This window comes from Hakea prostrata, chromosome 4 (assembly GCF_041222555.1).
Source record: "Hakea prostrata isolate BN-2017 chromosome 4, UWA_Hpros_2, whole genome shotgun sequence".
NCBI lineage: Eukaryota > Viridiplantae > Streptophyta > Magnoliopsida > Proteales > Proteaceae > Hakea > Hakea prostrata.
Genome location: NC_142603.1, coordinates 42,735,065 through 42,807,153, shown reverse-complemented (window position 1 = coordinate 42,807,153; position 72,089 = coordinate 42,735,065). Strand labels below are relative to the sequence as shown.

The window sequence follows — 72,089 nt, the reverse complement described above, 5'->3', positions numbered from 1 at the left end:
GGAGTGCTCTCTATCTTGGTTTGAAGGCATTTCTACCTATTAGGTAAGTCACTTGACTTGTGTGCAAAACCCCTTTAGGATTGGATTTGATCTGGACCTTCAATTCCCTGTTTTGGTCTTGTTTGTCGGATTGGTCGACCGATTGGTCGATCGGGCCGACGACCAATCCACTCGACCAATGAGTGCTGTCTTTGGCAATTAGGTTGTTCTTGCTCTATTTAAGTCCAATCTCGAGTCCACTTCGTATTTGCTGCCTCCAAACCCTCTGGAACGAACCAAAGACCTCTGCAAGTCATCTCTCTTGCATCCTTGGTGTTTTCTTGACGGATCTTCGTCGAAACTCTTCTTTTTGCATCAAAAGGTATGTCTACTCTCTCTTCTTCTCCTCCATCTTTGTTTTTCTTTCCTTTTTGAGTTGAGACAGTAGAAGAGATGCTGCATTCCCTGTTGCAAACATCTCTGAACATGTTCTCATGATCATCCTAAGGAGTTGAGGCTAGAACAATGATCTTAACCATGATCATTGCAAGCTTTTGAAGGAATCATGATCAAACCATGATCTAATCTTTGATTAAACTTCTAATCTAAATTCTGATCTCTTTGGATCTTCTATGTTGATCATGTTAGTAGTTAATTACTGTGTTTTCTTTCCATGATCCATAATCTATAGATTTCTAGTTGTTCTCTTCTACCATACTATGTGTTCTTCATGATGCATGGTAGTTACATATATGGTAGGTTTTATTTCCTTATTTAGATTTATGCTTCTAAGCCTTATTCCATGAAGATCTATGTATGTTTTCATGATACCATTACCGAAAGCAATGATCCATCCTCCTATTGTTCTTGTCTTTGTTTTCTATTTCAAATTCATCAAGATCCATGGTTGATTTAATTATGGTAACTTTTTGTTTCCTAATTTGGATCTTGATACCTTGATTTGATTAGTGTTTTGAGGTCCCCTATATGTTAGAATACTACTGATGTAGTCTACCCCCTGATTAGTACCCTTTTGAACCACCAAATTCGGATTTCATATCTTAAAACTCTGATTTTATAGGCTTATCGTCGCATTGGTCGACTGATTGGTCGATGGACCACTCGACCAATCCACTCGACCAATGAGTACAAAGCAACTCCAGGTTGGTCTGCTTTCGGATGTTTTGATATATTTTCTGTTAGGGATCTTTCCTAATATGTTGTATATACTTGTTTAGGACCTTCTTCTCAAGTTTGCCAAGATCTTACTTGATTTCTTAGGATTCTTTGCGAGTTATAAAAGGTAAGGATGGTTATTTCCTTAATTACATAGATAGCATGAATCTAGTTTCTATAATTGAATATCATTAATATGTTTCCTAAATTAGATTTTTACAATGATATACTACTGTTGCATAACTTTGATTACAGTAGCATTACTTATTCATATTGAGTTGATTCATGTATGATTTACTTACCAATGTTATACAAGTGATTGTAATTACTGATTTCTTTCCATATATGGAGTTACCATATATGTGATGATATGAATTGATGCATGTGTATGCTTACGTATGGTTTGGAAAGGAGAGGTGTCCTTTCGACACTTCGTCCTTGGACTACTACGGGAATATTATGGGATGTTTCCGGAGATGCCCTCTGGACACCTTCCTAAACTGTTGGATGACATATCTAGGATTGTCTAGTAGTGTTTGGCTAGGATGTCTGTTATGTCGACCCTAATCGGAGGGGTATTGAGACCGAACGACCCGTGGTAGCAATGGGGATTCATGGGCGCTCAAGACCGGTAACCAACCCGTGAGAGGACAGGAATCACATTGTGGGGGCCATTTATTGGTAGGGTTGCATATGGTTAGACTTGGGCTCACGGGCGCTTAAGACCGGTAACCAACCCGTGAGAGGACGTGAGAGCTTCCCGTTTACCATATGTGGATGATCAATAGGGTTGATGAGTCCGTAGTCCGAGTTGGTCGGTGCCATAGGATACGCTGACTCTAGTGTGAAGGATACCGGAAAGGATCGTCAGGGACGAGGAATGGAAGTATCTGGATCCGACTTGATGTAACCAAGTAGAAGACTTGCATTTGGCTAGGTTTTACCCCGACATGCGCCGGTACTTATACCAAATGGTTGTGAGAGAATGTGTTGACTTAACCCCCGCCAAGGTTTGTCCCGAGGGATGAAGGACCCATTACCAATCGGCTGCTCAAGACCGGTGAAATGATCCGTGAGAGAATCCAAGATATCTTAAATGGTTGAGGATGTGAGTGGACTTTCCTAAGGAAGTACGGTGCTATGACTTAAAGCATGTCTGCGCTAATAGAGACCAAAGCATCCATAGAGTTAGATTCATTCATTCATTGTTTGTCTCATATCATGTTGCATTTATGTTGTTCGGAATTCTGCCATTTATGTTATTATGGATTTTAAGCGCCTTCTACGAGTTTCTTTGAAACTCATTCCTTTATTGTACAATGTTGTTAGACTATCCTGCAGTCTTGAGTACTATGACGGTCCCTATGAGGAAGCGCAAGGCGAAGAGACATATCTCCGGGAAGGTGATTGCGGTTACCACAATTACTCGAAGATTCCGCAGTGGTTATGCTCCGTACGATGCTTAGTCCGACCATTGAGTGGAAGCGTCCTTGTGCTATTTATGAGATCTATACCTACAAGGATGTCGTCTATAAAGTGGAGAATAATTTAGTTACCCAATGTACTTGCTACTGGGATTAGATTTTGTCTAGTTATTCTTTAGAGCTACTTTTCCGCTGGATGTAAAGTGGGATTTTTGCTTCACTTTACTTATCTGTTTGATACTCTGATTATATCTATTATTCGATTCGTTTATGATTCATTCATTCATTATTGGATCTATGATTTATCTTCCGCACTCTTGTTATGATTGTTCATGATTATGTTATTGTTTATGTGGGAGGTTGATCACTCGATACCTGATCTTCGGGCTGTGGATCACACTCTCGGGTATGCCAGATAGGGTACCGGCTGGGAGGGCGTGACAAGCTCGACCGTGGAGGTCGAGTTTTCACCTCCGACGATCTAGTTAGAAATCTGACTAAGGAAGGCAAGAAAGTAATGAACAATAATAATACGAATAGTGATAATTCTATTCAGCGTACCTTTCTCTTGTGCCTCCTTACCTTTTTATAGATTTTCTATGTATGAGTTTGAGCGAGACTCAAACCCTAGTTAGGTTGTGATCTGACTCTTAGTCATTGAGTCCTACTCAAACACGAGTAGTTGAGTCGTGACTGAATACTGCTTCTTTGGCTAGAATCTTATTCAGATTTACCTTGTTATTCAGCCTTTGAATTTGTTTGGCTGACCTTGACTTGGTCGGTCCGTTGGCAATCCGAGCTGGTCGGACTAGGCCCAAACCGAACTGGTTTGATTCCGATCTGGTCGCTTCAACCGAACTGGTCAGGTCGAACTAGGCTTAGATCAGGTTGAACTGGGCTCGAACCAAGTTCGTTCAAGCCTGTTTATTCTTTCCTCATCACCATGATTTTTTTTTTCCTGTGAATTGAAAACTTAAAACAACAAAAAAGTTGCCCATCGTTTAAATTTTTTTTATTAATTTCAAATTAATTTAAAAAAAGAATAGTTAACATTGCTTGATCTATTACTTTGGAAAAGATAATTGTGATCGTCTTTGAATTTTGATTATTTTTCTGATAAAACATTAGATTAAATTATTATTAAGATCTTCTTTAGTTAATTATGTTTATCTCTAAGATTGTAATGGATATCATTCTAATGGATATGGTCAAATTGCAGACATTTAATGGATTTGAGTTTACTGCCTATAAAAGAAAGACATAATTTGGATTAAAGTATCTGAGTGTGTTATGTACGGTACAAACCTCCTTTGAAGATACGGGTGAGAATATTGATAAAACACAGTGCACAAGAGATGAGGAATCTGTAGAGATTATTTGTTGAATATTCTATCAGATAAACTTGCAGAAACCTATAGCAACTGTAAGACTGCTTAGGAAATATTAGACAACCCAATGCTCAATATAGAAAAGATGAAGAATTGCCCAAAACTCATCTAGTAGACAACCTAATGCTCAATATAGAAAAGATGAAGAATTGTCCAAAACTTATCTAGTAGATACATTTAAATGGATTTCAAAGTTATTAAAGATAAAGAGATACTCTCTCAAGTTACTACCCTAGAAAATCTTAAATCCAAACTAAATACGAAAAATATAGATTTTTGTAATCAGTTTCTTGTAAAGGCAATTATATATAAGTTATCATCAACCAGACTTTCATTTAGAATTAAAATGAATAAGAAAAATGTACAAGTGGAGCTGGATGATTTCAAAAAATTCATGCAAATCAAATATAATAATATACTTAAAAACAACTTGGAGATGGTGAATAAACAAAAAATTGGTTCCAAATATGGTCTCTCATCACAACTAGAATTCTAAGAAAATCAAACCACACAAAAGTGAACCCAACAAGTTTAAGGCCAAAAGGACTATCTTAAAGAAAAAGAAAAGCAAGCGTCATAACTCTGGAAAATGGGGACATTTTACAATTGGTTGTAGACTACCAAAAAAGAGTGACAGACACACTAAAAAGGAAAAAGTTAATATGCTGAGTTGTTTCATTAGCAATCCTAGTAAAGAGCAATGGGCTGCCCTCAAAATGCTAATGAAATACCTTAACAATAATTATAAACAATGCATTTTGCTATATTGGACGTCCTCTAATTTTGGAAGGATATTCATATTGATGTTCAAAAATGAAAAACTGCAAATTCATTAGTGGTTATATTTTTATACTAAGTGGATAAGCTATTGTGTGGAAATCTAAGAGACAAACTTACATTGCTTTGAACTTTATGGAATCAAAATTATATTCTCTAGCCTCAGGAAGAGATAAGGCAAGGAGTGGATAAAAAAATTTTGATCATCGATTCTTCTGATTAACTTAAAGATTTGTTCTATGATAATCAAGCAACAACAATAATAAATAATTACTCACTCTTTAATAGTAAGAGGAGACAAATTAGGCAAAAATTGATGGGGCTAAACAATATGCTAGTGTAAATTACAGAAAAAAACACAGCTGTAATAGATCAAGCATTCAACACACAAGCCACAATAAACACACAAGAATTTTTAACGTGGAAAAACCCGCAAGGGAAAAAACCCTATTGCTTCACTTAAAGCTGGGCCCCACATGGCTTTAATGGGCCATGGGCCGGACCCAAGAAATCTCCCCCTCCGTGCCCATGAGGGAGGAAACCACAACTTGACTCCTTACTAGGAATCCATGTGCGCAAGCTCCTTGCACACCTCAAACTTCTCTCGAGTAACAATCTTTGTTAACATATCAGAGGCATTCTTATCAGTGTGAATTTTCACAATCTTCAACAACTCATCTTCCACCACATCATGCAACCAATGATATCTCACATCAATGTATTTTGTGCGAGAGTGATATGTAGAGTTCTTGCTCAAGTCAATAGTACTCTGACTATCACAATATAGCACATATTTGTCTTGCTTCAAACCCAATTCTTGGAGAAATCTTTTCAACCACAACATTTCTTTCCCTGCTTCTGCAGTGGCGATGTATTCAGCCTCAGTTGTAGACAAAGCCACACATTTCTGTAGTTTGGACTGCCAAGAGACAGCCCCCCCTGCAAAAGTAAACAAATACCCTGAAGTTGATTTTCTACAATCAAGGTCACCCGCCATGTCAGAATCAGTATACCCTTCCAAGACTGGATCTAAACCTCCAAAACATAAACACAATTTGGAACTTCCTCTCAAATATCTGAAGATCCATTTCACAGCTTCCCAATGATCTCTCCCTAGATTATCAAGAAACCTGCTCAAAACACTAACTGCCTATGCAATGTCTGGTCTAGTGCAGACCATGGCATACATAAGACTACCAACTGTAGAAGAGTGAGGAATACCTGGATTGCTTCTCTTTCTTGACTGGTAGATGAACATAACTACTTACTCAGTTTAAAGTGACTGGCAAGAGGAGTGCTTACAGGCTTAGCACCCTGCATGTTGAACCTTTTAAGCACCCGTTCAACATATTTTTCTTGAGACAACCATAGCTTCCTAGCCTTCCTGTCACGAACAATCTGCATGCCCAATATTTGTCTAGCTGGCCCTAGTCCTTCATGTCAAAGGACTTGAACAACTGTTCTTTCAACTTCTTAATCATATTTGCATCTTGCCCAATGATCAACATATCATCAACATAAAAGAGAAGAAAAGTGAACTTACCATTTGGAAATTTTCTAAAGTATACACAATGATCTACTTGAGTCCTCTTATACCCAATAGCCACCATAAGTGAGTCAAACTTCTTGTACCACTGCCTTGGTGCCTGCTTTAGTCCATAAAGACTCTTCTTTAACTTGCATACCAAGTGCTCCTTCCCTTTTGACTTCAAACTCTTCTGGTTGCAACATATAAATTTCTTCATTTAAATCACCATGAAGAAATGCAATTTTCACATCTAACTGCTCAAGCTCAAGATCCATGCTAGCTACTAAACCCAAAATGACTCGAATGGATGTCAATTTTACTACTGGAGAGAAGATCTCATCAAAGTCAATTTCCTTCTTCTATCCGAACCCTTTCACCACCAAACGATTCTTATGTTTCACTAGCTTTTCAGATGCATCTCTCTTTATATTGTATACACATTTGTTCCTCAATGCTTTTCGGCCTTTAGGTAGTGTTACCAACTCATAAGTATGGTTCTTATGCAAAGAACTCATCTCTTCTTGCATAGCTTTCATCCAACTAATTTTATCACTGTGGATCACTGCTTCCTGGAAGCTTTCGGGCTCCCCCTCATCAATAAGAAGAATATACTCAGAACTTGGATACTTTTGTGTTGGTCTATGCTCTCTTGTGTACCGCCTCACTTGAGATTCTACAATCTCTTCTTATGGGGGTTGCTCCCCCTGCTCAATATCCTCATGATCCATAGAATCATCTGTCACAATCTCTGGATCATTTAGGTCAACCTGTTCTTCATGAGTAGGTTCTCCTCCTAGAACGGAGGTGGGATCAAACATAACATTCTCAACATAAGTAGGCTTCTCAGACTTCTCAAAGTGTGTAATATTTTCAGCTTCACGAAATATTACATCTCTACTTCCGAAAGTCTTCTTCTTTTCTGAATCCCATAATCTGTACCCAAATTCTTCATTTCCATATCCCAAGAATATGCAAGGAACTGCCTTGTCATCAAGCTTTGATCTTTGCTCCTTTGGTATATGTGCCAATGCCTTGCAACCAAACACCTTTAGATGAGAGTATGAGGCATTTTTCCCTCTCCATACCCTTTCGAAATATCCAGACTTTAAAGGAGCTGATGGAGACATGTTCATCAGATAACAAGCAGTGTTGGCTGCTTCTCCCCAAGATGGCTTTGGCAACATAGCCATCTTCAACATGCATCTCACTTTTTCAACAATGGTCCGATTGTATCTCTCTGCTACCCCATTGTGTTGAGGGGTTCCAGAAACTGTTTTCTCATGTCTGATGCCATACTTAGAACAATAGCTCTTGAACTCTTTTGATGTGTACTCTCCTCCATTATCACTGCGGAAACACTTCAAAGATTTTTCTATTTCTCTTTCGGCCATGACATGGAACTGCTGAAAATAATGAAGTGTCTGGTCTTTGGATTTCAACAAAAACAACCACACCTTTCGTGATGCATCATCAATGAAAGTAATAAAATATCTATTACCTCCTAACGATGGAACCTCAAATGAACCACAAATATCAGAATGTACCAATTCTAATAAATTTGACTTCCTACTATAATGCTTTTGAAATGAAACTCTATGTTGTTTACCAAATAAACAATAATCACAAGGATTTAAAAACATACATTTGGCAAGAGGAATCAATGACTTCTTTGCCAGAACCTGCAGCCCCTTGTCACTTATGTGACCCACTCTCCTATGCCATAGATCAGGTAAGGAATCATCATATGCTGCATTTAATCCACCTTCACATATTTTCACTATTGTCTTGTACAAAGAGCAACAGACATCTCCTCTAGCAACCACCAATGACCCCTTGGTGAGCTTCCATTTTTCATTACTGAAGGTACTCTCAAATCCTTTTCTATCCAAGGCAATCCCTGAGATCAAATTGAGACGCAAATCAGGAACATGCCGTACATCTTCCAAAGTGAGTGTGTAGCCCATGTTTGTCACTACACAAACATCACCAATACCCACAATATTGCAAGCACTAGTGTTTCCCATCTTCACAGTTCCAAAGTCTCCTGCTTTGTATTTAGTGAAGGACTTCCTAATAGGAGTAGCATGATAAGAAGCTCATGTATCAATAATCCACTCAACCTGGTGATCTGACACATGCAAACACTGATCATCACCAAAAGGAAGAAGAACTAAAGCATCATCAGATGCTATAGAGGCGGTGTTATTACATCATTTTTCTTCTGACTGCTCTCTTCACTTTGTTCTCTTTTCCAAATTCTGCAATTTCTTTTCATATGCCCCTCTTTGCCACAATGATAACGCTTGAATTTTTCTCTAGATTTTGATCTATCTTTTGATTTACTATGACTCTTGGCTTTATCACGACCTTTGTTGAACTTGTCTCTGCTCCTCCCCCTGTTCTTTATGACAAGTGCTTGTGCATCATTTGAACCCATGGACTTCCTTCTTGTCTCTTCATTCAACAATGCATTGGCAACCATGCTCAATGATAGTTTACCCTCTGGAACAAAATTGTTAACTGATACAACCAAAGTCTCCCAAGAATCTGGTAAGGAACTCAATAATAATGAAGCTTGCAACTCATCTTCAAGCTTCAACCTCATTGTGTTCAACTGATTCACTATGCTTTGATATCCATTCAAGTGTTCAGTAACTGAAATATTTTCCTTCAACTTCATGTTAACAAGCTTTCTCATCAGAAAAGCTTTATTCACAGTTGTTTTCCTTTCATAGAAACTCGCTAAATTTTTCAAAGTGTTTTCGCCGATGTCTCATTTGCAACATGATGGAAAACACTAATGTCCAACCATTGTCAAATCGTGCCAATAGTTTTCCTATTTAATTTGGTCCACTCAGCTTCAGACATCTCTGATGGTCGATTAATATCATCTTCAACATGTTCATATAAATCTCTACGAAATAATAGATCTTCCATCATAAGCTTCCAAATCAACCAATTTGATCCATTAAGCTTAATCATAGTACTTGAGGCACTTTCCATTTTAATTTACACAGCTATCAACCAAGCTCTGATACCACTTTGATGGGGCTAAACAATATGCTAGTGTAAATTAAAGAAAAAAACAAAGCTATAATAGATCAAGCATTCAACACACAAGCCACAATAGACACACAAGAATTTTTAATGTGGAAAAACTCGCAAGGGAAAAAATCACGGGACCGTTATCGGAGTCCACCCAAAACTTCCACTATCACTATATGATAATAACAATGGGTACAGAATCAATATCTCATATTTAGATAACACTAGAGGAACTCAAATCACAAGCACATCATCAAATAAATAGAAATCAGATAAAATGGAGAAAAGTCATCAGAGAGGCTTCCTGAGAACTATGGTAGAATGATATTCTGACCGTTGGATATGAAGAGCTAGGTACCACGACCATTCCCTTCAAATCTCACTTCATTCCGGCAACATATCACCGTCGAATTCGCCGAAGAAACCAGAAAATTCCTTCTTCATTTTCTTCTCCCGCTCCAACTCTCTCTCTCTCTCTCTCTCTATTTCACGACTTTTTTTCTCTCTCCGTTTTCCTCTCTCTTTCTGTTTCTTTCTTGTGTGGCAACCATATATATAGGAGAGTGAGGCGGCAATAGGGTTTCTTTTGAAACCCTAATGCTTCACTTAAAACTGAGCCCCACATGGCTTTAATGGGCCATAGGCTGGACCCAACAAAAATATGCAGTGTTGAATTATTTAATAGAACAAAAAATGATCACTTTAATTGATGTGTGAAATAAAGTAGAACATGATAGATGCTCTTACGAAAAATTAAAACACAGATCGAACATTCAAAACTGTGGGAGAGATGGGGTTGAAGACAATATAAGTAGGTTTTAATTCAATTCTATATTATTTTGAATTGTTCGAATTTCATTAATCATCGTTATCATTCATGAAAATTTACATAATTTAGATAATTTGGTAGGATTTTCGAGTATAGAGTTTTTGAAAATATCAAAAAAAATATTTCTTCCAGTTATACGGTCATTGACGACAGCAATTAATATGCATCCCTTATATCAAAGTATTAAATGAGGTTCTACTTCTACAACCTTGTATAGTGAAACAGCAAGAATCCATTTACTAACAAATCAAATCAAACTTTATTGTAAAGAAAGGGATTCACCAAAAATAAAAGCTAGTGTCATCTTGAATTGTGGTAGGGTATGGGTCTTCCTTTATCCCTTGTTCAAAAAGCTTCTTGATTTATTATACATGATACATGTAGTAAGTTAATGATATTCGGTCTATAATAAGGTACATTAAAGCCCCCAAAGCTTATATAAGTGCACCAAACGCATTTGGATTATGGTCAACATTTCCATTACTAGCTAGAGATCACTTTTTTCCTGGCAGCCGTATCAAGAAAAGAAGTGGAAGCGTTACTGATACTGTTCTCAAATTCCAAATAGTCACAAGCAGGCAAAAATGGTAGTAGTCATCTTTATACATATCAGCATGGAAAGAGTAACAAAAGCTCTCTCTCTCTCTCTCTCTCTCTCTCTCTCTCTCTCTCCCCATTTGCCTTTTCTATTTCTTTCTCTTTCGCTTTCACTGTAGATCTGTGGTGGCCTGGGTGGTCGATTGCATTGGAAAGGAGGTAGAGATGCTCTCGTCATTGACAAGTAATATAGCCGTTGTGACCTTTCACTTTCTTTTTAATGTATAGTAGAAACATTTATTTGTTTTAAAATCTTACATGATAAAGCATTAAAATTTCATAATTCCACTCTCTAGTGCAGTAAAAACCAGAGATTAGTTTCCAAAGTCTCTTTTACAGATTCACAATTCTCTGTAATTCATATTTAAGATTGTGACACGTGGTAGAGTTAAAATTCAATTAGGGATCTGAATATAATAAAATCCCATTCAACAAAATAGAAGAGATGACATTGGGAGAAATTTCAGGAATTTATTTTTAATTGAGTTTTGATTGTAACCATTGGATTATTTACATGTTTCAATCCTAAATATGAATTACAAGGAATTGCAGGGAGAGGGGATTGTAGAAAATATGAACCTCTGTTTTACCCAAAAAAAATTAAAAAGAAGAAATACTTCCAAAGTCTCAACATTCTGACAAGATTTTTTTTAATTAGATATCAATTATATCTTTTATTACCTCTCCAAGAATATCTTTTTTACCTCTCTAAAGAAACTCTACATCCTTCTTCTCCTGTTTTTGTGGTAAGTGTTTTTCTAGATCATATTCATTTGAAATTTTATAAATTCAAGGGATTTTGTTTGGTATAATCTTCACCTAAGACAGAATATTGTTCATTATATACTTTAATTTCAATTGAGGCAATCACGTTCAGATAAAAATATATATATACATTTCTCGCAGAAAATATTTCTTCATAGCAAAGTTTTCTTTATATAATTCTTGGTTTTGGATGTTATACAAGCGAGATCATGATGATTTATTCATTACAATCACAATTAGATATAATTTTTTTTATTTAAATAATAATTTATCTTATCGAAAAAAAGTTCCTTTCAACTATGTCACCAAACCCAACAAACTAATTTGAAAAGCTGACCAAAATGCTTTTCATTGCCTTTCTATTGGCCAATAAAGAATAATACATTGCTTCATGAGAGGCCTTGTGGGGCCCTACTGAATTCGGTTAGAGTGGAAGACTCTTCTATGGAACAGAATTCGGTTTATGTGGAAGACTTTTCTACGCAACAAAATTCGATTAGATTGGAAGAAATTGCATTGGACGTGAACTCTAGTTTGGAGCTTCAAGTGGGGTCATGCGGGGCCCAACAGAATTTGAATAATTTTGAAGCAGCTTCTTTGGCCGTGGACTCTAGTTTTGAAATTCAAAATTCTTTAGATGCGGCAAAGTGTTTTAATCCAATTGGTAAACTTCCTTGGGGAGTTCACTAGTGGGACCTACGGATAAGCTCGAAAGTGGTTCGACCACTCCTTTTGAATTTCAAAAAGTGCTTGTTGCAGGTAAGAGTTCTATGCAAATTGGAAAACCTTCTTTGGAGTGTTCATTGGTGGGACCTAAAGTTGCAAATATTATTAGAAGTTCAGCCATTGAAGGAACTACGGAGGATGATTTGGACTATTGTGGGGCCAATCAGAATTCAGCCAGGCTGGAAAGTTCGGCCAATGATGAAACTTTGCAATTGAAAGTAGTTCTTCCACTTTTGTCTTCGTCTATATCAGTGCGGGCTGAAGGTTCTCCTCGTCGGAAACCCCGGTCGTCCGAAGAAGAAGGCTCACGCAGTGAAGAAAGTAGTAACAAGTAAAAAGGTTTCTATAGCAGAGGAATTCAAGAAGGTAGATGCAGCTTTAGCGAAAGTATCCAAAGTGCATCAGAGCCTCCCATTGGGAGAGGATAGTGCTGCTATGTAACTATTGTTATGAAGTTTTTCTTAAAGATCTTGATTTGGATGCATCTAGACGTCCTACATTTCGTTTCTGATGATTTAGTTGTTGTCAATTATGAGTAGGAACCAGTGAGGAAAGGTGTATTGGGGGCAACTGTTGTTGCGGGTGAGCAAGGTAGGTACTAATTGCTGTATTTCTTTTTCTTTTTTTCTTATTTTCATTATAAAATGACCCTTTTATTTTAGCTAAAAAAAAGAATAATACATTGCTTAATGAAAATAAAAGACCTCCTTCTACCCAAAAAAAATTTGTGGTTGATATAAAATAAAATAAATTTCCAATTCCATACTGGAAATCCAATTTCCTATCGAAGTTGTCTCTATTGCATTAATAATCAGATTTAAGGAAGATTTTAACTTCCAAAGTCTGAAAATTCAGAGAAAAAAAAAATTGCCTTTTGTCTCTTTCAAGTGTGTGCACTCCCTCACGGTGTTATTAGCTCACAATTAAAATATATATATATATATATATATATATATATATATATATATATATATATATATAAAATTTAGATTTGGATGTCGGCTAAAGATTTTCTCCGCTTCCAAACAAATCTATTACTTTGTGTAATCTTGATATTTTTTTAGGAGGGAAAACTGGAAGGAAGAGAGAAAGTGTGGAGAGCTATAAATCTAAGTCTTTAAGACTTCCTAGCTTTATTGTTTCTACATAAGCTACCACCATGCTAGAAATGTGTCCATATCTCGATGAATTATTTAACATTAAAATCTTATATTGAAAACAAACAAAATTCTGTGCTCAGGCTAAAGGCCCTAAGAAAAAGCTGACAAAACCATCAACATCGGCATTCACTACGGATTTTCATTACTATTTGAGGGAATCACATTTAAAATAAATAAATAAAAAATCACACAAGATATTCTTCATATAATTTCATACTTTTTGACAAATTGTCTCTTATAATTTGGTGTTGGATGTCATACAAGTAAGATCATGATGATTTACTTACTAAAACCACAATTAGATATAAAAATATTTCTTCATTAAATAATAATTAACTTTAGCAAAGGAAAGTTCCTTTCAACTATGCCACCAAACCCAAGAAATTAATTGAAAACCTGAATAAAATGCTTTTTCTTGCCTTTCTATAGAAAAGAACTATCACTAGTGGACACACCGTCCCATGGGAAAAGAAAATAAAATTGAAAATTCCCTAAAGCGTGCACTGGTGCAGCAAGCCACGCAACCTGACAGGATTCTTTATGATAAGATAGTGTACTGCAATGATACTTCACGTGTTTAATTATCCCTCACTTAAAAGATTTCTTTTTTTTTTTGGTTGATACAAAATAAATGTGATTATGATTACATATTGTACACTTCCCATGGCTCTTCCTGAGCTATTTCATCATCCTTACCATAGTTTATGATCTCTTGGTTATAGATGTACAATCTCTATATTCTCTATATTAGCTAAATAGTCTGGTGCTTCGGCTTATTTTTTGGTTTTGGTAAGAACTCCGGATGCTCGGTTTGTTGTGCTTCTAGGTGTTGTTGATGTGCTCGTGCTCTGGTGTTACTTGTATCTCGGTTTTCGTTCTGATCTTTGTTGGCTCTCCCTCTGTTTCGTTTTTATCCTTTTCGCCTGTGTTTGTTTGTTGGTATTGTTGTAGCTTTGATTCCCCTATCTTCTCTTTTGGATGGGTTGCTTTCTGGCCTGGTGGCCTTGCTTTGGTTTGCCTTTATTTGTTGTAACACATCTTTGGGATCCCTTTGCTTTTTGTTTTTTTCACGCTTGGTTGATTGGTCCACCTTAGATGTTGTATGATTTGTTATACGATCCTCCTTGCAACATTTCGTTCTTAATCCTATCGGTCCGCCCTCCAATTCTCCTCGTCCATTCACATGTGATAGATGACTGACTCGTTTGCATCACGCACCCATCAACATTTGAATTCCATTTGGCAGTATTGCATTACGGGATCCGATTCAGCCGCCGTTAACAAATCTTGATGAATCTTAAGTTTCCATAGACAACCACCGTTCTTATATGCATATGCGGTCGTTGTCAAGTTTGATATGATTTTGGTGGTCGATCCTAGGTGAGTATCTTAGCTTCAACATCATTTGAGAGGTGGACGAGTTTATAGCGGGCTCTGGGTCGGTGAGAGTTTCAGGCAAACCTATCTCTTGTACTTACCACTTCGCCAAAGTAATCTTATAGTGAGCAATGCATATTAACTACCACCACATTGAGTATTATTTTTAACCCATGGATCAACCCAGTGTTTTCACCATTTCTCACATTCGACAACTAGGTCCCTTGAGTAGGGAAGTGCCAGGCTTTCCGCTCGACCCTTTTTTTCCACACTTTTGGGTCGGTTGTATTATGGAATACTTCACCTTGCCTGGGCCCATTTGTTTTGCTCGTCAGAGTCTCCATCCTAGTTTATGAAGGGCCTTATTCATTGTTCGTCTTTTGACCAAGTCCTCCCATTGGTTTGGGTGACAACATTTGTCCCGGTGAGGGAGTTCTTACCTTGTCTCGAGTTTCCTAGCCAAAATATTTGGATAGAATCCATTGATCTACACCCTTTTCGGAATAACTATATTGCATATGATAGATGGAACTCCTTGCAGTTAGTACCGCTCTCCGGGGTGATTGCTTTCCATCCTGCGCTTCGCTTCATCTTGTTAAGCGGTCCGCCTATCGTCTAGATCTCCGGGCGGGGCTTCCTGGTAGAGGAGTGTTACTCATCTCCTTTATGCCTAGGCAATTAGGATTTGTTCCTTTATCGGGCATTTATTTTTCGAGGGCTTCACTTTTGTCCATATTGATTACTGTCCGGATTAGTCCAAAGTATCTAGAATAATTTTTATCACACAAACATCTTCTATGGTCGCATGACAAAGATAAGTGTCATCGTTAGATGTGAATTTGGGACTCGGGCAATCTTGATTCCATGAAGCATCTTCCGCTCTCGCTCAATGGCCGGGGATTTCCATTTCGAATGTATGGGCTTAAGGACAACCTTGTCTTAACCCTCTACTCCCCTTAATAGAAGATGGACACCATTCGGTTTTTGAGGGTCGTGAGGAGATTAAACAAGATATCAGCACATTTGGCATCAAACCCTAAACATTTGAGAACTTTCAAACACTCCATTCCACCCTATCATATGCTTTAGACATGTCTAGCTTGGTGCAACAAACTCTTTTTTGCTTTAGTCTTTCTCATTGGAAAATTTCATCGCAGCAAATATTATCGTTATTTGTCTACCGGCCGCGGCTTGGGAATGATGTTATGCAAGATAGGCTTAATCGAGATGCCGGGAGCTTGCATTATTTTGTTTGACACATTACACAAACTAATGGGTCTAAATTCGGTGACCTCACACCCTATCATGCTTTGGAATAAAACAAGCAACGTTGGTTTATTCCGGGGGAGTGTGCACTATCAGTCAAGAACAAATGCATCACATCCATATTTATCATGTCCCAAAATTGTTGGTACATGCCGAATCCATCAAACGGGGCTTTCGTGGCACCTCCCGACTTTTTCGTCAAAGTTGGGGCTAGAAGAGAAACTATCATTATTCCTAATGGAACTTACCTGAGGGAAAAGCATATCAATAAGCGGGGGAAGAGTAGGGTTGCTAGATATATACAGTTCCTGCATAAACTTAGCAAAACAATTAGCAATACAAGTAGGATCAGAGAAACAGACTTCCCCCTGCTTAATGAACTCAATTTTTCTACTCTTCACATGAATTTTCATAGAGTTGTGATAGAACTTAGTATTCCTATCCCCATCAGAAATATACTGGACTCTAGACTTTTGAAACCAAAAGGATTCCTGGGCTTCATAAATCCGTTGTAGCCAGCTTAGCTTTTTGTAATATAATTCCCAATCAGGCCATAAGCATTGTTCCATGGCAGCCAACTCCAATTCCAGTCTATCACATAAAGAATGAATGTTACCAAAAATTTCAGCATTCCACCCTCTAAGGAAATTAGAAGTTGCAACAAGCTTAAGATCAAAACCCTCCGGTCCCAACCTTCCCCAAGCCTTCGGTAGATCTTCCCTAAAATCAAGATGACTTAGCCAAGCAGATTGGTAGTGAAACAGATTCCTTCCCGAAGGCAAGGAGAAACAAGTATTGATGAGTAAGAGTGAGTGGTCATAGCCAGCAGCAGGTAGAATTGAGAGCTTTAAATTAGGGAAAAGACCAAGAAAGTTTGAGTTAACAAAAACTCTATCAAGAACTTCAAGAGTTAGGTGAGGGTTTTTTTTGTGATTTGACCAAGTAAACTTTGAACCTTCCCCCGTCACCTCATGACCAAGTAAACCTTTTTGTGATTAAAAGGTTTATTGATTTATTATATATGATATGTATAGTAAATGAGCCAAAGGTGGTATGTTAAAGCAGTTAAAGATCCAACTTCTTTAGGGGAGGTCTTGGGTTCGCACCCGCTCGGCGGCATTAATATAAAAAAGCTCCATTGAGGATGTAAATCGTGGTGCGTGCAAGCTGGCCCGGATGAACCTCATATCAACAAAAAAAATGTATAGTAAATGAGTGATAATTCGTCTCTAATAAGTTACAATTTTTTTTGGGTAATCTATAATAAGGTACATTAGAACCCAAAAACTTGTAGCAAATGCAACAAAAGCATTTGGGTTATGCCAACATTTCTCTTACTAAGAGAGTATTTTTCTTGGCAGCCTTAACCAGAAAAGAAGGGTTGAAAGGGTGGCGTCACTGATACTTTTTCTCAAATTCCAAATCGCCATGTGAGCGAATCAATGAAAGTAGTCATCTTTATGTATGTATATAGCATGAAAGATTAACATAATCTCTCTCTCTCTCTCTCTATGTTTGCCTTTTCCATTTCACTTTCGCTTTCCTTTCTTTCACTTTCGCTTTCCCTTTCATTTTCGCTTCCAGTGTAGATTGGTTGATGGAATATCTAATGGGCCTGGGTGCTCGAATTGCCTTGGAAAGGAGAGAGATGCTCTCATCATTGCCAAGAAAAATTGTCGCTGTGACCTTTCACTTTCCCTTTATATATTAAAATTGTTTCTTTACTGTGCATTATTGTGCACAGTGTAATTTACAATTCAATTTGAAATTTGGGTCAGAGGCAAAATCTTGATTACTTGTTTCACTTCATTTCGTGTAAATAATTGTTTTGGGTAAAATTTAACTACTAAACAAGTCATTGAAATTTCATCTCGATCATAATTTTTTTTATTGTTGATACAAGAATCTCAATCATAAATTTGATCTCAACCATAAGCTGTCATGCTTCGCATTTAATATACAATGTTCAAAGTAGAATTCTTTTATACATAGAAGAAGCATTTATTTGTTTTGAATCTTATGGACAAAACATAAAATTCCAACAACAACTCCTATCCTTCTCCAATGCAGCAATAACCAGATTTAAGGAGGATTTACTTCTAAAGTCTCAACATTCTGAGAAGATTTTCTCAAGTCTCTTTCAAGAACAATCTCAAATGCTCTCTCTCTCTGGTGTTAGTGGTTTAAATATCTTTTTCTAATTTAGGTGTCGGTTATATCTTTTCTACCTATCCAAACAATCCTATTACATCCTCTTCAAAGTGAAGGTGCTAAGTGTTTTTTTTTTTTTTTTGGGATAAACTTTGAAGGTGGTAAGTGTTTATCTAGAACATATTGATTTGAATTTTCATAAATCCAACTATTCAAGTAACTTTGCTTGGTGTAATCTTTCCACTAAAGACAAATATTCTATCAAAAAAAACAGACAAGGCAAAAAAAATTCTTCGTTTTGGATACTATGCAGTGAGATCATTGATGATTTATTTATTACAACCAAACTTAGATATAAGAATATTTTTAATTAAATAATAATTGATTTTATCAAAGGAAAGTTCCATTCAACTATGCCACCAAACCCAAGAAATTAATAGAAAGCTTGACTAAGATGCTTTTACTTGCCTTTCTATTGGCCAATAAAGAATAATACATTGCTTAAACAAGATAAAAGACTTGTTCCCCCTTTGTCAAACGTGGCAAAAAAGAACTGTCCCCAGTCAACAGACTCAACACACAGCTGGTCTAGTTGGGTTGAACCAGGTTTCAACAAATCTCGATAGGGTTTGAGGTTTCGACCAAATTTCGATGGTTTTCGATCGAAACTTGGGATTTTGTTCAGTCCCCTAATTTTTTGTTTTGAAGTTTTCAAAATGAAGATTTTCAGTGAGAAATTTTACAAGTTTCAATGAGATTTTGTTATATGCTAGAGAGTACTTCTCTTGGCAGCTTTATCAAGAAAATAAGGGTTGAAGTATGAAAGATAAGCTCTCTCTCTCTCTCTATTTGCCTTTTCCATTTCACTTTCTCTTTCGCTTTCTCTTTTTCACCTGGCCTGGGTGCTCGATTACCTTGGAAAGGAAAGAGAGATGCTCTCATCATTGCCAAGAAAAATTGTCCCTTGTGACCTTTCATTTTCTCTTTATATATTGAACGTGTTTCTTTGTTGTGCATTATTGCACACAGTGCAACCTACGATCTAAATCAAAACGTATAGTCAAAACAAAATCTTGATTACTCGTTTCACTTTGTTTCGAATAAGTGATCTTTTTTTGATAAAGTTTAACAGCAAAATGAGTGGTTAAGATTTCGTTTTGACTTTTAAGTTTCGATTTCAACTGAAAACTCTATGTTTTGCATTTATTGCGTAGCATCCAAAGTAAAACTCCTTTCTAAGTTTATATACATATACGAGAAGCATTTATTTGTTTTGAATCTGAAAGATAGAGCATAAAATTTCAACAGCAACATTGGATATTCAAGTTCCTATCAAACCTGTCTTTAATGCAGCAACAACTAAATTTAAGGAATATCAACCTCCAACGTATCAACGTTTCAACATTCTGACAAGATTTTTTCAAAGTCTCTTCCAAGGACAACCCTAAATGCTCTAAATATCTTTTTCTAATTTTGGTGTCGGCATGAAACTTCTTTTGGACGAATTTTGCCGAAATTCGCTAGTTTTGTCAGAGGGCGAAATAAAAATGCCGTCAAAATCGATATTACAATATTTCGGCCTAAACTTCGAAACTTTTTTTTTCTAGTGCTCTTTGAGTCGTGGGTAGCAAACTAACAGTCGCTACTATTTCTGCCGGAGAAAAAGAAGAAGAAAGAGAGAGAGAGAGAGAAATAGACCCAACAAAATGAACAACTTCTCGCCGCGAACCAAGCGAAACCATCGAAACCATCGTTCCATGGGTGTCGGTTATACCTTTTCTACCTTTCCAAACAATCCTATTACATCTTCACTAAAGACAGATTTTACCAAAAAAAAAATTCTTGGTTTTGGATACTATTCAGGTGAGATCATGATGATTTATTTATTCCAATTTACAACCACACTTAGATTTAAAAATATTTTAATTAAATAATAATTGATTTTATCAAAGGAAAGTTCTTTTCATCCATGCCACCAAACCCAAGAAATTAATGGAAAGCTTGACTAAGATGCTTTTACTTGCCTTTCTATTGGCCAATAAAGAATAATACATTGCTTAAATAAGATAAAGGACATGTTCTCCCTTTGTCAAACGTGGCAAAAAAAAACTGTCCTTACCCAAAAAATCAAAAAAAGAAAACTGTCCCTAGTCAACAGACTAAACATACAGTCCCTTGAAAATAATTTTTTTTTTTTTTAAATGACAATTTGCCTGCGCTGGTGCAGCAAGCCACGCAACCTGGCAGGTTTCTTTCTTTCTATCTCAAATAGAAGACGTCCCATTTGCAGGGATCACACTTGGGAACTTACACGATCCATGACCTACAAAACAAAATCATACAAAAAAACCTATATCAGAAGCCATCCGGTTTCCATTGATTCCAATCAGACGTCATCATGTAATAGTTGAAATTAACTTACTTGGATCCTTGGTGGTTTGAGTGGCTAATCCATTGAAGTAGCAGGTCCCACCAGAACTCCTGAATTGAACCCAATACGAATTGAAAGCATAATTGGCATGTTGAACCAACGAAACCGGTTCATAACAATCCCCGGTCGGATCAATCGCATCGCATGTCCCATTTCCCTGACTGCAAGCATATTTCACTGCTCCTGCCAACGCCGTAGCATTCTCCTTCGCTTCCTTCGCGATCACACACCATATCTTTCCCTTGTACGGCTCGTTATTAGTTGGTCGAGGCACCGATTTATACTCATCCAACGGTGTTTCTCCCGACAGATCAACCTCGTAAACCGCCGTTCCGTTCGGATAATACACCCCCCAATGCTTTTCCGTTCCCTGTCCACCCTTTTGGTTTTCATTATATAAAGCGAAAATGGTGGTTGGGATGTACACACCCGGTCGAGCCGGTGTTCCGATCGCCGGTTTGGCCGTCATTCTCTTGATCAGATTCCGGTTATAAACCGCGGCATTGTACGGACTGGTTCCGAACTGGTCCAAGTCGCCTCCATTGGGCCAACCAGTTTCTGAGATTGCTAACCTGACCTTTGGAAAACCCAGTCTGGACATGGCGAAGATGACTGAGTCAAGCATTTGATCGAGCAGGTTTGTGTATGTTAAGCCACTTACAGGATCTGTGTATTTGCTTCCTCCGCGGAAGAGGGCATAATCTAGGCTTATTTGGGGATAGTTCTGTATCCAAGCGAAGAATGGATAGGAATCGATGAAGAAGAAAGATCGAGTCTTGTTCAAGAACTGTAACAGAGGTTTCATCACCGGTAAAGCTAGGTCGGGTCGAAAGGTTCCATTGGAGGGTGGGAAGGAAGATTGCAGAACGTCCATGGCACATGTGGTTCCGAGTTTGACCTTTTGGAGTTTATGGATTTTGAGAGAATATTTGAGTCTTCGCATCGCTGGGAGGAGATCCAACCAGGTTTGTTTGTCTACGTCAGTGTAGTAGCTGAAGATTTCGTTGCCAACGAAGAGGGTTCGAATCTTGGCTTTGGGATAGAAGGGGACAAGATTGGTTTTGACCCATTCGTTTGCTAGGGTTTGATTTGACGAGATGTTTGAGATTATTTGGTTAGGAACCATCACAGCTACATCAAAATCGGTTTTAGTAAGGGCTTTGAGGATTTTGAGTTCTGGTTCGTAGAGCTTAACGGTATCTGCCTTCAGTTTCTTGATGAGCTTCATGGATCGAGATGGGGAAGGTAGATTATTGCCCAGAAGCCCATAGTTTATCCCAATATTGCTTGACACCTCTGCATCTGCCAAAGAAAAAACATAAAAAACAGAGGTTAGACAAAGAATCAAATCTCAAAACAGGAAAAAAAAAACATAATCTTTTGTTTTAAGGTGACTTACTGGAGAAAGCTATGAGACAGAAGAAGATCAAAGGAAGAAGACCCATCTCCAGATTTCTCCGTATGGAAGCAGAGTGAAGCTTTTGACACCAGTAGTTGCAAAATGTGTGGTTTCTTCAAGTAGATTGGAAAGGGGTTGAACTACTTTGGATGAGCAAAGAGACAAGCTTCAAACGTGTGAGGAAGTGAGTGCTTGAAGGGACTTGAGCTAGCTAGTGGGTGTCCCTTGTCAAGTACTCTCTCTCTCTCTCTATTTGTTCTCACCGGAGTGGCGAAGCGTGTCGAAGGCTCAAGCTTTGCAAAGCGTGCGAAGCGCTAGGTGCTTTGGCTCATCACTCTCCTCTGTAATTTACTACTCACTGTGCCAACGGCTATGGTATGAGCATTTGGTTTCTCACTTTATTCTCCTTTTAATGAAAGGAGAAAGAGAGAGAGAGAGAGAGGAAATTCAAAAACAGACAAAAAAGAAAGGAAGTTTTCAGCGTCCGGCTGGAGTTATCTTACATTGGTGTCTATCTTCTGAGTTATTTAATTTGAACAAAAATTTTCAGTCTCACCCTCCAATTATACCCTCGAGTAATTCTTAATATTAATATCATTCTCTGAATTATCTAATTTATAAGTTTGACTTTCTATTACTAACACCATTAGTCTTAATTTTTATTGTTTATTTTCAATAATATATCTATATTCTAAAAAAAGAAAATGGCAAACAGGAGGGAAAATAACAAAAAATATTCATGTGAGAATATAAATTATGAACAATGTAAGAATTGAATAGTAGGAGTGATTGTAGATGGTAGAGGAGGATGAATACAAATGTATAATTGTCTTTTTGAAAACTAATCAATATTTAACTTTGATTTTCTAACACTAAAGAGTAAGGATGTCACTTGTATATCGAAATCGTTTAACCGTATTGAACTGCATCGTCTAAAATCGCACCATACCGTGCAAAATTCGATACGATTCCGGTTTTAGGTACTCATATTGTTGGTATCTACTGAAACAGTACCGAATTGGTATTGTACCAAATTAAGGAATATAAATGTAATTTTACAATTAAAACGTTTTACCTTTACTATATCCCTAATTCCCTATTTTAGTTTTTCATTTTATCATTCACTCCTCTTTATAGATTTATTTGTTTTGTCTCTATTAATATCATATTATATCGATTGTTTGATCACAATTTCATTAAGATCTTAATGAACTAATAACAAAAGTGGCATGGGTTCATTCGTACTAAAATTATACAGCACTAGATATCATGTTTAAACCGTTTTTTCACATTAATTTAATATCGAAACCATACCGTATTGTTTTTACAAATACCAAAATTGTATTGGTATGGTTCTGATTTTTAGTATTCAAAGTTGGTATCGTACTGAAACTGTATCAATTGACACACCCTTAGTAAAGAATGTCACTGATATATTTTTCTTTCATAGATGATCGAATTGATAAATTGAATAATTCAAAGGATGACATTAATTTTAATAGATAACTCATAAGATAAGATCAAAAATTTCCCAAAAAACGAAAAGGGAAGAATGGAGATCTCTTCCTGTTATCTATTCTTAGCTACCAAACATTGCATTAAGACTGCAAATTCAGTTTGGTAAGTATTTTATTTTTCTTAATCAAGGTATTTGAGCGGTTTTGGCACATCTTTGACCAATCATGGATGAGAAATTTAATAATGAAGAATATTTTTCTCGTGCTATTAAGCTGAAAGTAGGAAGTTTCATCCACGACGGTTTACTCTTTATTTAGGAAAGATCTAACAGAGTATTGACTGGCTAAAGGAACAGCTCTTTTTTATTTTCTCTTCTTTACAAAAATAGAAAATAAAAGATAAAAAAAAGCTCCTTGTTATCTTAAGCCACCATGAACTCTACAAGTTAAAAATAGAGGAAAAGCCAATCGAGCCGTTGAGCTTCTCCAACGGCTCTTTTGAATTCGCCATTTCGTGGGAAACTGGAAAAAGGAAAAGTGCGTTTATGAATCTCGATTGTCGTGACGCTTTCTTTTTCTTTTTCTTGAACAATGAGATTGAGATCTGCGACATCAAGGATCGGCAATGGAGGGGTTTGGAGAAAATAATATATACAATTCTTACATTAAAAGTAAAGAATTTTTTTCCACTCCTCAAAGGTCAGCCCAGATGGCGATGACAAACTAATGCCTCCTAACGTCGAGATTGAGATTCGATTCTCTCTATAATAATTAATACAAGTTATAGACTTATATTCTTCATCCTCTCTATTCTTTATTTATTTTTATTTTTTTTAATAAAATTTATTATTTATTTTCAATAATTTGAACGATAAATATCACTTACCTCCTCCCTTAGTTGGACAATTAGCACTTATACCCCCTTACTTGGATAATATCATTTACCTCTGTCAATGCAGGGTTGGTTGAGTGGTAAAGATCCAAACTTCTCAATGGAGAGGTTGTGGGTTCGACCCTTACGGACGGCATTAAATTTTCAGTATTAAAAAAAAGCACCAATACCAAAAATAAAAAATAAAAAATAAAAAATAAATCACTTACCTTTCTCTCTTACCTAGCTAATCACTTACCTCCCCTCTTACCTAGTAAATATATTAAACACCTCCCCCTCTTTTAACTTTTTTGAATAAATTTAATTTTTACCGTTAAATATTTTTCTAAAACTTCAAACTACCCTTGGCTAAAAATATTTTTTTAGTTTAAATCCTAAATTATCGTAATCACCCTAGCAGCTAAAATACTGAATTACCCTCAATTAAAATAATTGCTAAAAACCAAAACACCATAGTTAAAATTCAAATTATTTTTTATTATTAAAAACCCAACATACCCTTTTGATAATTCAGTATTGAAATTGCATTTTGACAACAAGCAGTTCATGTTTTTTTAGTTGTTTGATAAATTTGAAAAAAAAAGGGCATGTTGGGGTTTTAATACTGTTGCGTCTAGACCTTCTTCGAGAGCCGATACTTGGATGAACTCTTGAAAATTTCTCCGGCCGAATACAAGTATCTAAAATTCCTGCAAGCACAAATAAAATAAGAGCAGGCCGACTTGGTGTTGGTAGGGGAACTGCCTCCGACGCCTAAGTTAGTCTAGGCAACAATAGAAAGCCTTGAGAGGATTCTCAAAGTGTAGAGAATAATGGTAAAATGAATTTTGTACCTTTCTCATCTTAGGATGGAGGATATATAGAGGTTACCTGGAGGCGTCTCCATTAATTTTGCCCATTTAGTTGAAGAGTGGGCGAGCGGCCTTAGGAAGCACGTTCCCTTCTTTGGCGGGCCTAATAGAGCCGTTATTCCATTATCCACCTCCCCAAGTCTCGAAGTGGATATGATGGGTAGTTAGAGAACCCTTTTGACTTGGTCATCTTCAACTTTACTCTTGGACTTAGCATTGAGCGTCCTCTCTCTTTACGAACCTATTTCAAGTATGAGTGGATTCCTTAAAAAGGTGTTATCCAACTACCCGAGTGGGCGTGTGTATTTCCTCCCTAGGGGGTTCTTCAAGTATTCCCCAATGGGCGTGTGTGTTTCCTCCCTAGGGGGTGATATCCACTACCCGAGTGGGTGTGTGTTTCTTCCTGAGGGGGTTTCTTCAAGGATTCCCCAAGGGGGTGATATCCACTACCCGAGTGGGTGTGTTTTTCCTCCCGAGGGGGGTTCTTCAAGGATTCCCCAAGGGTGTGATATCCGCTACTCGAGGGGTGTGTGTTTCCTCTCGAGGGGATTCTTCGAGTCCTACCGAGGAGGTGGTACACACTTACCCGAGTGGGTGTGTATTACCTCCCGAGGGGCCTCTCGGGTTACACATCCTCCACAACAAATACTTAAACATAATTTGGGTTTTAAGTATGATCTTTTGGTTTTTAACAATCATATTAATTGAGGATAATTTAATATTGGGTAAATATCACTTACACCCCCTCTTAGTTGGATAATATCACTTACCTCCCCTCTTACCTAGCAAATATATCAAACACCTCCCCTCTCTTAACTTTATCGGTTAAATTTAACTTTTACCGTTAATTTTTTTTCTAAAATCCCAAACTATCCTTGGCTAAAAATTTTTATTTTTTTATTTTAAACCCTAAATTATCGTAATCACTCAAACAATTAAATTACTAAATTACCCTGAATTAAAATAATTATTAAAAACCAAAACACCATAGTTAAAACCTAAATTATCTTTAATTATTAAAAGCCCAACATACCCCTTTTTTTTTTTTTTTTTTTTCAATTTTATCAAACAATTAAAAAAACACATACTACTATCAAGTAAAATTAAAAATGCAATTAAAAAAGAAGGGTATGTTGATAAAATTAAACACGTATTACTATTTTGGGTATTTTAATTGTTTGATAAATTAAAAAAAAAAGGGGGTATGCTAGGCTTTTAATAATTAAAGATAATTTGGGTTTTAACTATGGTGTTTTGGTTTTTAACAATTATTTTAATTGAGGGTAATTTAATATTTTTAACCAAGGATAGTTTGGGGTTTTAGAAAGATATTTAACGGTAAAAGTTAAATTTAACCGATAAAATTAACAGAGGGGAGGTATTTGAAATATTTGCTAGGTAAGAGGGGAGGTAAGTGATATTATCTAACTAAGAGGGGGTGTAAGTACTATTTGTCTAGCTAAGAAGGGAGGTAAGTGATATTTACCATAATTTAAATTATTTAACATGAAAAATACCCTTTAAAAAAAATAAGAAAATATTTCCCCCCCCCCCCCCCCCCCCCCCCCATAATCTTGCTTATAAAGAAAATCTAAGAAAAAAGGATTAGTGTGATCTGTTACTTAAGGGTTGGCTCAGTTGAGCAAGACCAACACTTCAGTGTTACTATCATCCATGCATTCTATTATGATTTATGAGTAAACGGTTCACAACACCTATGATCAGTGGTTCAACTGGTTTGATCACTCCTAACGTGAGAATTTTTTAACCGAACATCAGCATCAAGTAAAGGAGGGACAAAAGGAGAGTCATCCTCAAACTCCTCAAATACAAAGATAAGGAGTCCATCTTAATAAATGAATATATAAAACTTGTTCCAGCCTCTGTTGGATTCTACAGTAACATCTCAAGGAGTATTCTACTAAGGGATCAGAATTAATACTAGAGTTACTTGAGAGAAAGAAGGATATCTCTAGAAAAACCTATAAATACTCAAGCGTCCAAGATCTGAAGGTAAGTATTCTGAAGTAAGAAGTCATGCTTTAGGAGTATTATCAATTTTCTTGCCTTATGAGATTTGATTCCTTGTTGACTAGCTTGTCGGAGATGATACTAGACCAACATGGTTGAGCTAGCTCTTGCAAGTTCCTGTGTTCGCCCAACCAAGTAGGATTCCACATCAACAATTGGCGTCGTCTATGGGAACCTTGACCAAAAGACCATCATGCAAACTAGATCAGGAAGAGTGGTTGGAGATGATTCCAACGAAGGTGAGCCAAAAATTAATAGGGGGGATGCGCCTTAAGGAATCACAAGAATTCCTCATCGTGACATCTCATTAGAAAATTCTAGACCTGAGCAAATTGATTAGGGAAAGCATTCGCCAGCAAGTGCCCGTCCTTGGAATAGGTCAGTAGGTTGATTTAATTAACCTTGACGAAACCAGGGAGGTTGACCACCCAAGAAAAAAGAGATTTGAGCATCATTGCTCGACCATTCAGCATGATCATCTTAGAGAAATCAAGTCAAAGGAAAAGAGAAGGTCGAGAGAAGTCTCAACAACAAAGAGAGGCAGCGTCTAAGGACCCCGCTACAGGTGATGAACATGAGGATCAAGAAAGTAGTACTCATCATACCGACGACCTTCAAGGAGAAAATAATAAAAGAGTTCCCACCGCGCACGCTGACTATGTAAACAAGGGTTCGAAGAACTTGATGAAAGTTGAAAAAATTGAAAGATTCAGGCATAGATGCTCTTTATTTTATTTTGAAGGAAGATCCTTTTGTTCAAGCATTCTCTGAAGCAAAGACGCCGAAGAACTTCAAATGCCTGACATTCACAATGTTTGACGGGACAAGATGTCCAAGATATCACATCATGCACTTCAAATCTGTCATGTCCTCATACTGTTATAGTGAAGTTGCAATGTGCAGAATCTTTCTTGTGACATTGATCAGAGCCGCATCTGAGTGGTTCTAGGTCTCTAGAATGGCTTAATAAAGAATTTCGACCATCTTGGTCGAGTATTCCTATCACACTTCCAAAGTGGGGTGAGTACAAAGAAGAGAGAAGACACCTTGTTCTCTATCAAACCATCCAAATTAAGAATTTAGATTAGAAGATAGCCTTTCATGCACTATACCAGGGGCTAACTCATGAAGGGTTGTGTTGTAACTAAAATATCCATTGCCGGTTCGTACCGGTCAAACCAATCTCAATCGGGTTCAATTGAATATAAAGCTAATGATCAAGACGTTCAAAGAGACAATGATCGATGGCCATGGTTAAAAATATTATAGCGAAAATCTTAGCGAGAGATCCGTGGAGTAAGTCTCTAGATCAACCATACTCTAGCTCCTCTTGAACTCCATTCTGCTTCCAAGCTCCGGGGTGTCCCTTCTCCTCCTTCTGGCCTCGGTCGGCTCCGTTTCTTCTGTGTTTGTTTTCTTTGGGTGGGGTTGTTTCGGGCCGTCTCGATCGAGTTCTCCTTCTTGTCCTGCCCTTTGGATCTTGATGAATCGCGGATCTTGTTCCTGATGGTTCTGGGCTCGGGGTCCTTGTCTCTGGTGAGTCTTGGATCTTTTTGGTCGGGTCCTTTACATATTTTTGCCCTGGGTGGTTATCTCCTTCCTTTATGGGAGGTCCGGTTTCTATCGCTCTCATTTTGTATTCTTCTCTTTTTTTCTGTTTCCTCTCTGCCTCTGTCTTCATGCGGGTTTTGTTTCGTTTCATCCGGGAGTGCATGAGGTTTTCTTTCTCCTTAGAACTATTGGAGCATTGAGATTATCCTTTTCCTGTCATCTCATTCAGCCTTGACTCCACCATTATTCTTATCTTCGTAGACTTCTCAGGTTGGGCTGGGCTTTCCTGATATTCTTGTGAACTCTGCGTTTCGGCTTCTCATCTCATCAACTTCTCCTGGGTTCATTCTTTTCCTTCTCTGCTTTGTGCGCCGGCTCGTCGGCTTTCCTTTATCTTCTCTTTCACTGTGGCAATTTTGGCCTTCGGGCATCATCCTTTAACATTTTGTTGAGGCTCATTCCTATGATTCCGGCTTCTCTCCTGACTTCTTCCGCAATTCGCACTGGTCGAGCTTTCATAATCATTATGCAACTATCGATCATTCATCAAATCTATTTCTCGAACTGCTTTGTTTTTTCTTTTCAAGTCCCTTTTCTTAAGATCTGTACCTCATTAACCTTCGAAGTTCTTCTTGATCGGTTCGACATTTTCGAGACAAAGTTTTCTCTCTCTAACACTTTGCATTGGGCGGCTCCATCTGTTTATCATCAATATATATTCATTGACAATATTATCGATCAAGTGTTAGTTTTATTGGGAGGTCTAATTCTTCCCCCACCCATGGTGATCGATCGGACATCCGTGCGGTATTCTTCTTGTGCGAGGATTCTCCTTTTTGTCCCATTCTCCGGGGCCTCCTTCGGGGTGTGTGATTTTCTTTTCCACTCGGGGTGGGGTTCCCGATCGCTTGCTCATGGTATCATCACCTGTCGGGGGCTGGTTGGATCGGCTCCCGTATTCTCGGGTTACATTCACTGCGCATCATTTGACCGGTCGCATGTGTTTTTCTTGATCTTCATGAGGGACAATTACCACGAGGGCTTCGGGGGGACGGGTTTTCTCCGGGAGACTACTTCATGAATTCCATGGGCATTTTGGTTATTATCCTCGGAGGAACATCTTCATTACTTCTCTCGGGAGGAGGACATCTTCATCATTTTTCTCGGGAGGGGAACTTAGTATCTGGGGGCGCATTGGTATCGAGGGCGGACATCGGTTCTGGGCGGCACTCCAACACGGGGTGGACGGTGCGGCGAATTTCATTTCACGGTCTTGGAACACATCCAGGGGCGAACATCATTTTTCATCACATGTTGTCGGCTATTTCTTCTTCCACCTGGCATTGTTAGTATGTCTTCTTTTCTTCGGTGGTCGAAGATAGTCAATATCCTTACCTTGACCTTCGTCCTCAACCATTTTTTCGGGGGTTTGAGGAATCTCTTCACTGGATTATCTTCAACACGAACTTTTATGGGGGCGGTTGTTTCTTTTCTTCTTTTCTTCTTCTTCTTTGAGCGGTGGGCCTGGTCGGTCGGACCGTGACCTAAGTCTACATCTCGGTGTATTGGAGGTTTGGAGGTCCTCATCTTGGGACCGGGATTTCCTTGTGTTTTCCTTTGCACATCGCATCTTCTCGTGGCCTTTCTGGCGGGTGTTTCCTCTTGATCGGGGAATCTCTCTTGCGTTTTTCTCTTCGGGATGCGGCGGTATGTTTTCTTTTCTTGGAGGGTTTATGACCCTAGAATCGACTTCTTTTCTTCCGAACACTTCTCGTAAGTCGGCAACATTAAGGATGGGCGAGCTTACTTCGTGGCTATATGATATGGTAAGGATTACGGTGAAGATATACCGTTTATTATCTTTACCGGGGCCATGACTAATGGCCTGATCGTCTTCACTTGGGATCTTGGGAGTTCCGTGGTCTTCTCCGGGTTATTCGGTCATATTCGGTGCGGCGTCTTTTAGAGGAGTGGATTCCGATGGCCCATCGAGACCGGAAGTTTGGTTTGAATGCGCGGAGTATTTTTCCCGCCATTGCTTATTGTCATGGGGTGGAGAATCAATGTTTTGGTTCTCTCCCGTTCACCTGGGTTCTTCGGCAAATGGTATCCGCGTTGGGATACTTTCAGGTGTTTTTCTAGAGATCACGGCGGGACACATTCATCCGGTGCGCCTCCGCCTCCACTATTTGGGTGCTGAGGGACTCATGATAATGTCTAACAGATTGAACTATGGTCGCGATTCTCCTGTCAAGGTGATCAGGTAGTGGTGTACACCGGATCAGCCGGTGGCGTCGGAGGGTCGGCCCTCTCTGCTCGGGTGGTAACTTTCCAAATAGATCCGGGAGGATTTCTTTATCTTAGTGGGATACCATTCGGCCGGCTGCTTTGGGTCCATTTTTTCTCTGGCATGTTGACGGAGTATAGGAAGGTGGCTTCATCATGAGCATACGGGACCGGTTTAATCAAGGATCATGTTGAGAGGGAGAGCACCACTTTTTCATTTGCTTTCTGTTTGAAGGTATATCGGGTTGGGAGAGATCTTGGTCAAGGTTGGCGAGTTCCATGCGAGATAAGCAGGAGAGAGATTGGGTAAAATCAGGAGTATAGAGTTAGCAGATGGTATGTTGGTGTTCGCAAGAAACTCGGAAAAGGCCTTTATATATAAAATTAGAGAGATTTCTTGAAAGGAGGGGAAATACCGATGGTCCAAAATCAATGGTCATTACCTTTCGTAACCGACGCTGGATTAATCCTAACGCATGAAAAACCTTGAAAAAATGAAGATGATGTGTAAAAGACAAGGGAGCAATATGATGGTAATGCATGGGAAAAAGATGAAGTCGGGATCGTGGCGTCGCTGGGTTAAAGTTGTATTTGAAAATTCGAAAAGATCGACAAGACAGTGATTTCAGCCGTTTTAAGATAATTTGGGGGCTGAATCGGAATATAATGTCAACCAATCGAAGGACATGATCTCATGAGAGATATAATTATAGCGTTTTCAAGATAATGATGATTGATCACTCGTCATCAAGGTTTTGAAGAAACCGAGAATTACCTGGGGAAAAGACATAGTAGCTGGACAAGAGATCTGTGTTTTTTATGAAAGGATAAAACCTCCGACCGAGTCTCATACAGCTCGACCGATCCAGCTTGGGGCTTATGTTGTAACTAAAATATCCATTGCCGGTTCGTGCCGGTCAAACCAATCTCAATCGGGTTCAATTGAGATATAAAGCTAAGATGATCAAGCGTTCAAAGGGAGCAATGATCGTGGCCATGGTTAAAGAATATTATAGCGGGAAAGTCGGTATAAAGCGAGGAAAGATCCGTGAGAGGTAAGTCTCTAGAATCAACCAATACTCTAGCTCACTCGATTGAACTCCATTACTAGCATTCCAAAAGCTCCAGAGAGGCTCGAACCCATTGACTCCATCCACTAGATCGTCGGAGGCAGCGCCGTCAGCGTCGCTCCGTTTCTCTGATTCTGTTTTCTTTCGGGGTGAGGGTTGATTGATCAAGGAGCAAACCGTCGAATCAGATCCGGGAGTTCGGTGCGACTCGGTTCGGGGCGTCGCGTGCCCACGGTTGCTCGAACGCCTCTTGTTGGATATGTCTGATACATATGCAAAATTGCTAGAGTGATGCTACAAGCAGGTAGAGATATCACAAAACTATAGAATCTCGAAAGAAGAAGCTGGCCACAAAAGCAAAGGCGAATAAAGAAAAATCTAAGCAAAGCAGGAATCAAACCACAAATCCTAGCAAAGGTGGTCGGCCTAACCTAGTGAAGCAGTCGGAAGAGACATAAACTTCCTTAAATACTAGAAGGTCATAAATCATGATGCAAGTCAAAAGCCAAGGGATACTTAAATGGCCAAAAAAACTTCACTCTCGAACAGAAGATCGTGATAGGAGCAAATATTGTGAATTCCATAAAGATTATGAACACTGGACAAATGACTACATGCAATTGAAGGTCGAGATTGAAAAATTAATCTCTCTGGAGCTATTGAAGAAAAATGTACAAGCAAATCAAATGTCTCATCAACTACCAGAAGGAGGAAGAAAGAGGGATGGGTCAACCAACAGAGAAAGGCATCAAAACCTTAGCAAAAACTAACCAAAGAATGGGGACGACAGTAGAAAGCGATCCCCAATTTTTACAGTGTTTGGTGGCTCAACAAATGAGTTCACTCAGCAGCCTAAGAGAAAAGCATAATACATAGGGAATGTTGAACTAGTAAAAATAGGAGTGAAGGCGACTTCAGAGCTGATCACCTTTTCTTCTAAAGATATGCAAGGAGTAAAGACCCCCCATGATGATGCTCTTGTAATAAAAGTCATCTTAGCTGGAACTAATGTCCACAGAGCTTTGGTAGATATCGTCTCTTCAGCCGACATATTATTCCTAGAAGCTTTCATAAGCTAAAGCTAGACAAAGACATGCTTGTCCCATGCGGGACTCAACTCTATGGATTCACAGGATCATCAACCCAAGAAGAGGGAACCATTATGTTAGATCTGGGGTTGGCGAACACCCAGGGGACAAGATTGTCCAATCAAACTTTATGGTCGTTCAAGATTTATCAGCTTACAATGTGATTTTGGGTTGACCAACCCTCTGTGCACTTGAAGTGGTGGTGTCATCTCTACACATGAAAATGAAATTCTTGACCAATAATGGAATTGGGGAATGCAATGTCGACCAAATCTAGTCAACAAAGCTACATCAACTACATGAGAAAAAAAAGGCAAAAACCAGTTCAACCATGTTAGTTGAGGCCAGAGATGATCGGGATGAGGAAGCCATGCAACGGGTTGAACCAATTGAAAAGCTTGAAAGGATTTGTCTAATTCCTAAACAACCAGCTCAGGGAATCTATGATTGGGGCTAAGCAAGAAGCAGACTTCAAAACCATATTAACTAAGTTTCTTGAGGAAAACTCAAATGTCTATGCCTGGTTGGCAGATGACATGCCGGGCATAGACAGAGGAGTAGCCAAGCACAGATTATGCATTGATCCTCAAGCGATTCCAGTTGTCCATAAAAGGGAACTTCTCTATTGAGAAACATGAGGCAATTCGAACCGAGGTTCAGAAGCTAAAAAGTCAAATTTCATAAGACGAATCGACCATCCAACCTGGCTGGCCAATGTAGTAATGATCAAAAAAGCCAACGACAAGCGGAAAATGTGCACGGATTACATCGACCTCAACAAAGCATGTCCGAAAGATTGTTACCCGGTTCCTCGGATAGATCTTCTCATAGATGCAACTGCCGGACATGATGTCACACTCCACCGGCCGGTCTCGGTTACCCGCCCGACAACCCGTGGGAGTGATCCGTCTCAGGATCCACGGTTTTAGTCTATTAACAATAATAAATACAAATAAAGACAAATGAAGAGCAATAATGGTTCAATTAATTAATTAAAGGATTATAGGAGTCCAAATACTCCAAGAAAAATAATCAATGAAAGAATAATAAATCAAAAGAATACGAGTTCAGCAGAAGCAATTCAAAAGGGTTAAATAAGTTTCTTTCCGATTTCTTTTTCTAAAGCTATAAACTTAGACTTAAGTTTAACAAGATGAGGAGTCCCCCAATTCTCCTCCATACGGTGAGCAAACTATCTAGCAACTTGTCTCCTCCGCCCATCAATGGGTGCGATAAGCGCACTCCATGCACTTGCAGGAGCTCCCGCACAGGCTATCTCCATTTCCCATTGTCGGTGCCACATCTTCTTCATACGGAAGGTTCCTTCATAGGAAACCAATCCATCTTCCGACACATTTCCTCCATCTGCGTAGACTAATAAAACATATAAAAATAAAGGAATGAGTTCTGGAGAACTCAGTAAGAACAATAACAATTCCCATCCATATGTCCAACAAATCAGAAATGCATATATGATATGTATGAGTGCAAAGTATGAATGCTGCTAAGATCTAACTGTGCAAGTCTCTAACAGTTGACATGCTTTAAGATATACACCAACCCTCCTCTGGGTAGGTCTAGTCACTCTAATCCGGCAAGGACTGGTTACCTCTATAGGGATCATGGGCAAAATGGAAAGTCCACACTGGCTCTCAAACCATGGCTGGGGTTAAGTCAACACTCTCTCACCACAACCATTGACAATGAGTACTGGCGCAAGTCGGGGTTTCTAATCCAATGCAAGGTCATACAGGTAACATACTACATGAAGTCCAGATACATGCCCTATGGCACCAACCAACTCGGTTCAATATCCTTCGCAACCTAGGAATGAGAATCCTCACGGACTGGCTACCGCTATTGGACTTCATTCCATAACCCTATGGTCATCCGCATATTGTTGGGGTGGAATGCTCTCATGACTCCTCAAGACACCTGGTATGTTCCTTGGACGTCCATGAGCCCAACCCTAACATATGCAACCCTACCATTTATATGACTAACAGTGGACCAGTGTCACATCACTGTCATCACCGAAAGGGTAGTAGCATCTGGGGTACCTAGCCATGCAACTCTAGACTCTACCTAAGTATGTCATCCAGTAGTTATGACAGTGCTGGAGACATCAAGCAGCATGTGTCCCATACCACAACCTTATGATATCCCAAGGTAAGATATCCAAATAGAATACCTATTCCATCAGAACCACATACTATCAACCAACATCATATCACATTCATAATCGATAAAGTGCATGTATAAACAGTACGAACAACAGTCATATAACAAGATCAACATGTGAAACATGATTACAATAGCATATAAAATGAAAGATTAATACTAATAGACACTAGACTAGCATGTTCAAGTCAATTCATAAAGATAGGATTGTCTGCCCTTACATGCATATAAGTAATTCGTCCGTAAAAAGTAACTCGTAAACAATTATAAATTTTTCTCTTCAAACAAAGGACACCTATACACAGGGTTACAATAAGGTATAAGTCAAATGAATCAAATCGGATCAAAACCAATAGTCATTTGGTCACTGGAAACCAGCCGGTCACTTGAGCTGGTCGCTTAGGTTGAGCGACCGCCACTAGTGACCACCTCAAAAACAGAGAGTTTTCAGTCCAAAACTCAGGCTTCTGATCATCCGTTTTCAATCCAAATTTTGAATGATCATAGTCCGAATCTCAAATCTATTACTCCCATAACCACAAGTGATACTAAACCTAAACAAAGACATCAAATTGGTTATCCATAAACCTCCCTCTTGATTAGATCAGCCATTTTAACAAAAGCAGGGTTTCGTTTTCGGATCTGATCTCACCAAGATTAACAAAAATGTAGGCTGTGCAATAGAAGGATCAATAACAACCAAAGAGAAGTACAAATCTACTTTTATCATAGCAAGTGGTGAAGCATAAGTGAAAAGGGAATCACTTACCTCAACTAGATTGACTATGGATGACAGTAGAACATTCTGGGACTCTAACAGCACTTCAAATCTGCTTTTGGCACTTCTCCACAACCATCTAACCTCCAAAAACAGTAACCACAAATAAAATATTCGTAAAAATAGGCAAGGGTTACTATTTATAGGAGTTAGGGGGCAAAATAGGGCAAAACTCCGCAACCAGAACCAGGCGGTCGCTTGGTTCAATCGACCGCCACTAGCAACCGCCCCCATGTATTTTGCTATACAAGGGTTCTTTGCTAGGGGGGTTGATGTCCAAGTACAACCTAGCCCTAAAGAAGACATGGGGGAGATCCTACCTTCATTCTGGACATCTTCAGACATCACTTGCCTTCCAGAAGTCCAACTACCAAGCAAGACAGGCTCTTGAACAAGAGAATCTAGATCCATGGGTTTAGGGCATGGATCATGGACTTCTATCCGGACACTCCACAAATTTACCCGACTAGACATTCGGGTTCTCGAACTTGTAATACGAATCCCGGGTTAGAAATACAGGGGTTGTTACACATGAAATGCTCAGTTTCATGGATGCAATGTGTACTCGGTGAGTTATAAGGCTATTGATTTACAATACTACATGTGACTGAATCCTATAATTTATTAGACATTCATTCGGGAGAACCCTTCAAGTTGTCAAGTTTTTATGAATTCCATTTAGTGGTAGATGGCGAACTCTTAGTAATCAAAGAAGGCTTAATCGAAGCTATGGAATTGAGGTGCGGGAAGGTTATGGTGATCAGATTGTGGAGATACCATTATGCTAATTCAAGTGGGAGCATGAGGTGGCGCAACCTTACTAATTGTGGAGGATAACTGCCTCATATTTGCAAATTTTTTGCCTAGTGATTTTGTCCATGTTTCTAGAGAAAACAACGTAGTTGATCATTCTCTAGCCCGAGAGGGGTCGAAGGGCGTGACTAATTGGTCCCTATCCCACCCTTGGCTAAAAAGTCTTTGTAACCGGTTTATGTTTGTTTTCTTTTCTTTGGAGCAGAATTGTGATTTAGAGAAAAAAAAATGTTGATTCTAAACTTTTTTTAATGATTTTTAATTTGTAAATGATAAAATCATGTTGATCATAAACCTTTCCAATTATTTTCATGTTTAAATTATAAAAGTATCAAAAATTATATTAGGTTTGATAAATAAAGACACAATATATGTTAAGAGCTGTTCTAGTGGTGAAACCAACACCTTAGTGAAGAGGTCGTGGGTTCAGACACAATTTATATTTCCTTTTTTTTTTTTTAGTGAAATGCTTGAAATGTTCATAGACGAGAGAACGGATATAACATGATCGTTCTCTGATTTTCATTGGAGCAATCAGGATGCAATTTTACAATTTAATAACCAGAACATTCTCAAATTACAAAGAAAAGGATCAGACACTGTTACTCCTAAGCAAGAAGGATGAACTCAAGTGGAGGTCACCATGTGCATCTGCATTTGCACGTGTAATCTTTCTACCAATTCAAAACACTTCTGTCGGCTTCTCTTCGATCACTGGTAAGGATCTGCTATACGTTTCAATCTGGTTATTCGATCTTCTGATCGGAATTTGAACCCAAAGCCGCTCAAATTAGTCGCTCGGGAAGTCCCTGCGAATTTGTCTAAGATTGATATCGTTACGAAGCAGAGTTAGGGATTGGAAAAGGATGCCGATTCTTTGTGGCATCGGTATCTTGAATGGCTCTACAGGCATAAGGAGCTGCGGTTGTTTTTTGATGTGACCGGATTTGATTTACGGACGAGTTCTTGTAGGAGATGGAGCCGAAGTTGCAGGCTGCTTTTAAGGCGAGATGCAGGAACTCGAGAAGGGCGTAATTGGCTTTGCAGTTCTCAGATTGCTCCTAGTTTCTATCTCCGTCTGCAGATTGAGAGCACGCTGAATGGTATCTGTAATTTTGCCGACGATGTCATTGGTGGTAAGGATTGAAGTCCATTTATTCTTTAATCTACAGCATAAGCACACATAAAAGTAATCAAAGTGCAATTTAGTTGTATATTTCTCTTCTTGCAGCAAAAACTTCTGTGCTTAAGTGGTTATAATTATGCTTTTGTCCCATAATATGCTTTACCATTCTATCTGACATTCAGATAAAGCCCCCATCGACTCCAGAGGTCTGCTTTACTCATATCCTTTGTGTGGGAATCGGAGGTTCAGCATTGGGACCACAGTTTGTTGCAGAGGCTTCGGCTCCTGATAATCTTCCTCTCAAGGTATGCCTCTGGGTCTTTGATCTTGTAAGACATTCCATTTTTGTTTCATCCTGCCACAACTGTCTTAATTATGAAGTTGAAAGTCTTTTCTTTTCTTATTCTTTAGAGATTTGGTTTGTATTTGTTATAGTTTCTTAATTCAATGGTTCAAGTATTTTATTATTATTATTTGATTCTCATTTACAAGTTTCTCATTTCCTTTGTTCCCTCCTTCCAGGTGGGTTATGAATGGTAGCTAAATGAATTATAATTATTGTTTTGTTAGAGTTTTTTCAGTTGTCACAGCTGTTTGCTACATGAACCCTTTTCTTTTTGTGAAACTCTTGATGTCCAAACTTATACCTGAAAATTCCGGAAATGTAGGGTACATTAGCCAATAAATCATCTAGGCATATAGACTTTAAAATTAACTGTAACTGTAAACATTTGCAGCTTCTCACAAGAATGTGATATTTTACATTCATCATGCTATCTGATTGAGCTAATTTTTAGTTTGAAGGATCTCCCAATGCTGCATCTTTCCAGTTGCCTGGTTTTAAGTGATTCAACTATGATGCTTGTAAAAGCATATGGTCTTACTTTTACATATTGTCAATGAATAATGCTTATAGGTGCCTTTTGTTTAACTTCTTCTCATTGTTTAATATATTTCATTTGTTTGCATTTAATAGAGAAAAAACTGTTTATTTTAGAAGAAGGAATCCTTGAATAGCCATCTAAAGTTATCATCTCCAAGATTGCCAGTTTTTAAACCTACTGGCAAAGAGGCTACTGTGATCTTTTACTGGGAGTCTGGGACCAAATTATTTCCTGAACGACCTTAGTTTACTTTTGTCTAGAGGTGAGGACAGAGACCAGCCCAGAGGATGTTGGGGGAATGCATGCAGCTGCTGGTTTTTTGACAGTCAGAGGTGGCATGACCTCACATGCAGCTGTTGTTGCCCGTGGGTGGGGAAAATGTTGTGTATCTAGATGCTTTGACTTATGTGTGAATGAATTAGAAAAGGTGAAGCCTTGACATTTTTCTGTTTTGATAATATAAGAAGTACTAGACAGCTTCTGCCTACAGGAGAGAGAGAGAAGAAGAAGAAGAAAACTGGTGACAAGAGAATTAAGGAGGGTGAGTGGCCTTCACTCCATGGATCTACAGGGGCAGTGATAATAGGGAAGCAGACACTTGCTCCTTCAGCTATAAGTGGTGACTTGGAAACCTTCGTCTGCAGGGTCACTGAGATAAAGGTCTTTCAAGGTAGAACTCATTTTTTCAAGTTGTACATGCAACTATCTTTAAATCCCCAACTAATGAATGGAATTGTGGGTCAGAGGTTATGGCAAATGCTGACACACCAGAAGATGCTCAAACAGCAAGAAATAATGGAGCACAAGGGATTGCACTGTGTAGGATAGAGCATATGGAAAATATCAAATTATTTTATTTGTTTTCTATTTTATTATCAATTTTTTTTAATCTTCCTTATTGTTGAGAGGGTAAGACATTGAATGCAGTCTCAGAATTACTGCAAAATCTTGAAATGCATGATTTTTTCCAACAAAAGTCGTCCTCTTTGTTTTTCTAAAAAGAAGAGACTGGTAATATCAAAAATTATTTGGGACTTATGATCCTAAAATAAAACTTCATGTGGCACAAATTTTGATTTCCCCTGCTGTTTGGGGTCTCAGTTCTTTGCATCAGATGAGAGGATAAGGCAGTGAGACAAATGATAATGGCTGTAACACCAGAAAGAAGACAGAAGGCGTTGACTTACTATTGCCTTACCAAGATCTGATTTTGGAGAAATCTTTCGTGCAATGGATCGTACTTTTATATTCTCCCTATATGTTATATGCTTTAAAGAAAATGTATGATCCCAGTTGTAATGTGGGTCTCATTGGGGAGTGATGAATGTTATTGACTGAAATTGATCAAATCTTGCAATCATTGTGCACACTGTTGGTTGGTTAGGGAAATAATGACAAAATAGACATGGCTTTGGTTCTGCGCATGAGGAGATTTCATAGTCCTGTTGCATATACTGACTGGCTTCTGGTTTGCTTGTGGACATGCCCATTTATGAAGTGAACTGATGCTAAATGTATAGTTTTGACCTTCCTGCTATCAAATTCCATTTTAGGTGCATTTGGGCATCTTCATGGCATTAATGCGGGAATGGCATTGATGGTAATTTGGGATTTGCTCCTTGACTAGGGTTTATTTCTTAGGTATTTACAATTCAGCATGATGCCTTGGTTTTATTTCTAGTCTATTTTTACGGTTCATTCTTCAGCTATATCAGAGTTAGTGTTGAAATTTCAGGTCTTCCTGTGACAAATCAGGCTGTTAGAACCTTCTCTCCAGAAATTTTTGCGAGAGGGTGATATTGAACAGATGATCAGCAAACTAGCTTCTGACCCTTGCACGACTGAGAGGAGGTCTTTTCAAAGGTTGAGAATCTCTCAGAAGTAAATCCCATGCTTGGTTTCCATGGTAGCAGGTATGATGCCCTCTATTATCTTAGTTAACTTGCTAAATTTTTTTGTTTTCTCTGCATCCGGTCTGTGGCATTGTCAACCACCTCTTATAATAACAGTAGGAGATATGCTGATGGAGCAGCCAGGATCCCGGGGGAGGTCCAAGGCATTGTTTGGATTTTTTCAATATGACAATATATGAAAGGTATAAACTTGTTGAATCCTGAGAACAAAGTGGCTTCATTAATAGTGTAAAGATCAAGTGCCTGAAGTGCTAGCCATCTATTGGTTTGTTTTCAACCGTAAAATTGGGGCTGGAGCACATAAATTTTCAGCTGCTAGCCAAAATAAGATGGTCCTAGGTCAATACTGTTCATTTTTAAGAATTTTATACCGGTGAGTTGATAGTTGGATCAGACCCTACAATAATGAGGTTCTAAGATCTGTGTTGGATTGTCTGGATGGTAATCTTGGAACGATCTGACCAGAGTGGGAATGGATCACCATTCATATCATTTTTTAATAATTGTTTCCTGTCTGGTTCAGTCTAATCTACTGGATTGCCGAATCAGGATTGGACTTGCCAGCAGATGCTTCAACCTTCAGTACTGATTTCTTAATCTTTGCAAAAGACTGCAGACCATGGCTATTGTTGGTGCTAATTCTGCCGATCTCCTTGAACCGTTACCTTCGCACCGAACTCCTCAGATCTGGCGGATTGACCTGGTTTGCTCCTTGATCAATCAACCTCTCACTCCTGAAAAAGATAGAACACTAGTAAGAAACGGAGCCGATCGTCTTGATCGGCGTCTCGTCTCTGACGATCTAGTCAGTATTGTGAAGACGATGCTTCAGAGCTCACTGGAGCTTCTCAAGTTTTCTAATGGAGTTCAAACAGAATGAATTAGAGTTTTGGTTGATTTCAGAGACTTACCTCCCTCGAGTCTTCCTTTCTCTTTTATATAAACTTTCCCGCTTATAACACTTTTCAATCATGACCGTCGGATCGTCGCTCCTCTTTTGACGTCGCTGATCATCCCTTCTTTCTTCTCTCGATCAAACCCATAAATTCTTTTATCTTATAAATCGAATCCGGCCAAGTCTGGTTAGACTGGTATAAACCGGAAATGGATATTTTAGTCACAACATAAGCCCCCAAACCTACTGATCAGGTTGAACTTATATGAGACCCTGACCAGTAGGTTTAATCCTGTCTGTCGAAATCATCCAGTATACCCTGTTCAGCCATTACGCCTTTTCCCTAGGTACTTTTTAATTTCCTCAGAACTTTGATGCCAGGTCACCATATCAACATTAACTTGAAAGTTGATTTATGGCTCTCTCCCTTATAAAATTATATCTTCTGTAATAGTTGAATATAATAGTTGAGCTGCCTTGCGTGATTATTACATTGCTGTACCCAGCCCCCAAATCATCCTGAAACCGGCTGAAATCACTTCCTTGTTAGACTTTTCGTCAATTTTTAAATATCACTTTTCATCTTCCTTAACGTTACCGCCGCTTGATTATAAATTTCGTCTCTTTCCCACGTATGATCGTCATGTCTTCCCTTACTCCTCATACATCATCCTCATACTTTTTGACTACAATTTCCTATATTCACCGATTGATCCCACGCGTCGGTTATGAAAAGTAATGACCATTGATTTTGGACCATTGTGTATTTCCCCCCATTTTTCAAGAAATTTCCCTTCGCCTCTTTTCACTCTTTATATATATCTGTCAACTGTCACCTGCTTTCCTCCGTACTTTGTTCTCCTCCTTCGAGAATATCAAACATACCTATCCGCCATTGTTCCTATCACTTCTCTCCAGATTTTGTCTTTTGAGTCTTCTTCTTTCTCTCCTGTTTTCTCTTATGGATACTGCATCTAACCCTTCTGTACCCAGTACCTCCATACAACCCACTATTCCTCTCAGTACTGAACAACCGAAAGATATGTCTAGTGCTTCTTCTTCTCATCAAAGTCCTTCCGATTGGAAACCCATTCCGTATGCTCACGATGAAGCCATCGTTGCTTATACTCCTGTAGATATGTCCAGAAAGAAAATGGACCCAAAATACGCAGGCCCTCACTACTCTAGCTTTAAGAACATGAAACTAAATTGTCCAAGGATATTCAAGCTTAGGTTTTCTAGAAGTTCTTGTGTTGTTGTTTTCTTGAGAAATCTTTATTATATCTTCTTCCATGGTTCCATTACATTGAATAATATTCTGCTTTGATTGTGGATGTAGCACTAAGACCTAAAACTAATCCCATTTCTCAAATTTTCACCTTTATCATTTTGTCTTGATAGGAAAGTTCTCACCTGGCCAAACTGAGAGGATATCATAAATTAATGAGATCTTTCATGTTAGATGGCAAATGATTAAGATGAAACCAAATACAAAACACCAATCAACCTAAGGGCAAATGATACTTGAAAGAACATGCATCTATCCAACACTTTCTAGAGAACTAATGTGAAACAAATAAATCATCTACTTCTTCAAAGCCTCAAAGGTATCACAATCAAGACAACGATTTAAAATAGGTATTTCTTTACTATTGATTGCACGTCCTCTACATTGTGTTTTTTCCCCTTGTGAACTGCATCTTCCCCAAAACAGAGCAACATATTGCCTTGCTGATCACGAGCTTGATTGCACATACCCTGCGAGTGATTAGCAACATGCTAACTCAAAACCCACTTCATCAGGAATAATATTTGCACATAGTTGAACACATTGGAATATGAGTTGCAATTCGGATGTAGGGACCTAATTAGATGGAGGAGCTAAGTGTATTGTAATGTTCCCTGCAAGATTCCTCACAGAACCATGCAACCAAATAGAATTGCTGAATTCTCTCTGCATCTTGTAAACTCTGTTGAATGGGAACACTGAACTCATATTGTAAACTCTGTTGTTCGTGTTTATGAGCTTAAATCTGTGTTTTCTTGTATTTGTTTGTCTACTTGATGCAGAAATAAAGAAATCTCACCTGGCCTCCTATTTGGAAAATTAGGAGATATGCTGATGGAGCAGCCAGGATCCCAGGGGAGATCCAAGGCATTGATTGGATTTTTTTAATATGAAAATATATAAAAGGTATAAACTTGTTGAATCCTGAGGACAAAGTGGCTTCATTAATAGTGTAAATATCAAGTGCCTGAAGTACTAGCCATCTATTGGTTTGTTTTCAACCGTAAAATTGGGGCTGGAGCACATAAATTTTCAGCTGCTAGCCAAAATAAGATGGTCCTAGGTCAATACTGTTCATTTTAAGAATTTTATACCGGTGAGTTGATAGTTGGATCAGACCCTACAATAATGAGGTTCTAAGATCTGTGTTGGATTGTCTGGATGGTAATCTCGGAACGATCTGACCAGAGTGGGAATGGATCACCATTCATATCATTTTTTAACAATTGTTTCCTGTCTGGTTCAGTCTGATCTACTGGATTGCAGAATCAGGATTGTACTTGCCAGCAGATGCTCCAACCTTTAGTACTGATTTCTTAATCTTTGCAAAAGACTGCAGACCATTGCATGGTGAGACTGCTAAAAGTACTTGGATAAATTAGCATTAATGATGTGATCCCAAACCTCTAGTTTCATATTTTACTTCACTGTAACCTTGTATTAGACTTGGGAAATTTATACAACAAATTGGGTACATAGTTGTAACCTGTAAACATTTTATTTTTGATAATGTGTCTAGGCTTGGGATAGCATATCCAGATCACACTGAAATGCAAGCAGGTGCAATTTTTCAGGCTGCCATCTCTGTGAGCAAACAGGGTGTTCAAGTTCTTCCTGAAATAATGGTTCCCCTTGTTGGAACACTACAGGCATGATTTTTATTCCTTTCTTGCCAAATCTTATATATGTGCAGACTTGCCAGGCCTTGCAAGAAAGTTTTAGGACCCGTTTGATAATCCACCCAGTGTTTCTGCTTCAAAAATCAGCAGCAACAGTTTTTCATATTTCTGTTCCAAGAAACACTTTTAAAAATGGTTGATAAGGCTTTGCTTCTTGAAATGTTTTCGTAGCTCAAAGCTTCAAACATTATATTTAGATGGAAATGACTATCTTAACCCTTTTAGAACTTATTTCACTGAAGTCTATGTGCTTCAATTTTTGTTTCAGGAAAGAGAAGCAAAGTTGCTTCTTGACACATAGATAGGCAGAAAGTTCAATTCTTATCTCCAAAAAACACCATAAACAATCGGTTTTCAACCAAAATTTATGTTTTTCGAAGCAAGAATTTCTTTACCTCCATCTGATTGTATGAAAAATGAAGGAAAACAGAATTTTCCCTGGAGCAAAATCTTGTAGCATAACAGAGATCACTTTTGACTTCAGATAGTAGATAAATTGTAGCAACTGCATTTGTATTTGTAAGTCAGATACATTGCTAAAATCCATGTTTGTTGGGAAGTTTCAATTTTGTTTTCAAGTATACCCTTCAAGATTCCCCATCCAAGTAAATGAAGTCTATGTAGCAAGCCATAGAATACTTGTCATTTTCTCATACTTTGTAGGTTCGGATGAAAGAAACTTTTTGTTTCAGTTCAGCTGAAAAAAGGGTCACCCAGATGTGACAGCCTTCTTCTTATGATTAGTTGCTACTATTCCAACAGGTTCCCTATTGCTAAAGGCTTGCAGCAGCTCAAGTGGCCGGCTGAGAAGATTTCAAGTTGGAAGATCTGTAATAGATCATGTAATGTTGTATGTAACCTTGTGCAAATAGGATTCTTATGCTTGTATGACATTTTCTATTTTGATAATATGAGAAGTAGTGGACAGATTCTGCCAACAAAAAAATAAACCAAGGTAGAGCTTTCATAAATTTATTCAAAAAAAAAAAAAAAAAAAGAATTTGTTACAGAGTCGTTGAACTTAATTTCTCAATTTTAGGTATAGAAGGAGTTAATGTATGAGTTTAACAAGACAAAAGACTCTCAGTTAAACTCATTGTCAGGAACCCAGGAGTTGCAAGGCCATCAATTTCTAGATTCCTCTTCATGTTGTTCTTGGTGTTGTACAAAACTAGCTGCCCATTATAAGCATGCTGGAACAGAATCTCATCATCGTTCCATTGTCCTATCACTGGGTAATAGTTCCAACGATTTCCTAGTTGATGATTCCAACTCTCTGGATAACTAAGATCGATGATTCCACGTTTAATCCAAGGTTCCTGAACACCAATTTTCTTCATCACCCAGATCTCAGCTTTGGGAAATCCTTCTCGTGGGTTATAACAGAAGGCAGCAAGCTGGCTTCCTGCCATCTCATAAAGAAAATACTTTCTGAAGATTGGAAGTGATGGTAACTCTCTTCGTACCTCATGTAGCAGATCAAAGGAGTAAACTTTCCCCGAACGTGACACCCAATGAGCGACACCATTGATAATTATTGCTGAGCTCGGAACAAGATAACTGGGCATGGCGGCATCTGGTAGTGGGATATCTTCAAGCATGGCGGCATCATCTGGTACCAGGATATCTTCAAGTATTCTCCAGCTATCATTGACAGAATTCAAAGAGTATACACTAACATTGCTCCTTATGTGCCATTGTTGATCAGTATAGCACACAATCTTGACGACTTTGTACTCTCTGTTTACGGGTTCAAACCCAAATCCAACCCAATTGTGATGCAAACAATGAAATTCCATTGGATGAGGTGGAAGCTTTTTTAGTTCCCCTTTGACCGGATTCATGAGGTATATACTTATATCGGAACCACTAGAAAAACGGTCAAGAACGAATGAAGACAGACATACTAATCCATCACATGAAGTCAAACCATTGAATTTGTACATGGAACGATACCCGTAATCCAACTTACGGGAACGAGAAAAGATTTCTTTCCGATTGCCCACTTTAAAACGTGAATCGTCGTCCTCTCTTGCTACTGTGTAGAGAATTGAAGTTTCATCCATTTTAGAGATGATAACAAGAGAACGCGAACTCGTTCCCTTCTTCTTGGATTGGATGAGATGAAGAGTGGCGAAATAAGGAGAACTAATTAAAGAATGCCAATTTTTTGATACACACCTGAATCCAACTATGGACTTTTGTGGTAATCTTAAGAGGATCTCATTGATTAATTCGCTTGGTAAATAGGGCTCCGTCACAGACATCCTCATTCTTCTTCTTCCTTTACAGAAGAAGGGGATTTTTTTTCTACAGTTTCAGAATCGTGATTTGAAAACCAATTGAAGATTTATTTAAGGGCCGCTTGGCCGTAAAAGAGTACGATTACAGTTCAAACTCAAATACTCGATAGATCAAATCCAAAACTATCTCGAACTCCTTTTTAGCACGTTCAATGAGTTAAGGATAGAGATATTCTTTTTTTTCTTTATTTTATTATTTTTTCATTTTTTGGCGGTTCAAATTTCATTCAAATCTGTTTCGACCTGATAAGATCAAGAAGATCATCCTTTCCCTAATTGTCTCTAATTTGAATTCTTTCCATATTATTTATTTATGGCTAAAATTTAGCTCAACCGACATTTAAATAGGTTCACTGAACAGCTCTAAATATTAAATTTTTATTTTTTCTCCCATTATTTATAGGTTAGTTAAGTTTAACCTAATATCAGTTAGGTTCCAAGAACGAATGCGATTTACCACATTAGATTACTAGAAGTGGGATCTGTTTGAGTGTAGATTAAAAATGAAAGATGTGGAAACCTTTATAATAAAGCAGAAGATAACGACCAACACGGTTTGGTCCAAGTGGTTCCAAGTCATAAGCAGCTTGGTTCGCTTAAGCAAGGTTCCGGTATCAAATCCTTGTGGATGCAAAAAAACCCTGGGAGACTCACCCACCACAGCTAGGTGTGCGACGCGGTTCGAAACACCGGTTTATAAACCGGGTTGGCAAACCAAAAAAAAAAAAAAAACAGAAAGAGAACGAATGGATTGTTGTATTATTTTTAATATAATAAAATATGTTTCATTTTATTGGATTTGTAAGTGCGGAAAATTTTCCTTAATTTATTTTAGGAAAGTGTATTATTATATAGTCCCACATTGGAAACCGATGTGTCGGAATCCACGTTAATTAATAGGTACCACCTATTAACTTTAATCTATAATAATGAGACATGCCAGTGTGTGTGCAGTGTATGAGCGAGGACGGTATACCGTAGGTCCATAAATATAGTTTTGATCAACGGTAGATCTAGGGCGATGGAAATAGATCCATAAATATAGTTTTGATGGTTCAATATGGACCGTTAGATTGTGCGGCCGAACGATCCGACGGCTCATATCTGAATGTGAGCATTCGTATCCCTACAGAGAGGTGCACCCATACGAACAGAGTCATGAACTGTTCAATAGAGGCACCTCAATGCCTATAAAAACCTTCTAGCTTTACACAGCAGTAGATTAAGAGAAAATCCTAAAGTCTTCTCTGTTCTTGAGTTTTGCGAGTGCTTAGCAAAACTTGAGAGATTCAACTCGAAGTTGGGCTTCTTTGTATCCTGGGAGACGGTTCGCAGTACCTCATAGTACCTTGATGTGAGGGCGACCTACGTCTTAAAACGCGCCTAGAAGTTCCAGCTCAAATACTGTGATTCTTTTTCCGTTTCTTTTACAATCTTAAGACATAGTTTCTTTTTTGAGATAGCACAGTCACTGAAGCAACTTGCGATGGACATCATCAAGTTGGATAGTTTTGATGGAACTAACTTCAAGCGCTGGCAGAAGAAGATGCATTTCCTGTTGAGTCAATTAAGTGTGGTGTATGTACTGACGACACCCAAACCTGAAGAGAAGGAGAATGAAACAGTCGCAGAGACTCGAAATAGGCAGAAGTGGGAGACTGATGACTACTGCTGCAAAGGTCATATTTGCAATTCTCTGTCTAACACTCTGTTCGACATGCACCATGAAAAGCAGTCTGCAAAAGAGATATGAGATGCTTTGCAGAACACCTATCTAGTGGAAGATGCGACGAGCAAGAAGTTCCTTGCAAGTAAGTTCTTTCGATACACTATGGTAGATAATAGAAAAGTGATGGAACAATTCTTTGAAATAAAACAAATCCTCAATCAATTTCCCCAACATGGTATGAAAATGGATGAAAGCATCGTTGTCTCAGCCATTTTAGACAAGCTGCCTCCTTCCTGGAAAGACTATAGGAAAAGTTTGAAGCACAAGAACGAAGATGTCACTCTTGCAGAACTAGAGAGTGATATGCAGATTGAAGAAGAGGACAGAATCCGTGATAGAACTGATACCTCTAAAGTTCTTGTAGTGGAGGAAGGCAAAGACCCTAAAGAGAAGAAAGATTCTGACAAAGGTAAAATGAAGAGGAAGGGGGCTCAAGTTCTAATTCCAACAAGAAGCAAAAGTTTGATTCGAAGAAAAAGGGTCCCTGTTATCAATGTGGCAAAATGGGTCACATCAAGAAGGAATGTTGGCTTCTGAAAAAAGAAGTCAGATAAATCAGATGACAAGAACAACCATAAGGAAAACCTAGTGGCTATGATTTCTGAAGCTAATGTTCTTGGTGTTGATACTTCCTGGTGGGTCGACTCTGGTGCTACCAGACATATCTGTAATGACAGAAGTTTCTTTTCTGAGTATAAGTCAGAAGAAGATGGGAATATCCTCTATATGGGAAACGCATCCACTGCTACAATGAAAGGAAAAGGGAAAGTGAAACTTGAGTTCACTTCTGGAAAACCCCCCACTCTGACAGATGTTTACCATGTTCCAAGAGTTAGGAAGAACCTTGTGTCTGCAAGTCTTTTAAGTAAATTTGGGTTCAAACTTGTATTTGAGTCAGATAAATTTATTCTGACCAAGGGTGGTTTCTTTGTGGGGAAAGGATATGTATATGAGGGTATGTTTAAGTTAAACATTGTTCCTGTTTCAATGAATAAAGTGAATAATTCTGCTTACATGCTTGGTTCGTTTTCTTTATGGCATGGTCGTTTAGGACATGTGAATTTTTGTAAAATGAATGATATGGTTAAACTAGACTTGCTTCCTAAAGTTAACCATGATGTAGATAATTGCAAAACGTGTATGCTGACTAAGATTATTAGGAAGCCTTTTCCTAATGTGAATAGAGATTCTAACATTCTAGATTTGGTACATAGTGACGTTTGTGATCTCCACAGTACCCCTACTCGAGGAGGAAAGAAATATTTTGTAACATTTATTGATGATTGTTCCAAATTCTGTTTTGTATATATCTTGACTACCAAAAATGAAGTTTTGAAATATTTTAAGAAATTTAAAAGTGAGTCTGAGAATTTTTGTAAGACAACCATCAAATGTCTTAGGAGTGATAGGGGTGGGGAATACTATGATCCTGAATACTTTGAAATTGTGGGCATAGTACATGAGGTTACAGCATCTTATTCTCCTCAGCAAAATGACGTGGCAGAAAGGAAAAATAGGACTTTAATGGAAATGGTGAATTCTATGATGTCCTATTCTGGTTTAAGTAGTGGTCTCTGGGGTGAAGCGTTATTAACAGCTTGTCATATACTAAACAAAGTTCCTTTCAAGAAGAGCCCAAAGACCCCATATGAACTTTGGAAGAAACGAAAACCAAATTTGGTGTACCTTAGGATTTGGGACTGTAGAGCTATTGTGAAAATTCCAGAACCAAAAAGGAAGAAATTAGGTGAAAGAGGTGTTGAGTGCATTTTCTTAGGATATGCTTTGTATAGCAAAGCATATAGGTTCATGGTTATTGAGCCTAATGACTCAATAGAGTTGAACACTATTATTGAGTCAAGAGATGCCATTTTTGATGAAACCAGATTCTCTTCCATCCCTAGGACCACTAGTTCTTTAACAATGAGAGATATAAATGAAGAGTCTCAAACACCTAGTGCAGAACCAAGGAGAAGCAAAAGGCAAAGGATTGAAAAATCTTTTGGCCCAGATTTCTTTATGTATCTAGTTGAAGGTACTAGAGAAACTTAGAGTAATCAAACCTTATTGTCTTTAAATGTAGAGACAGATCCTAAAACATATGAGGAAGCTATGAAGTCACAGGATGCTGCTTTCTGGAAAGAGGCCATAAATGATGAAATGGATTCCATCATAGGAAATAATACTTGGAAATTAGTTGATTTACCCCCTGGATCTAAAACAATAGGGTGTAAGTGGATTTTCAAAAGGAAATTAAGGGTTGATGGAACCATTGATAAATTTAAGGCAAGGTTAGTGGCAAAAGGTTTCACACAAAAGGAGGGCATAGATTATTTTGATACTTATGCTCTAGTGGCTAGGATTGCTACTGTTCGAGTTTTAGTTGCATCGGCATCTATATATAATTTTGTCATTCACCAAATGGATGTCAAAACAACATTTCTAAATGTTGAATTAGATGAAGAAATTTATATGCAACAACCTGAAGGGTTTGTTGTGAAGGGGCAGGAGCACAAGGCCTGTAAGTTAGTGGAATCACTATATGGACTCAAACAAGCACCAAAGCAGTGGCATGAGAAATTTGACAGAGTAATTCTGTCGAATGGGTTTAAAATACATGAGTCCAACAAATATGTGTATAGCAAGTTTTCTGGAGGAAAAGGTGTGATAATTTGTTTATATGTTGATGACATGCTTATATTTGGTACTGATTTAGAACAAGTAGAAATTACTGAAAAGTATTTGTCTGCTAGTTTCGATATGAAAGATATGGGTGAAGCTGATGTCATTTTGGGCATTAGAATAGTCAAACATGATGATGGGTTAATTCTGACACAATCTCATTACATTGAGAAAGTGTTGAAGAAATCCAACCACTTAGATTGTTCATCTGTTAGTACACCTTTTGACTCCAGTATCAAGTTAGTACCAAATGATGGAAGAGCTGTGTCTCAAACAGACTATGCTAGTGCTATTGGTTGTCTAATGTATGCAATGACCAGTACAAGACCAGATATAGCATATGCTGTAGAAAAACTTAGTAGGTACACTAGTAACCCTAGTAACCTACACTGGAAAGCTGTCTTTAGGATTTTTAGATACTTAAAGGGAACAACTAGTTATGGCTTAAGATACAGTGGGTATTTTTACTGTTCTTGAAGGGTTCACAGATGCTAGTTGGATAACAGACAGCGAAGACCACTCATCCACAAGTGGTTGGATATTCACTCTTAGTGGGGGTGCAATATCTTGGGGTTCAAAGAAGCAAACTTATATTGCTGATTCTACTATGTCAACAGAGTTCGTGGCGTTAGCTTTTGGTAGTAAAGAAGCAGAATGGCTTAGGAATTTATTGATAGAAATTCCAATATGGCCAAAACCCATGCCACCAATATCGCTTCATTGTGATAGTGAAGCAACCTTGGCTAGAGCCTATAGCCAGATTTACAATGGAAAGTCAAGACATATTGGACTTAGACATCGTTTAGTAAGGCAGTTGATAGTTGATGGAGTAATTACCATCGATTTTGTAAGATCAAGTCAAAATTTGGCAGATCCATTGACAAAAGGTCTTACAAGGGATTTGGTCAAAAATACTGCAAGAGGGATGGGTCTTAAGCCCATTTCCTAAGATCACCAACAGAGGAAACTCATCTCAATACTTGAGATATCAAATTTGAGTTCAATGAGTAAAGTACTCTGTATGGAGTGGTTTGCAAGCACTAACAATATACCATCCCATAAAGGAGTGCTTGGTTCCTGTAATGTAGATGGAGGATGAGCTATATGCTCTTAATAGATCTATAACAGTTCTTGTTGAGGTGTTTATTACAGGACACTTCTGATAGATCTACCTAAGTGAGTGCATGAAGTGAGACCGCTTCAGTTGAGTTTGGGCTTAGACTCTAAGGCACTCATGATACCGGGATAGAGACACATGGCCTTATTAGTGTCTGCTTATTGGAGAGTATTAGGAGAAGAATTCAAGTGTGTGAGATACGTCCAGCTAGTCATCATAGAATTATCAGTTCAAAGACTTGTCTACTGTATACTTCAGATTAGCTTTGATGGATTTCACTAAGTGGAGGTTCAATTCTAAGTACACCTACCATTTAAGCATTTGGTTCCCACTTGTTGTTGTGTACTTATTTTCATTATATTGAAAATAGTGGGGGAATGTTGTATTATTTTTAGTATAATAAAATATGTTTCATTTTATTGGATTTGTAAGTGCGGAAAACTTTTCTTAATTTATTTTAGGAAAGTGTATTATTATATAGTCCCACATTGGAAACCGAGGTGTCGGAATCCAGGTTAATTATTAATAGGTACCACCTATTAACAGTAATCTATAATAATGAGACACACCAGTGTGTGTGCAGTGTATGAGCGAGGACGGTATACCGTCCGAGTGCGCTCACGCGGTTTGGGCTGTGGGTGTTTGTGGAGCACTTAGCACTTAGCACACTTGCAGCAAGATCTGAACTGTATGTTTTGATCAACGGTAGATCTAGGGCGATGGAAGTAGATCCATAAATATAGTTTTGATGGTTCAATATGGACCGTTAGATCTTGCGGCTGAACGATCTGACGGCTCATATCTGAACGTTAGCATTCGTATCCCTACAGAGAGGTTCACCCATACGAACAAAGTCATGAATTATTCAGTAGAGGCACCTCAATGCCTATAAAAACCTTCTAGCTTCACAACAGCAGTAGATTAAGAGAAAATCCCGAAGTCTTCTCTGTTCATGAGTTTTGCGAGTGCTTAGCAAAACTTGAGAGATTAGACTCGAAGTTGGGCTTCTTTGTATCCTGGGAGACTGTTCGTAGTACCGCATAGCACCTTGATGTGAGGGCGAACTACGTCTTAAGGAAAGCGACGTTGTAACACGCCTAGAAGTTCCAGCTCAAATACTGTGATTCTTTTTCCGTTTCTTTTACATGGATACTTGTAAAGATGAATATGCAACTGTTACAGGAACTTGGCTGGATAGGATTTGAGTTGTTGGTGTTCTCTTCACCAAAATCTCTCGGGCCGATGTTCTGATAAAGGGATCAACTGGGTAAAGCCCTTGGCAGCTACAACTGCCATTATTCTTTTGATTATCCGAGTTTGGGCGTCAATTTGGGTCATCATGTCATGGATATTTTGAGAGAATTTCTTCCTTTCTTGTTGAGAGTTAAACATTGTGGGTTTTAGAAAATTTTCTTCCCTTCAAAGTTAAACAATGGAGGTTTTGTTAATTTCTTAAAAAAAACTCTCGCCTTGAATTCTCAACTATCTCTGTTAAATTATCTCTCCATTGTTGTGCATCCTATTCTTTTCAAAAGAATTCTTTAGGTATTTCTCTTCCTACAGGTATTTCTCTTTAGTGAAGCCGATAGAGAAGAAATAGAAAAAGAACAGAGAAAGAAGAAAGAAATAGAGAAAGAATAGAGAAAGAAGAAAGAGACGTTACTCTAACCTCAAGTCAACATTGTTTTTTTTTTCTTTTATATTCACACGTCCCTTTATTTATTTATTTTTAATCCGAAGAGTTTATATATAGGGTAGGGGGAGTATTACTAATATAGGTGTTGCCGGATGGGTGCGAACCCAAGACCTCCCCGTAGGAGGTTGGACTTTTAATCGCTCTACTAATCCACTATTGGCACTTCCCATATTATTTTCTCCTCTAGTTTAAATTCTTTCCATATTATTTCCTCATTCTCATTTGAATTCTTTCCATTCATCATTCTTTCCATTAGAATTCCTTCCATTGACACATTGTGAAATATGGGGACTTTACTTCGTTCCCTCAATTTGTAGTGCAAAATATTTTTTAACTATTGTGGATGATTTTTCATGATGCACCTGGGTGTTTTTGTTAAATCATAAATTTGATGCTTGGTCCCGATTAAGGAAACTTTTTGCTATGATCAAAACCCAATTTGGATATCAAATTAAACAACTTCGAATTGATAATGCTCGTGAGTTTTTTAATTATCATTCAAATGATTTTTTTACAACCCATGGTATTATTCATCAACATAGTTGCGTTTATACACCCCAATAAAATGGGGTTGTTGAACGTATACACAACCATTTTCTTAATATGGCCCGTGCTCTATCCGTACTCTATCCTTTCAAGAAAATCTACCTCATATGGGGTCCTTGTGTTTTGACAGCCGCTTACTTAATTAACTATTTACCCACCCTGTTGCTACATGGTAAATCACCACTTCAAGTTTTATTTGGCAAGATCCTTTCATATTCTCATCTTCGAACTTTTGGATGCCTTTGTTATGGTCATTAACCATTTATTCATTCGTCATAAATTTGATCCCTGAACATCTCTTGGTGTTTTTATTGGGTATCCATATGCACAAAAAAGGTATACAATTTATGATTTACAAACACATAAGGTTTACACTAATCGTGATATCACATTTGTTGAAGATTCTTTTCCTTTTTCAAAATTGTCATCCCCATTATTGCCTGTTTTACCCGTTGCAGCTCCAGATATTGAAAGTTTACCCATATTGTCGGATCCACCATTATCAACCACACCTTTCCCCAACTAGTTGAAGAACCTCCTTCACCCAACCTCCCATCCACTAGCATCTCTCAGCCTTCTCGGGTTCATCGACTGTCACCCCATCTTAAAGACTATCATTGTTATGCCATGAATGCCCAAGTTCCTCCTTCATGCACAGGTACTCTCACTCCTGAAAATTATTTTTATCCTACCATAGATTATCCTCTCCCCATTTCAGGTATCTCAAGGCCTTCAATGCTATAACTGAACCTATAAGCTTTGCTAAGCTATTATTTCACCTGATTGGAAGGAGGCAATGGATAGTGAAATTGCAGCTCTTGAACTTAACAAGACTTGGTCTCTTGTACCTTTGCCCCTGAAAAGAAACCCATAGGTTGTAAATGGGTTTACAAAATTAAACGACATTTAGATGGGTCAATTGAGTGTTATAAAGCGTGTTTGGTGGGAAAGGGTTATACTTAAATTGAGGGGGTTGATTTCCATGAGACATTTGCCCCAGTCGTTAAGTTGGTTATTGTCAAAACAATTCTTGCCATTGCTACCATCAAAGATGGTCCTTGCATCAACTGGATGTGAACAACGCCTTTCTCTATGGCGATCTTGATGAAGAGGTATATATGACACTTCCACTGGTTATCATTGAAAGGGGGAGAAATTGGCTTGTCAGTTGCACAAATCACTATATGGGCTTAAGCAAACATTCCGTAATTGGTTTTCCAAGTTTTTTGGTACCCTTATTGATCTTGAGTATACACAATCTAAGGCAAATTACTCTCTATTTTCTCTACTTACAGAGTCCTCATCTACCTTTGTACTTATTTATGTTGATAATATTTTAATTGCTAGGTCTGACACAATTGTGATTTCCAACTTAAAATCACTTCTTCAACAACGTTTCCAGATTAAAGATCTTGGTTTGCTTAAACATTTCCTTGGTCTTGAGGTAGCATGTTCCAAGAAAGGTATTTTCATCAACCAATTAAAATACACATTAGACATCTTAATTGATGCTGGTTTCATAGATGCTAATCTGACTCAATTTCCAATGGAACAACACCTCAAGTTGACTACTTCTGATGGTGATCCCTTACCTGATCCAACACCATATCGTTAGTTATTGGGCTGACTTATTTATCTCACAATTATTCGTCCAGATATTGTTCACACTGTAAATGTTTTTAGTCAATTCATGCGTGAGCCTTGTAAACCTCATATGGATGTTGCTAATCGTTTATTATGTTACCTCCATGGCACTCTAGGACAAGGGATTCTTTTATTTGCTGATAGTGAGTTATCACTTCATGCTTATTGTGACTCCGATTGGGCAAATTGCCTTATGACTTGGCGATCTACCACTGGATATTGTGTATTCCTTGGTTTCAGCCTTTTATCTTAGAAATCTAAAAAATGAGCCACTATGTCCTGCTCATCTGCTGAGGTTAAATATTGTGCTATGGCCATCACCACTTGTGAATTTATGTGGTTAGTTACATTGCTCAAAGATCTTGGTATCATGGTCCCTCGACCAATACCTTTATTTTGTGACAATCAAGTTGCTTTACATATTGCTGCGAACCTAGTCTTTCACGAGCGCAAGCACATCGAGATTGATTGTCATGTGGTTTGCGATCACGATTGACATGGTCTCATTCAACCCACCTCCACTACTAGTGCTGCCCAAGTTGCTGACATTTTCACCAAGGCCCTTGTAAAAGACTTGTTCTCAGTCATAGAGGCAAATTGGGAGTTCTTGACATTCACTTTCCAACTTGAGGGGGAATATTAGACGTGATAAGGATGATTTTTCATCCTTTCCCTAATTGTTTCTAATTTGAATTCTTTCCATATTATTTGCTCCTCTCATTTGAATTCTTTCCATATTATTTCCTCCTCTCATTTGAATTCTTTTCATTCATCATTCCTTCCATTCGAATTCTTTCCATACGTCTCATCCTTCCATTTCATTAGTATCCTAATTTGGCTTAATTTGTTTCTCTATTAAATCCTTTCCATACATTGTATTTCCATACAAACATTTCCATGTATTGTATTTCCATACAAACATTTTCATGTATTGTAATTCCATGTTTTATATCTTTCTTTATTGTTCATGCTTACCTAACAACATGGTAGGGGTGTCAAATTACAGCCTGAACCGTTAAAACCGAATCGCACAGTCCCATTATAGCTCAAACCGGCCAGGACCGAACCTTAATAGGCTGTGTATGGGCTCAGGATGGCAGAGCCTGCACCAATCCGAACACAAACCACAACCCGTTATAAACCATTTTACAACCCGTTGTATAGTTTACATTAAATATTGTTTGAATCATTGTATTGCCACTAGGTAGTTGGTAAAGACTATCAAAAAAATTGAGTATGAATTCAAAGATCAAATAGGTCTTCTACTACTTGTAAAGGACAATTAGAAGGATTAAGTATGAATGCCCAATTGAATGTACCAAGTTTGTTTAAATTAGGTAAATATTTATCCAATCCAGGGGTATGTCTTTGCATATCGAGTTAAATTAAGTAATGTGGAATGACATTTAATTTTTTAATGGGAATTGAACAATAACAATTTTGCTTTCCATAGATTTTTGGTTCTTGTTGCAAGATGTTCAACTATTGCTTTTTGTTCTTTTTCTTGTATACCATTAATTGTTAGCCCAAACCATTAGTCAACCCGAGTATAAACTGTTAGCCTAAATTGTTAGTTAGCCCAAACCCAAACCGCACCAAACGGAAGCCGGCCCGAAACCGTTATTTTGCTAACGAGTGTTTGGGTTGGGTGTATTTTATCCCGAAACTGTTAAGCCCAACCCGAAACCTCTCCAAACCGCACCGTTGACATCCTTACAACATGGGATGTATGCTGCCTATATATTTGAGGTTCTCTCATTTGAAACCATTCAATCATTTTTCCTACTGAGTTTGTTTCTTAATACAAAATCCATTCAAATCTGACAGACCGATACGTGGGATTGAAGTCTTGGAAAATTTTTTACCGAAACAAATTTGCGAAAATTATGTCATCTGTTACTTTTGCATTTCCGTTTTTCAAGGTTGCCACTAAGGTATGTCATTTTACAGAATTTTTTTTGGGGGGGGGGGGGGGGAGACCATAATGGATCTGTTATGGTTTGAATTTGATTTTTGAATTCAATTTTTGGATTCAAGTTTTTAATTTTGAATTCAAATTTGAATATTGTAAACGAATCTTGTACGACAACCATGTTTATTTATAAATACATAAGACTTACCCATCAAGGTAAGCAACCTACTTATCAAAATTAGAGTTTTTCTTTGTATACTTTCATGGTATTAGAGCTAAGGTTTTGAGATTTCCCCCCCCCCCCCAAAATACTACATTTTCAATGGCCATTGCTAACACTCCATTCCCCATTACCAATCTCTCCAACCTTGTTTATGTCAAGCTTGATGGAGCAAATTATCTCATGTGGAGAGAACAATTAGAACCCATTTTTATTACCTGTGGTCTTATGCATCATCTTGATGGTACTGGATCAGTGCCAAATCAAACTGTCCTTACTGGAGGAACTCAAACGCCGAATCTAGCATTTCAAACCTGGAGAAAGAATGATCATTTTGTTCGAGCATGCATCAATGCCACCCTCACACTGTCTCTTTCTTTCCACATTCTTGGCCTTCAAATAGCGAAAGATGTATGGGATTTTCTTGCACAACTTTTCCAACAACAGTCCACTGTTTGAAGGACTTATCTTCGCAGTGAATTACAGATGATCGATAAAGAAACGAGCACAATTACGGACTATCTTCACAAAATTAAGTCCATTGCTAATTCCTTAGCGGCAATCAATGACAAGGTAAATGACTCTGACTTGGTAGCATATACATTAAATGGTCTTGGTTCGGATTATCTCACTTTCATCATTACTGTCGAAAATATTACTCCACCCCTTACCTTTACCGACTTAAGGGCCAAACTACTTACTCATGAGCAACGGTTACGCCGTGGCTATGGGAATACCCAATCAATCTTAACTGATTCCCATTCCCCTACTGCATTACTTGTTATAAATAAACCTAAATTTAATCGGCCTAATAATAGTATTAATTCCTATCCACCCAACAGCCGAAACCCACCTAGATCTGACTTTCGAAATTTATCAAATGGCCCTCCAAGATCTCTAAATTCCTATAACCGACCAAACCAAAACACCTTTAATACTAATTCCTTCAAATGTCAAATATGTGCTAAGCAAGGCCATTCGGCCAATAGATGCTATTTCCGTTATGCCCCAGAGCCAAAATAATCCTAATCCACCACTTCACATTCCTTATGTTGGCTTACATAGTACCCAAAATACCCAACACATTACACCATAGAATGATGCATAGTGGATACCGGATTCAGGTGCTACCAACCATATGTCATTTGATCCAGCCATGCTACAACGATCTACCACTTACAAGGAGAAGACTAGGTTTCAGTTGGTGATGGTAAGAAACTCCCTATAACTCATATAGGCTCCTCAACTTTGAAAAAAAATTCAAATCATTTATCTCTTAATGACATACTAATAGTTCCCCAATTGTCAAAGAATTTAATTTCCATTTCTCAACTTATATCTGACAATAATTGTTATGTTGAATTTTTTCCATGGGGTTTATGTGTTAAGGATTTGGAGTCAGGCATCACTAGATCTACTGAAGGGTCCAGTCAAAAATAAATTGTATTCTCTCTCGGCCAATGTTGTGCCTTCTTTGGCTCTTTATGGAAATAAAGCTCCTTCTGATATTTGGCATCGCTGGCATCCTTCTTCTGCAGTACTTACTCATTTGAGAAATAGTGTCTTATTTAATTCCCTTGAAACACTTGGATCCAATAAAATTTGTGACGCTTACCAACTTGGCAAACATCACAAATTACCCTTTTCTATTTCAGTTAGACACCCAATACCTCAAACCTTTCTTACCACCATCTCCAACATCCCAACTAAACCTAAAACCTACAAATCAACCTCAAAAGACCCAAAGTGGATTGATGCAATGCAAAAAGAATACAAAGCCTTGATAGACAATCAAATTTGGAACTTGGTGCCTTATTCTAAGGGTATGAATATTGTAGGTTGTAAGTGGGTGTACAGGATCAAGACAAAAAGTGATGGTTCCATTGAGAGATACAAGGCACAATTTGTTGCCAAAGGGTTCAACCAGCAGGCAGGAGTGTACTTTCATAAAACATTTAGTCCAGTTGTAAAGCCAGCCACCATTCGGACAATATTAACCATTGCACTCTCAAAGTCATGGCCAGTACATCAACTTGATGTGAAAAATGCCTTCTTGAATGACAACTTAGCAGAAGATGTTTACATGGAAAAACCACAGGGGTTTGTTTCCACATCTAAACCAACACATGTTTGTCATCTACAGAAAGCAATTTATGGTTTCAAGCAAGCTCCACGAGCTTGGTTTCACAGATTCAAAACATACCTACAAGGAGAAGGTTTCAAGCAAAGCGTGGCAAATTCTTCCATGTTTACATGCAAAACCCAAAGTACAATGACAGTATTGCTGTTATATGTAGATGACATAATATTGACAGGAGCCAATGAAGCTGCAATTCAAGAGGTTATTCAAAGCCTGAGCAAAGAATTTGCAATGACAGATTTGGGACACTTGCATTACTTCTTAGGAATTGAGGCTAATCGAAGTTCAGATGATCTTTTACTCACTCAAAGTAAATACTCCATCGATTTATTAAAGTCTACAGGAATGGAGACTTCAAAGCCATGCACAACCCCAATTGCAGTTGGAACAAAGTTATCATCAACAACAGGTTATCCCCTACTTGATCCAACACCATACAGACAATTAGTTGGAGCCTTACAATATTTGACGATCACTAGACTAGATATCTCCTATACAGTCAATCAAGTCTGTCAGTTCATGCAATCTCCCAAAGAAGATCATCTACAAGCAGCAAAACGTATTTTACGTTATGTTAAGCATATTATTGGTGTTGGTGTTCTCTTGAAACCAACCCAACTTTCTTTCATAGCTGGTTACACTAATGCAGATTAGGTAGGATGTCCAGACACACGCCGATCAACTAGTGGGTTTTGCACTTTTCTTGGGGATAATTTATTATCATGGTCTTCCAAGAAACAACCTACAATATCTAGAATGAAAGCTAAGTACAAATCCCTTGCCATCACAGCATCTGAGTTACTATGGCTTTCTTATGTTCTATGTGATTTGCAAGTACAACTTCCAAGAGGAATGGAAATTTATTGTGATAATGTGTCTACAACACAAATGGATGCAAATCCAGTGCTACATGCTTGCACAAAACATATAGAAGTGGACTATCATTTTGTCTGAGGCTTGGTTTAGAACAACACCATAAAAGTGCACTTTGTTCGTTCAGATGATCAAATTGCAGATATGTTTACTAAGAGCTTAACATCACAATCTTTCTTCAAGCATAGAGACAAACTCTTGCACCTTCCAATGCAGAGTTTGAGGGGGGGGGGATGAGACCATAACGGATCTATTATGGTTTGAATTTGATTTTTGAATTCAATTTTTGGATTCAATTTTTTGATTCAAGTTTTAAAATTTGAATTCAACTTTTTAATTTTGAATTCAAATTTGAATATTGTAAACAAATCTTGTACAACAGCCATGTTTATTTATAAATACATAAGACTTACCCATCAAGGTAAGCATCCTACTTATCAAAATTAGAGTTTTTCTTTGCATACTTTCAGGGGGGGGGGGGTTTGCCAAATTTCGTAATGGAAGGCAACTTTTACCATATCCATTTTCTCATATCTTTTGATTTCAATCACAAGAGTCAATCAATCTTCCCTTATCGTATGCATTTCCATCATATCTTTTGATTCTAATTATGAGAGTCATCAATTTTTCCATATGCATTTCATTCATATCTTTGGATTCAATTGCAAGAGTCAATAAACCTTTATGCATAATTACATCTTTGGTTTTCAAATTATGTTGCCATATATGCTCTCATCCATGATTGATTGGCTCCTATAATTAGAAACCAAAGATGAAAAATACTTAATAATAAAGCTGAAATTAGCCCAAAAAGGGGCAAAATTTAGCCAAAAAATCAATTATAAAGGACGAGATATCGTTGAATTTATTGCGACCGTTAAAAAAATCGCCGATATTTCGACCTTTCAGAAATTTCTTGCCAAATTTATCACCAATATGGAATATGTCATATTGACCTTCCGTTTCAGTTTGCTGCTCATCAAAATGGTGAAATATCATCATGTTTCGACGATATGTAGCCTAATACGTGTGAAAATTGTTCAACCTTTGGAAACTTGCAAAACGAACGTCAAACGTGTGCCGACTGAGTGGTTGGGAAGCCATCTTTGATGGTTAAATCAATAAGAGCGCTGCAAAAGAGTTCTAGTAAGTTGCAGAGCTTAATTGAAAGATTCAATGGAGGGAAACGATTCAATTACCTTCTTTTTGGGTTATTATTTGTCTTCTATATGGTTCACCTCTTATTTCCGACCATTACATCAAATCACAAGTCCCCCCATAGTCGTACGATCATAGGGTTTAATCCCCTAATTTGAGTTAGTTGCCTTTTCCTTTTTGGGCATGATTGCCATCTCAAATCTAGTGGGATCAAGTTTCTGCCCATTGCCATCGAGTTCCTTTATCCCCAAGACATCTCTGGTTTAACTTCTCGTTCGGTCGTGACCGGAGTAAATCGAGCCGACCATGGTTCAACTAGGTTGGTTTGTGATTATTATTTTCACTTATCATAGCCAAAATTTTGCCCACTTAGGTGGTTGCCACTCAAGTTTCAATTAACAATATTAGCTAAAAATGAGTTTGAATTTACCAAACTAATGAAAATAATGATTTTCATCCCTATAGACGTCTTTAACCCTAAAATTGACCATATAGACATAGGGATGAAAATGTCCAAAGGGTTGAAAAAATACTGATTTGCCAAAGCAAAAATGAAAAAAGTCAGAAAATGAGAATTGGTACCAAGGCCCTAAATTAAATGAACCAAGATATCAAATTTATGGAGAAGAACCCAATTCCGTTGATAAGGACAACCATAGACATGCTCCAACCAACGCATCAATTTGCCAAAGGAAAAAGGCACCAACTTTTATAGTTATGTATAGAATTCTTTTCCATTTTGCCCACTTAAGTGGCAAATATTTCAGTTGGCCAGCTTTGTCAACTTGAAATATTACGAAAAACCCAATGTTAGTTTTCTGTTAGCTTTAAATTTTAAATTGCCATTTTACCCATGGGGTGAAGGAACATACTTTACCAAACTGTATTTAATTTTTTCAATTTCTTTTTTGCTCTTCTTTTGGTCGTCTAAAAATGGCCTCACATATCTAAAGAAGAAACTGGCCTGGGCTTGTTAATCTATTGTTTTCTATAAGAACAGAGGGCAAATCCATGTCATAGTGATTGGTTCCCCAATTCCGAGATCATTAACGAAACCACCGGTTAGTAAAACATTCTTCATCTTTTCTCTCTTCCACTGTTGGCTTTTGATTGGTCTTCTGATTCAATGATAGAGAAAGGACATCTCCTCTCCCTTATCTTTTCCCTTGCTCACTTGTTCAATCCTTTCCCTTCCCTGTATAATCAATCAAAACTTCAACAATAATTCTACCATCAATATATGAACTAGAGCGGGAAAAAAAAAAAAAAAATCCCACACTCCCAGTGAGATGAAAGGGAAAGGAGGGTGGATACCTTGTTTGTTGGGGATGAACATGTTAGTGATGGTGGTGCCATAGTTGCTGATCTTGATGTGCATCATTCCATTATTGTTGGAATATGCTTTTTGAGCATGAGTGAATGAAAATCATTCATTATGGAGAGTTTGTGGAAATAAGTGCATGAAATAATTATGGACTATTGTGTGTTTCATTTTCCAAGGATAGTTCATGAATGGAGGGTTATGAGACTGTTTCTTTCCCAAGGAACTTCTCATTTCCCTAGCTTGTTTATAAATGACCAAAGCTCTTCATTTCCCAAACTTAATTCAGGTTGTAAATGGCAAAGGACTTTTCATTTTCCAAGCTTGTTAATGAGACAAAGACCTCCATTATAAATAGGGATCCCCCCTTGATGAAGATTGGTCTTTTTGGGTTTTCTCTTTTGATTTAAGAATAGTGCTAAGAGTGCTTTGAGGGTCTTCTTAATGTTTTTTGAGTTTTGTCAATGGTTGAGTAGTTTTTCTATTCTGAATCTTGTGGTGATAGAAAGAAGACACATATCAAGTTCGCCGTAGCGGTTTACTTTGTGCTAAGTATACTGTTGTTTTTCATTGTATCCTAGGAGACAGACGTCCATTAGATCCTCAAGCACACACCGGAGGGGACAAATCTATTTTAAGGAAAGCATCTGACTTGCCTCGACAATTATTCCTCTTTATTCTATTACTTCCGGTTTAGGTTCCTTGTGGGTGTATTTCAATTTCCGTGTTAAATAGTGTTGATATATTCTTTGATTGTTGTCTTCTAATTTCTCTTGATTTACTATCAATTTGGCCAACAATCTTAAAACAGATTTTCCGGTTCAAATTTTGTCAGGTTGAAATTTGGGAGATAACACGAATGTGAAGGCTCCTTTGGCCTTGACTCAATAACTAGTGGTCTCGATTCTTGTGAATCGCCATGAGAAAACTTAAAAGTTTGAGGACTAAACTTTAAAACTCGGCAACAAAAGATGTTATTTTATTTTACAACTTTGAATCTTGTGAGATTCTTAAAAGAGGATCCTCCACTGTTGGAAAGGACGGGTAAAATGCTTAAACTATTGACTCATGGAAACAATCTAATTTCATATGCCGGAACTATGTTCTGAACGGATGACTAATGCACTCTATAATGTGTATAGCACAAAGAGTTCTACCAAGGAACTTTGGGAGTCCTTAGACCATAAGTATAGCTTTGAGGATCCTGGTGCTAAAAAGTTCCTTCTAGGTCAGTTCTTGAATTTCAAGATGATAGACTCAAAGATTGTGATTAGTCAAGTTCAAGAACTCCAAATGAAAAACCACGAAATTCATGCTGAGGGAATGACCATGATTGAGTCTTTCCAAGTAGTCGCAATCATTGAGAAGCTACCCCCTGCGTGGAAAGACTTCAAGAACTATTTGAAGCACAAAAGGATAGAGATGAATGTTGAAGATCTAATTGTTAGACTTTACATTGAAGAAGACACTAAAGGCTCGGAGAGGAAGTTCTCCAACCTTGTTGTTGCCAAGGCCAATGTAGTGGAGCATGGTGAAAGCTCCAAGAATAAGAAAGGTAAACACAAGTCGGGTTTCAATATGGGACCTAAAGGTGGAATTTCAAAGAATCCAATGTTCCAAGGAAAATGTTTTAATTGTGGCAAGATGGTCACAAATTGGAAAATTGTAGATTGCCAAAAAGGAACAAGAAGAAAGAGGCCAACTTGGTTGACAATGCCACGTGTGAATTGTCTGATATGAAACTCTTTGTGGTGGTATCTGAAGTCAACTTGATAGACTCAAATCCAAAGGAATGGTGGTTGGACACTGGAGCGACATGCCATGTTTGCTGTAATAGATCTGCTTTCTCTAATTTCACACCTATGAATAATGGAGAAAAGTTATTTATGGGAAACTCTACAACTTCTAAAATCAAGGGTCAAGGAACTGTATTCCTAAGGATGCATCAAGCAAGGAAGTGAAGCTGCGAAATGTCTTTTATGTGCCTGACATTCGAAAGAATTTGATCTCTGGAACAATTTTTGAGTCTACATGGATTCAAAATGGGTTTTGAATTTGAAAATTTAGTTTTGACCAAGCAAGATGTTTATGTTGGGAAAGGGTATGTAAAAGATGGGATGTTCAAAATGAATGTAATGGTTATCAAGCCAAAACCCATCAATGATAAAGGAAAGTCTTCCTCTTATATGCTTGAGTCTTATAACTTGTGGGATGGTAGACTAGGTCATGTTAATTTTGATACTCGACATAGATTACTTAACATGAACCACATTCCCTCATTAAACATTGATCCCAATCATAAATGTGAAACTTATATAGAGGCAAAACTAACTAGATCATTGTTCCAAATTATTAAAAGGAATATTGAACTACTTGATTTAATTCATAGTGATATTTGTAATTTGAAATTTATTCAAACCTGAGTGGGTAACAAATATTTTATCACCTTCATCGACGATGGTACAAAATATTGCTGTGTATTTGCTTAAGAGCAAAGATGAGGCTATACAGAAATTTGTTTTATACAAGCAAGAAGTTGAAAATCAACTTAATTAGAATATTAAGATGGTGAGAAGTGACCGTGGTGGTGAATATGTAGAACCATTTAGTGAATTTTGTGCACTACATGGTATTGTTCATGAAGTCACATCCCCTTATACTTCTCAATCAAATGAAGTGGCTGAATGCAAAAATCGTACATTGAAAGAATGATGAATAGAATGTTGATAAATTCTGGATTGCCACAGAACTTGTGGGGGGAAGCCATTTTAATGGCTAACTACCTTTTGAATAAGGTTCCTTGGAAGAAAGAGGATAAAACACCTTATGAATTGTGGAAAGGAAGAAAGCCTTCCTACAACTACTTAAAAGTGTGGGGATGTCTTGCCAAGGTATTGCCTCCAAGACCTAAAAGAGTGAAAATAAGTCCTAAAACAGTTGATTGTATTTGCATTGGCTATGCTTAAAATAGTAGTGCTCCATTTCTTGTGTATGAATTTAAAAACCCCGAGATTCACAAGAATACAATAATGGAATCAAGGAATACTTTGTTCTTTGAACATGTATATCCTTATAACTTCAAGGAAGATGGTCCAAGTTTGTCTAAACAAACAACTGAGGCTGATGGAAATAATGATCCAGTTCAAGATCTTTACTATGAATCAGAAGAGATAGGGGTAGAGCCTAGGAGAAGCAAAAGGAAAAGAATAGAAAAATCCTTCAAGCAAGATTTTTGACGTACTTGTTAAAAGTTGAATTTCAAACATATAAAGAAGCTATGAATTCAACTGAGAGTCCTTTTTGGAAAGAAGCCATAAAAAGTGAGATCGATTCCATTATGCAAAATCATTCTTGGGAGATAGTGGACCTTCCTCTAGGAAGTAAACCACTAGACTCTAAGTGGATCTTCAAACGAAAGATGAAGATAGATGAAATAATTGATAAGTATAAGGCTAGACTTGTAATAAAGGGTTACAACCAACGAGAAGGACATGACTACTTTGATACTTATTCTCTTGTGACAAGAATAACATCTATAAGGATGATATTAGCAATTGCTGCCTTACGAGGTCTAGAAGTCCATCAAATGGACATGAAGATGGCTTTTTTCAATGGAGACTTTGAGGAAGAAATATACATGGAACAACCCGAGGGTTGTATTTCTCCCAGACAAGAAAGGAGGAAAGTGTGTAAGTTGGTGAAGTCCTTGCATGGACTCAAACAAACACCAAAACAGTAGCACACAAAATTTGACAATGTCATGATGTCAAATGGTTTTAAAATCAATGAGTGTGACAATTGTGTCTATGTTAAGACCATGGATAATGGATACGTCATTCTTTCTCTATATGTAGATGACATATTAATTGTTGGTAGCAATGAACAAATGATCAATTTTGCCGAAAACATGTTGATTCACGATTTGACAGGAAAGATATGGGACTGGCTGATGTGATTTTGGGAATGAAGATTCATCGACCAACTGATGGTCTCGTAGTGAGTTAGTCACATTATGTGGACAAGATGCTTGAGAAATTTAACAAGGGCAATTCTGGTGTGTCCAGAACTCCAATTGATTTAAATCAATATTTGTACAAGAATCAAGGAGACATTGTATCTCAAATAGAATACGCTCGAATTATAGGTAACCTAATGTACTTAATGAGTTGTATATGGCTTGATATTGCCTATGTTAAGAGTAGCCTAAGTAGATTCATGAGTAACCCTGGATCTGATCATTGGAAAGCTATTGCTAGGGTACTTAGATAGTTAAGGCATACTTGTAATTATGGATTGCACTATACTAGAGAACCTGCAATATTAGAAGGATATTCAGATGCACGTTGGATATCTGATATACAAGATTCTAAAGCTACTAGCGGGTATGTATTCACTTTAGGTGGCGTAGCTATCTCATGGAAATCTTCCAAACAAACAGTTATAACTAGATCCATGATGGAATCTGAGTTTGTAGCCTTGGATAAATGTGGCGAAGAGGCCGAATGGCTACGGAATTTCTTAGAAGATATTCTAGAATGGCCAAAGCCTGTACTTGCTATATGTATACATTGCGATAGCCAAACAGCTATTGGGAGGGCACATAATGTGATGTATAATGATAAGTCAAGACACATACGTCGTCGACAAAATACCGTTAGACACTTGATCTCGTCTGGAGTCATAACAATTGATTATTTAAGGTCAAAGAAAATCTTGCGGATCCGCTAACCAAAGGGATGAATAGAGATCAAGTTGAACAATGATTGAAGGGAATGTGACTCAAGCCCATGAATGTATAGGTTGATTACAGTGGAAACCTAATCTAGCCGAATGGAGATCCCAAGTTCTAGGTTCAATAGGAAAACTAAACTACAATTACCAAGTGAAATCACTCTGGAGATTATCCTCTATCCATTCCTATGGTGAAAACAGTGATACCCATAAGGATAGTTTAAGCTTATGCTTTAATGATTTTTACGCTTTGGACAAACATTGAATCCAAGCGGAGTAATGTGGGTTATTCTTAAGTAAGAAATCACCTATGTGCGAGAGAAGAGGGGCCGCTTCAAAGGAGAATTGTGAGGGCTAGATTCTCAAAAAACTCTCGCAGAACCAAGATTGTTGTGAGAACTGTAATTGTGTCAAGGGAATGTTTGTGTGGAGTATATCATCATTTACACAAACGGCAGAATAGTTCAAGGACATTGCGTCTACTGTTCAGCCAGTAAAGTATATATACTTTCATAAGGGAATGTTCAAAGGCAACACCTACCTATCCTAGGCAAGCTTTAACCGTAGAATTCTATCACCATGTCAGGTCTTTGTTTATTTTAATTATTCATTATCATTTTTGGGGGGATTGTTGGAATATGCTCTTTGAGCATGAGTGAGTGAAAATCATTCATTATGGAGAGTTTGTGGAAATAAGTGCATGAAATAACTTTTGACTATTGGGTGTTTCATTTCCCAAGGATAGTTCATGAATGGAGGGTTATGAAACTTTTTATTTCCCAAGGGACTTCTCATTTCCCTAGCATTGTTCATGAATGGAGGGTTATGAGATTTTTTATTTCCCAAGCAACTTCTCATTTCCTTAGCTTGTTATAAATGACCAAAGCTCTTCATTTCCCAAACTTAATTCAGGTTGTAAATGACAAAGGACTTTTCATTTTTCAAGCTTGTTAATGAGACAAATACCTCAATTATAAATAGGGATCCCCCCTTGATGAAGATAAGTATTTTTGGGTTTTCTCTTTTGATTTAAGAATCGTGCTAGGAGTGTTTTGAGGGTCTTCTTAATGTTTTTTGAGTTTTGTCAATGGTTTGAGTAGTTTTTTTGTTTTGAATCTTGCGGTGATAGAAGGAAGACACATATCAAGTTCGTTGTAGCGGTTTACTTTGTGTTAAGTATACCGTTATTTGTCGTTGTATCCTGGGAGATAGATGTCCATTAAATCTTCAAGCACACACCAGAGGGGACGAATCTGTTTTAAGGAAAGCGTCTAACGTGCCTTGATGATTCTTTTGCTTTATTCTATTGATTCCAATTCAAGTTCCTTTTGGGTGTATTTCAATTTTCGTGTTAAACAATATTGATATATTCTTTGATGGTTGTCTTCTAATTTCTCCTGATAATATTTAATTTCTCATGATTTACTATCAATTAGCCAACAATTATTGAGTTCAAAGACCCCTGTTTTCCCTTGGTCAGATCCTTCATTCGTCAGAATAAATTTGACATTTTGGTCGGTGACAGAAGTTAGAGATGGAAGGTGAAGGGAGTTGGTTGCGTCTTCTTCAATTTTTGGTTGGTGGTGGAAGTTAGAACTGGGAGGTGGTGATGCTTTTCTTATTCAAGTGAATCAATTGAATAGGGAATTCTTTTGTAAATTTGAAAATTTTAAAATGAAGTGTAGAAAAATAAATAAAAAAATAATGTTTCCTTTTACCCCCATCACCCCATGGGCAAAATCGTAGTTTCAAAGTCAAAGTTAACAGAAACCTAACATTGGGCTTTTTTTAATATTTCAAGTTGACAAATTGGGCCAACTGAAATATTTGCCACTTAAAGTGAGCAAAATGAAAAAATATCTCATATATATTAGAGTTTTTTAGGTGTGTGCCACTTAAGTTGGGACAAAACTCGTGTTGCCTCCCTTAAGTAGCCTAAATTACGTGTAATCCACAATTAAATTATGTGTAACCCAAAACTTAACAGTTTCAGTTAGTGCCAGTTAACTCTTAATATCAAATGACCAAAATATCCTCCCAATAACTTATTAAATACTCTTGTATCACGAGCAAGTTCATTCCTAATGTAGTTTGCGCCCCTCATCACCAATTCTGTAAAACATTAGTGAAATAACAAAGAGAACTACCTAATCGATTCCAAATGAGGGAATGGATGCCAACCCGGCGAGAAGAATGAGAGAAAGCAAGGCCAATGAAAGATTGCATCAGATCTGAACTTCTCATCAGTGAATCTTACTGTCTTTATCCTTGTGATGTTTTCTTGCATTTTCTCCCCGAACTCTTGCTAAGCTTTCTACAATTTTGGGTTTCTGTGAAAAATGACTCACCTTATTGCACATTTGCATTTTCATTTGCTATTTTATTGATTGTTAATTTTTCCTACTATAGACTAGTGGTGTTGTTGACTCTCTTTACCAAGGAAGGGTTGCTTAGTTCGTAATGACCGGCACCTCTTAGTGAAGAGCTTATGGGTTCAACCCTCTTGTGTATGAGCATAGTTAAGGTGCGCCATATCAGAAAAATATCGTTGAAACTCAGTGAAATTTCCCTAGTTCAGTAGGTAGCGATACAACAAAGGCATCAACACGTCACAAAATGTCGGGAAAAAATCCACGAGAAATCACTGATTTTTCATTTTAGTATTTTTTTTTGGTTAATTAAATTCTTAGGCGATTTTTGTGAACTCCTCCGGATTTCTAACCCTTTAGCCCATGGTTTAGGACCGCAAACTTGGACCTCTAGTTGGCGACAACTGTGGGCCATTCAAGTCAAGCCCGAGATTTGGACGTGGACCCAATGTTCGAAAGATTCAACCTCTCTCCTAGAGTTTAAGGAGGGAGAAGATCAATCACGAAGGTATTAAAAGACAATTTTGGCAAGTCAGAAAAACGACGATGGAGAATCCAAACAATGAGGTGATATACCCAAATGTTGATATTCGAAAGACCTTTCATTCAAGCTGAGAATCACCGAAATCGAACCTTGGTTGAGCCCTCAACCAAGGGCTGGTCGATCAGACCAGTTGATCGGTCTGGATCAACCGCCTATCCCCAGTTTCGGGGTAGTTTCGGGAATTTGGGTTTTAAACCTATTTTAAGCCTCTACTCACCTTTACATGGATTTTATAATGCTAGTGCAAGGTTGAGGCTTGGGGAGGAGGAGAAACCAAGAAGAGTCTTGGATTCCATCCACATG

The 72,089-nt window shown here is 37.9% G+C and overlaps 2 protein-coding genes and 1 long non-coding RNA gene across 7 annotated transcripts; 1 reads left to right on the top strand and 2 right to left on the bottom strand.

The window, feature by feature from the left end:
- Positions 1–20,165: 20,165 nt before the first annotated feature.
- On the bottom strand, positions 20,166–22,122 carry LOC149018969 (putative glucan endo-1,3-beta-glucosidase A6). Its single transcript, XM_089153070.1, has 3 exons — positions 22,019–22,122; positions 20,611–21,921; positions 20,166–20,511 (listed from the first exon to the last, which is right to left on the bottom strand). Exons 1-3 carry the CDS (start codon positions 22,062–22,064, stop codon positions 20,453–20,455), a joined length of 1,416 nt encoding a protein of 471 aa, XP_089009196.1. The 5' UTR covers positions 22,065–22,122; the 3' UTR covers positions 20,166–20,452.
- A 15,394-nt stretch (positions 22,123–37,516) lies between these two features.
- LOC149018968 (uncharacterized) lies at positions 37,517–45,311 on the top strand. Of its 5 annotated transcripts, none has more exons than XR_016172999.1 (5): positions 37,517–38,152; positions 38,325–40,667; positions 40,762–40,939; positions 43,905–44,472; positions 44,642–45,311. It is a non-coding gene; the product is annotated as an uncharacterized LOC149018968 (long non-coding RNA). The 5 variants fall into 5 exon arrangements; XR_016172998.1 differs by lacking the exon at positions 44,642–45,311 and having other exon boundaries at positions 38,325–38,447; positions 40,580–40,667; positions 43,905–44,622; XR_016173001.1 differs by lacking the exon at positions 43,905–44,472.
- Positions 45,312–45,865: 554 nt separating this feature from the next.
- Positions 45,866–46,867, bottom strand: LOC149018967 (F-box/kelch-repeat protein At3g06240-like). The gene has a single exon (XM_089154031.1). It carries the CDS (start codon positions 46,865–46,867, stop codon positions 45,866–45,868), a length of 1,002 nt encoding a protein of 333 aa, XP_089010157.1.
- Between the last annotated feature and the right edge of the window lie 25,222 nt (positions 46,868–72,089).

Bases quoted from the DNA above. Each gene is read 5' to 3' on its own strand.
- LOC149018969 (XM_089153070.1), bottom strand. From the start codon at position 22,064: ATGGGTCTTCTTCCTTTGATCTTCTTCTGTCTCATAGCTTTCTCCA. The intron at 21,922-22,018 runs GTAAGTCACCTT...TTTCTTTGGCAG, and splicing joins CTGTCTCATAGCTTTCTCCA to ATGCAGAGGTGTCAAGCAAT. The intron at 20,512-20,610 runs GTAAGTTAATTT...TTTGTTTTGTAG, and splicing joins TCAAACCACCAAGGATCCAA to GTCATGGATCGTGTAAGTTC.
- LOC149018967 (XM_089154031.1), bottom strand. From the start codon at position 46,867: ATGGATGAAACTTCAATTCTCTACACAGTAGCAAGAGAGGACGACGAT.